Genomic DNA, 72,089 nt, shown 5'->3' on the forward strand with positions numbered 1-72,089 from the left:
GGGTGGTGGGAGACATGGGAGGGGGCCTGGTGGAGGGTGCCCCTGCACTGCTGGGGGGTGGGGGTGGTGGGTGACATGGGTGGGGCCTGGTGGACGGTGCCCCTGGTGGCTGGGGGGTGGGGGTGGTGGGAGACATGGGTGGGGGCCTGGTGGAGGGTGCCCCTGGTGGCTGGGGGTGGTGGGAGACATGGGTGGGGGCCTGGTGGAGGCTGCCCCTGCACTGCTGGGGGGTGGGGGTGGTGGGAGACATGGGTTGGACATGGGTGGGGGCCTGCTGGCAGGTGCCCCACAGCGCTGGGGGGTAGTGGTGGTAGGAGACATGGGTGGGGGCCTGGTGGAGGGTGCCCCTGCACTGCTGGGGGGTGGGGGTGGTGGGAGACATGGGTTGGACATGGGTGGGGGCCTGCTGGCTGGTGCCCCACAGTGCTGGGGGGTGGTGGTGGTAGGAGACATGGGTGGGGGCCTGGTGGAGGGTGCCCCTGGTGGCTGGGGGGTGGGGGTGGTGGGAGACATGGGTGGGGGCCTGGTGGTGGGTGCCCCTGGTGGCTGGGGGGTGGGGGTGGTGGGAGACATGAGTTGGGCATGAGTGGGGGCCTGGTGGAGGGTGCCCCTGGTGGCTGGGGGGTGGGGGTGGTGGGAGACATGGGTGGGGGCCTGGTGGAGGCTGCCCCTGCACTGCTGGGGGGTGGGGGTGGTGGGTGACATGGGTTGGACATGGGTGGGGGCCTGCTGGCAGGTGCCCCACAGCGCTGGGGGGTGGGGGTGGTAGGAGACATGGGTGGGGGCCTGGTGGTGGGTGCCCCTGGTGGCTGGGGGGTGGGGGTGGTGGGAGACATGGGTGGGGGCCTGGTGGAGGCTGCCCCTGCACTGCTGGGGGGTGGGGGTGGTGGGAGACATGGGTTGGACATGGGTGGGGGCCTGCTGGCAGGTGCCCCACAGCGCTGGGGGGTGGGGGTGTTAGGAGACATGGGTGTGGGCCTGGTGGTGGGTGCCCCTGGTGGGTGGGGGTGGTGGGAGACATGAGTTGGGCATGAGTGGGGGCCTGGTGGAGGGTGCCCCTGGTGGCTGGGGGGTGGGGGTGGTGGGAGACATGAGTTGGCCATGAGTGGGGGCCTGGTGGAGGGTGCCCCTGGTGGCTGGGGGGTGCGGGTGGTGGGAGACATGGGTTGGACATGGGTGGGGGCCTGCTGGCAGGTGCCCCACAGCGCTGGGGGGTGGGGGTGGTGGGAGACATGGGAGGGGGCCTGGTGGAGGGTGCCCCTGCACTGCTGGGGGGTGGGGGTGGTGGGTGACATGGGTGGGGCCTGGTGGAGGGTGCCCCTGGTGGCTGGGGGGTGGGGGTGGTGGGAGACATGGGTGGGGGCCTGGTGGAGGGTGCCCCTAGTGGCTGGGGGTGGTGGGAGACATGGGTGGGGGCCTGGTGGAGGCTGCCCCTGCACTGCTGGGGGGTGGGGGTGGTGGGAGACATGGGTTGGACATGGGTGGGGGCCTGCTGGCAGGTGCCCCACAGCGCTGGGGGGTAGTGGTGGTAGGAGACATGGGTGGGGGCCTGGTGCAGGGTGCCCCTGCACTGCTGGGGGGTGGGGGTGGTGGGAGACATGGGTTGGACATTGGTGGGGGCCTGCTGGCAGGTGCCCCACAGTGCTGGGGGGTGGTGGTGGTAGGAGACATGGGTGGGGGCCTGGTGGAGGGTGCCCCTGGTGGCTGGGGGGTGGGGGTGGTGGGAGACATGGGTGGGGGCCTGGTGGTGGGTGCCCCTGGTGGCTGGGGGGTGGGGGTGGTGGGAGACATGAGTTGGGCATGAGTGGGGGCCTGGTGGAGGGTGCCCCTGGTGGCTGGGGGGTGGGGGTGGTGGGAGACATGGGTGGGGGCCTGGTGGAGGCTGCCCCTGCACTGCTGGGGGGTGGGGGTGGTGGGTGACATGGGTGGGGGCCTGGTGGAGGGTGCCCCTGGTGGCTGGGGGGTGGGGGTGGTGGGTGACATGGGTGGGGGCCTGGTGGAGGGTGCCCCTGGTGGCTGGGGGGTGGGGGTGGTGGGAGACATGGGTGGGGGCCTGGTGGTGGGTGCCCCTGGTGGCTGGGGGGTGGGGGTGGTGGGAGACATGAGTTGGGCATGAGTGGGGGCCTGGTGGAGGGTGCCCCTGGTGGCTGGGGGGTGGGGGTGGTGGGAGACATGGGTTGGACATGGGTGGGGGCCTGCTGGCAGGTGCCCCACAGCGCTGGGGGGTGGGGGTGGTAGGAGACATGGGTGGGGGCCTGGTGGTGGGTGCCCCTGGTGGCTGGGGGGTGGGGGTGGTGGGAGACATGGGTGGGGGCCTGGTGGAGGCTGCCCCTGCACTGCTGGTGGGTGGGGGTGGTGGGAGACATGGGTGGGGGACTGGTGGAGGGTGCCCCTGGTGGCTGGGGGGTGGGGGTGGTGGGAGACATGGGTGGGGGCCTGGTGGAGGCTGCCCCTGCACTGCTGGGGGGTGGGGGTGGTGGGAGACATGGGTGGGGGCCTGGTGGAGGCTGCCCCTGGTGGCTGGGGGGTGGGGGTGGTGGGAGACATGAGTTGGGCATGAGTGGGGGCCTGGTGGAGGCTGCCCCTGGTGGTTGGGGGGTGGGGGTGGTGGGTGACATGGGTGGGGGCCTGGTGGAGGGTGCCCCTGGTGGCTGGGGGGTGGGGGTGGTGGGAGACATGGGTGGGGGCCTGGTGGAGGCTGCCCCTGCACTGCTGGGGGGTGGGGGTGGTAGGAGACATGGGTGGGGGCCTGGTGGTGGGTGCCCCTGGTGGCTGGGGGGTGGGGGTGCAGGGGGACATGAGCAGGTGTGCAGGGTAGTCCCCTGTTTTGTGGGCTGCCTGCAGGGGCCGTGGAGGGTGTACAGGGAACACCTGTGAGGACCCACCCAGCCTAATCGCGTGTGATAATTCCCACGCACCCCTGTAATACACGTACCCAGCAAAATGGCGTGTGATAATTCCCACGCACCCCTGTAATTCACGTACCCTGCCAAATCGCGTGTGATAATTCCCGCGTACCCCTGTATTACACGTGCCCTGGCTAAACGCATGTAAGACTTCACGCATACCCCTGTAATACACGTTCCCTGGACAATCGCGTGTTGAACTTCCCACGTACCCCTGTAATACATGTACCCTGGCTAATCGCGTGTAAAACTTCCCGCGTACTCCTGATATGAAGGTTGCCCGCTTTGCGTTCCTTGTTTGGCAGCCCTGTAAACTGGTCCAGGGTTAGCGCAGCCCTTTGCGATGATTTAGCGATGTTGATGGCTTTTCCTTGCGCGAGGGCGTTCTTGGGGGCGTTACTGGCGCTGCTGCAGGCTCGCTGCGATACTCTGCGCCACGGCTGGTTTGGGAGCATGAAATCCATGAATACGCTGTGCGCGGAAATCGGTTTTAGCGCACATGCCTGGCGCACACAATCGCACGCGGACACTCTGCGCCAGCCGCTTGCGACACTTTTCTGCGAAATTCTATGAATTACCCTGCTAATTTCTCCAACTGCTTCAAATGGGTCTTCTATCTCCTCATTTGCCAAACCTGTGACCCGTCCCTCATTTGGTTTTCCTGCTGTTAACAATCTTCCTCTGGATTCGACTCTTACTGCTATTAACACTTCTATTTTTACACTCACAAAATTATTTGAAATAATTGAATCTAGAGCATCGGCTCAGGAAAAAGCAATCACTCTATTAATTAATAAAATGGATTGGTTAGCGATGAATCTTCCTCAGATGCTGGACAATGTAAATCGCGGCCCATGTCTTGCGGATGCACTAAATATGTCCCCAGTGATCTCTCCTCCTCAGGCCGAGCAGGTTATTATGCTTTCACCCTCCTCAACGGCTAAAGAGTCGACTGTAGCTGAGGTAAATGACCTTGAACAGCTGGAAGTGTCTTCTAAGACTCTCCCCGATGAGTTATCTGCTGATTTGCCTGGACCTGAGATTCAATTATACAACGTGTTTTGTCGCCCTTTACAAAATCATAGAAGAAGGAAAAGAAACAGGAAAAAAACTTCCAATAGAGGAGTGGATTCTAATTCCTCTCCAGAGCATTCTAAACAAAAAAAACAAAAAATCTCCCGATTCCAAAAAAAAATAAACAAACGAAATCAAAAACCAAAGCGTTCGTTGCCAATCTTTCTAATTTAAACTCTCCTCATGACTCGACTCAAAATGTTCCTACAGACAAGAATTTGCCCTTTACTAGTCATAAGAATGTGCCCCTGTCACAGAAACCTCCACGGTCGGAAGAGAGATCACTGGATAAGGTTGGTGGTCTGTTGGGTAATGTAAACCCTCTAATTGATGTACCTGATCTAGTTGAGGCTTCTCCTTCTAGAGAGGAGTTGATGAATCTATCTGACTATTCTCACAACAATTCAGATTTACAAGAGGCAATTCAAAAAGTTTACATGAAAACACTGATAACCCCCAACCTTCAAGCCCCAAGTTTTGTGTTAACTTGGATTATAATGGGCTGGCCTTCAGAACACTTGAACAAAAACGTAATAATTTAATCACTAGATTACTGTTTATAAAATCTTCTATTGCAAAGTCTGGTGGAAGTAGTTTGCTGGAGACCTCACAGCCTAATGCTGTTGGATCTGCCCTGTGTGCATCCAGGCCTGAATCCCCACCTGGCACAGACAAAGGCGGAAGTGTTGGTCTGGAGAATTTACAAGATGAAGTAATTAGAATTACTATGATAGATAGAGTTTATTCCGACCCCTTCCCATGCAGATCTACCCTTCTGGCTGTGTTCCATCTTATCCCAGCCTTACAACACATCAATTGTGATGATATAAGCAGAGTATCTTATCCTAAGCCTGCTTACCAAGACACTGTCGACTTAAATATTCCATTGGTAATAATTAAAAACTATGTATGGCAGCAAAGACATCTCCTCCTAGAGAAAGGATTACCCTTAGAAATTGTTGAGTCCCAATATACTCCTCCTCCGATAAACCTGCAAAGTGCGAGGGCTGATTGTAATATCCCTTCCAACTCTGGCAGAGAAGAGACCCAAAAATGTTGCACATGTAACTCTGTCCCACCCATTCCTGTTCAATCGGTCCCTTCAAAATGGGCCTGGTTAAACAAGAACGTTGAGGCTGTTCCTTCCAATCATTAGCTCTCTGCCGCTGCTTTATTTCGTGAGTGCTCTATGGTCTCTTGGAATACTTGTGGTTTTTCACATCTACTGTCATCTAATGCTAAGCTACTTAATAAATATGATTTAATACTATTACAAGAAACCTGGCTGATTCAATCTCCAGTTTGGCCTGACCATTTGATTACCCTGGTTCCAGCCTCAAAGGCGGCCAGAGGTAAACCAGCAGCGGGTCTTTTGATAGCTTTCCGAATTGATTCCCAGCTATCTATCGACCCACTGGCCTCTCCTGATCATGGGATTCAACCAGTTATCATACGCACTCAAAACAAAAACCATCCTTTTTTTCCAATGGTGACGGTGTTAGATATATATTGGAATCCAATGTCTCTGACAGAACCACTGTTCATAAGTAAAATTGAAGCTCTTTTAGATCAAACTCTGTTAGACTCGAACAATGTGTTTATCATTATTGCTGGGGATTTCAATATGAATCTGTAAAATATTTCCCCTAAATCAGGATCCAGAGCTGACAAGTGGTCTCGGCTAATGAAAATGAGACAATTCATATATCTGAATGGATCTCACATAAAATATATTGCCCCTCACCCAACTTGGTCTAGGGCCAACTCCCAATCTGTCCTGGACTATGTGTATATTTCAAAACATGCCAATAACTTAGTTTCTGCATTTGAGGTGTTCCCTACCCGGGCTAGTGATCATGAGTTGCTTGAAGTACTTTGGTTTCCTCATTTGGTTGACCCAGTTTCAAATTTTATTGGTGATTTTGAAATAAATAATGCTCAGAACCGAATTAGATGGAACACACACAAAATCGCTTGTTTACAACAAAAAGTGGAATTTTTAGCTGGAGATAATGAACCCACATACTTTTTACAACGACTGTATCCAGATTATTGCGCAGTCATGTAAAGGTATTAAACCAATTTGTGCCCACAAATATAAATGGAATTCAACTATCTACGAATTAAAAGAGATTTACGTAGGGCTCTTCGAAAGCTGCCTAAAACTATAAGTAGTTCACAAAAAATGGCCCTGAAAACGGGGTATTGAAATAAAATCAAACAGGTAATTCTCACTGTGAAACAGAAAGAAGCTGAAACTATACTCAAAACCTTGCTCTTAAAATCTGCCTCTGAGATTTGGAAGAATATTAACTCTGTTTCTGGAAATGGCTTTAAATCTACACAATTAAATGCTATTGATGAAAGAACTTGAAAAGCCCACTATCAATCGATTTTGTTTAAACAAGACCTAGAGCCCCTATCTATTGACTGTGACCTTTCGGATCTTACTCAATTCAAGTTTGATTCAACAGATATTTTACTAACAATTAAAAAGCTCAGTTCGTCAAGAGCTCGGGTCCCGATATGCTGACGAATTTCATTTTTAAAGCGCATCCGGAAGCCTGGGCGCAGGTCTTAAAAAACATTTTTCAGATTATACTTAAAACCAAGATAATCCCACCATCCTGGCAGACTGCCATTGTATTACCAATTTTTAAACAAGGAGATAGAACAAATCCCTGTAATTACCACCCTATTGCGCTTTTAGATGCCCCTGGCAAGATACTAGCAAGACTCTTACTCAACAATTTTACTAAATGGCTGATTAAGGAAAATCTAATGGACCCCCATCAATCGTGTTTTGTCGCCGGCATTGGCACAGCTTTAAATTTAATTCTAATTGCAGCAATTAAAGAACAAGCAATTAAAGCCAGACAAACAGTTTACGTAGCTTTTGTGGATTTTAAACCAGCGTTTGATTCAGTACAAAGAAATATTTTATGGAATACATTTTTATCTGCTAAATGCCCGTCGTATATTATATTTTTAATCCATTAATTTTACTCTAACACTTCGATCAAAATTAAACTCTCAACAAAAGGTCTTTTATCAGAATCTATTGAGACAAACATAGGTTTGAAACAAGGGTGCCCATTTGCGGCGATTTTATTTAACTTTTATATTAGTGACTTCTGCAATGCTCTTAAAATACTCTGACTTTCTCTCCTAAACTGGGCTCCTATCATATTCAATATCTACTCTACGCAGATGATTTAGTTCTTTTTGATCTAACTCCAATAGGGCTGCAAAGGAAGCTATCAGCCTTATCTACATTTGCCGAACAAAATAATCTGGAGATAAATGCCAAAATGTCAAATGTCCGAATATTTAATCATGCTAACAAAAGATCCAAAATTAAATTTACTTGGTGCCTGGCTAAGCACCATGGGGCATGTCACTTCATATAAATATTTGGGAATAAACGTTAACTCTCATTTGTCTGAGAAACCTTATAAAGAGGAATTGTATCTCAGAATGAGAATGGTGGCTATACAAGCAAAATCTATACAGAGGAAGTATGATAAATTCTCCTTGTTACCTGCTCGAATCTATTATCTACAAAAAGCTGTCCCCATTATTACTTATGGTGCTCAGTCTAAATCAGTAGACAAAGAAACGCAGTGGGATGTTTTCGAAAGAATTTACTAGAAAATGATCTTAACTGTTCCGACAAGCACGCCAATTGCTCTTATTCGCTACGAAATGGGACTGATATCCCTAGAGGTTGCCGTGCAGTGGGCAATGCCATCCCTGTATAGGAAAATCCAGTTATCCTCGGACCTCTCTAAAAATCTGTACAGTTCTAAAACATGTATTAAAATCCACTGTGAATAATCCTCTGTCAAAATGGGAAACATACTGTGAAGCCCTTCTAATAGTAGCTGAAATTAAACTTGAGTTTTTAATCCAATTTCCAGATAAAGCAAAACTAAAACTTTATAGGTACAAAAAAGGTAGCAGGCGCCCCTCTCTCGAAAGAACAAGGCATGATAACCTGTTCAGTGGTTATTAACCACATTGAGAGTTCGCAGCCATTGCTTTTTGCTCACTGTACCTTCACAGATGGGAAATATCCATTTGCATATCAGTCTTTGTCCCGCCCACAAGGGCAGTCCAGCACCGAAATGCTATGGCAATTCCTCTCTGAACAAGAGTACCATCAGCAACCCCATACACGTGTTTCAGCCTTGTTGGGCATCATCAGTGAGGTGAAGCTAAGCCTCTCTAAGCACAGTGAGCAGGGAGTCCACGTCTGGTTGCCCCCAGGTAACCTAGGGTGACCAACCCCAAGTTCCTTTCATAAATACAAAAAAGGTAGCAGGCGCCCCTCTCTCGAAAGAACAAGGCATGATAACCTGTTCAGTGGTTATTAACCACATTGAGAGTTCGCAGCCATTGCTTTTTGCTCACTGTACCTTCACAGATGGGAAATATCCATTTGCATATCAGTCTTTGTCCCGCCCACAAGGGCAGTCCAGCACCGAAATGCTACGGCAATTCCTCTCTGAACAAGAGTACCATCAGCAACCCCATACACGTGTTTCAGCCTTGTTGGGCATCATCAGTGAGGTGAAGCTGAGCCTCTCTAAGCACAGTGAGCAGGGAGTCCCCGTCTGGTTGCCCCCAGGTAACCTAAGGTGACCAACCCCAAGTTCCTTTCATAAATACAAAAAAGGTAGCAGGCGCCCCTCTCTCGAAAGAACAAGGCATGATAACCTGTTCAGTGGTTATTAACCACATTGAGAGTTCGCAGCCATTGCTTTTTGCTCACTGTACCTTCACAGATGGGAAATATCCATTTGCATATCAGTCTTTGTCCCGCCCACAAGGGCAGTCCAGCACCGAAATGCTATGGCAATTCCTCTCTGAACAAGAGTACCATCAGCAACCCCATACACGTGTTTGAGCCTTGTTGGGCATCATCAGTGAGGTGAAGCTGAGCCTCTCTAAGCACAGTGAGCAGGGAGTCCACGTCTGGTTGCCCCCAGGTAACCTAGGGTGACCAACCCCAAGTTCCTTTCATAAATACAAAAAAGGTAGCAGGCGCCCCTCTCTCGAAAGAACAAGGCATGATAACCTGTTCAGTGGTTATTAACCACATTGAGAGTTCGCAGCCATTGCTTTTTGCTCACTGTACCTTCACAGATGGGAAATATCCATTTGCATATCAGTCTTTGTCCCGCCCACAAGGGCAGTCCAGCACCGAAATGCTATGGCAATTCCTCTCTGAACAAGAGTACCATCAGCAACCCCATACACGTGTTTCAGCCTTGTTGGGCATCATCAGTGAGGTGAAGCTGAGCCTCTCTAAGCACAGTGAGCAGGGAGTCCACGTCTGGTTGCCCCCAGGTAACCTAGGGTGACCAACCCCAAGTTCCTTTCATAAATACAAAAAAGGTAGCAGGCGTCCCTCTCTCGAAAGAACAAGGCATGATAACCTGTTCAGTGGTTATTAACCACATTGAGAGTTCGCAGCCATTGCTTTTTGCTCACTGTACCTTCACAGATGGGAAATATCCATTTGCATATCAGTCTTTGTCCCGCCCACAAGGGCAGTCCAGCACCGAAATGCTATGGCAATTCCTCTCTGAACAAGAGTACCATCAGCAACCCCATACACGTGTTTCAGCCTTGTTGGGCATCATCAGTGAGGTGAAGCTGAGCCTCTCTAAGCACAGTGAGCAGGGAGTCCACGTCTGGTTGCCCCCAGGTAACCTAGGGTGACCAACCCCAAGTTCCTTTCATAAATACAAAAAAGGTAGCAGGCGCCCCTCTCTCGAAAGAACAAGGCATGATAACCTGTTCAGTGGTTATTAACCACATTGAGAGTTCGCAGCCATTGCTTTTTGCTCACTGTACCTTCACAGATGGGAAATATCCATTTGCATATCAGTCTTTGTCCCGCCCACAAGGGCAGTCCAGCACCGAAACTTTATAGGACCTACAGGATCACTACTGGAAATAGACGCTTAGATTATAAGGCATACAAGGCTGGATCTTTCTCATGTAAAGCACTGAATGTGAGCCCTTTATATATCCAACAATTCCCAGACAGATCCTATGCAGATACATTCCTACGTTTTCGTTTGAACTTGTTAGCTACTAATTCCCAAAAGACACTCTATGCTAAGAACTCGACCTTGTCGACGGTATGTAGATTCTATAAACTCGATAACTGTCCTGAGACTACTGCCCATTTAATCTCGGAATGTACTGGTTTAGTGGATCTGAGAAAGAATAATTTTTTACGTTTTTTAAAGAAAGACCCTTGCTAACAAAAGAACAACTGTGGCACAATATTTGTAATACTTCCTCAGTCTCTTTAGTAATTGCAACTGTGAATTTTATTATAAAATTGAATTTATGATCAATTAGTGCTTTCGTTACTATAATCATTGAATTTTAACCCATTGTTATGTCTGATGCTTATACTTTGTTTTCATATCTTAGATTGTGATTCGTACTGATAAATGTGTGTTTATTAATTTTAATATGTAACCGAGGATGTGTTTTGATATTGAAATTTTTGGGTTAATGTATTATAATACTTTATGTTAATGTAGGATAATATTGAAAAAGTTGATGTATCGACTAATACAATGTTTCAATTAAAAAAAAAAATAGACACATTATCATCCTCATTATTTTCCACATTTGCTGAGGTGTCGGGTATCTCAGACCCAGCTTCCAGACTTTGTTTCTCTAACAATCTTTCAATCAATTCAGACTTTTTACCTTTAACAGAGAGATTCCTTTCTCTACACAGTTTTTTTAAATAATCCACAGTGTAACTAAAGAGGGTCACCTGACTGTAGCTTTCAATATCAGACATGATTAATATTGCTTTTTAGTGAAGTTAGCCTTGTGGTTAGTTGATCCAAGGTAATAGCAGCACTCTAAGTGTAATTACTATACTTGATCCTCACCGCTGTACACCAGTGTAGGCAGAATTATATGCAGTACCCTTTGGGAACACCACACACAATTAAGACTACAAGTGACAGTACGAATTCACCTTTGGTACAAGCCTGTACTACACAGTAAAAGTGGTAGTGATGGCTGAGCAGCCAGACTTATCTCAAGAGTAAGTGAGCAGTATCAAATAATTACACAAAGGACAGCAATTACTATGATTCAAAGAAACACTGACTCAAGGTTTCTGAGTAAAAGAATATACATTTATTTACACATCAGTTGTATAACATTTTACTAAAGTAAAGAAGTTGAAAAATCATGTTACCAATACACCACACCACTCCCAATAGTTACCAGACAAGTTAAGCTCACAAAATGAAGTGGGAGCAAAATGGCACTCTAGTCATTTTAAAAGGGAGGGAAAGACAAAGTTAGGCAGAAATTGAGCAGCACCAACAGGCAACTAAGCAAGAAAGAGGAACTACAGTGATGGAATCAAATCAAATAGGCTTAGGCCCAAAGTCAATAGGACAAAAGTCTTTTGCTCAAGATCACACAGTTCAGGGAAGTTTGTGGTTAAGTCTTTGCCAAGAGTTCCGGATGAAGTTGGTCAGTAGAAAAGTTTGTTTAAAGAGAAGAGAAGGACAAGCCCTTGAATTGGCGAAATGTTTCACACACCTTCCCTGCAGCTGAACGAAACGCACAACCAGATTTGCAAAGTACCTATAAATGGAGAAGAAGCTGAACCTGAGGCAGATGTTCCTGTTAGTTCCTGCAGGCTCACGGTTCCTGAAGCGACTGCCGGACTGACATAAAGTAGGAAGACTAGAGGGTCCTGCACTACCTAGGGAAGAAATAGCAGCAGAGCAAGGCAACAAATAAAAGGTGTGCTCCTTAAAACCCAAGCAGGGTCCGACCTTCCTGGCTATCTGGCCCACTAGAGCTCTGTACAGTGAATTCGACCAGAGGAGGGAGTTGTGGCTTGCAGTTTGGGTGAACTGGTTAGTCCCACCAGCTCAGGAGAAGAAGATTCCTGGAGGATCTTCTCTGTCGTTGGAGTTCGAGGATTCAGACCTGCAGCAGAGCTTCACCGGGCAGTTCATTCGTGGTAGGGGTCCTCTTACGTCAGCTCCTCATCGGTTCTTTAGTTTCAGTGGTGACTCTGCCTTTCCAAACCCAGTAGGTAAAGGAAATTAGCCATTCTGGAAAATTCTCCCGAAAATTCTCCCGAACAATTCTCTGGGCAAACTGGAAAGGTCAACTATCTGGTGGATTTAGCAATCCTAAAGAGGCTCCCAGAGTCTTTCACACCAACCGTCTAAAAGCTTATGTCTCAAGACCAGAAGTGCGAGCTTTGCTTCTAGCTTCAGCTCAAGAAGAGGAGGAGAGTGAACCTCTACCTGACCAACTCAGAGGACAGCCTTTAGATGAAAAGCTAGAAGGAGTCAATTAGAAGGGTCCCTCTTCTAATCTGACACTGAAACAAAAGGAGTAGTGCACGTTTCAGTTAAATCAGTTTGCCTCTCTGATCTCACGATCACCAGGCTTGAGCCCTTGGGGCCAGCATGATATTCTCACTGGTGACTGTTTACCTGTCAAAAGCAGAGGTTACAGGGTGTCCGATAGTAATAGAGCCATCTACCAGTCCATGGTCTAGTCCAGTTTTACTAGTGCCAAAGGCAGGATCCAAGGAATTGAGACCCTGTGTGGACTATAGGGCTCTTAATGTAGTCACAAAGATGGATGCACAACCTTTACCAAGGAAAGATGAACTGGTGGACAAACTTGGTTCAGCCAAGTACCTCAGTACATTTGATCTCACTTCAGGCTATTGGCAAATAACACTGACAGACCATGCCAAGGAGAAAACTGCATTCTCCACCCCAGCAGGCTTCTACCACTCCAGGGTAATTAATTTTGGACTAAAGAATGTACCTGCAACATACCAAAGGATGGTTAATCAAGTTCTGATTGGGATGGAGGACTTCTGCATGACATACTTGGGTGACATTGCAGTGTTCAGCCCTACTTGGAAAGAACATGTTGACCACTTAGGATATGTTTTGCAGGCGATTGAGCAGGCCCATCTGACCGTAAAGGCCAGTAAGTGTCAAATTGCTCAGAGTGAAGTGGTCTAGCTTGGACATGAGGTAGGAGGAGGTGAAATCAGGCCATTGCCTAGCAATGTACAAGCTGTACACATCTGGACCACCCCTACTGCTCAAACCCAAGTGAAAGCCTTCCTAGGCCTCACTGGTTACTATAGGAACGTCACAGTGAACTATGGGACCATGGCTTCTCCCTTGAATGTGGTCTCCTCACCCAAATTTCCCAAAAAGGTCAGGTGGAATGAGGAGTACACTCACGCATTTGAAGGACTTAAGGAAGCCTTTTGTCAAACTCCAGTCTTAAGAGCTCCTGACTACAACCAAACCTTCATTGTGCAAACAGATGCTTCCAATACAGGTATAGGTGCAGTTCTGAGTCAGCTGGATGAGAAAGATACAGAGCACCCCATTTGCTTCATCAGCTGGAAGCTGAAGGAACCTGAAACAAGGTGGGCAACCATAGAAAAATAATGTTTTGCTATTGTGTGGTCACTGAAGAAGTTTAGACCATACTTGTATGGATCTACTTTTGTGATTCAGACTGACCACCATTCCTTGAGATGGTTGATGCAAATGAAAGGGGAAAACCCTAAACCACTGAGATGGTCATTCAGCCTGCAATGGTTTGATTTTTCTATTGAACACAGGTCTAGTTGTCACCACCAAAAGGCTAATGGTCTCTCCAGGATGTTTGACCGACTGGAGTAAAGAGATTCATCCAGGAGTGGATTAAATCCTCCTGTCCCTTAGTCTGGGGGGACGAGTGTTAGGGAGAATTTTAAGAAATGTGCTAATTTCCCTTAGCTTTTTAGATCCCCAGCAGCTTTGCTGGATTTCTAGGATTTACATTTTTACCTGGAAAGAATGTGAGCCTTTTTTTCCACTCTTTCATGTATTTTGATGTGTCTTTTACTTTGGTTTCTTTGGATATGGAGATTTTAGACAAACTCCATAGGCATCATCTTTTTCTTGTGTGTCACACAGCACCTTCAGTGCAGTGGCACAGGGATGTCTTTCAGACTTCCCAAGGTTTAAATACCTTCTCTGGGACTGACTACTGTCTCCCAGTGCGTGCATGTAAAGTTAAATTAACTTTGCTAGTCTTTTTAAATTTATAGGCCCAGCAAAATGATCTTCCTATATAGAGTGCTGGAGGGGTTGCCTAGCATCCCCTATGTCTGAACACTCATGTAACATTGAAATGTTACCCTTTCCTCTTGAAATGGCTGGTGGTAGTGGTTTTATAACTAACTACCATGATTTTTCCCGACCGCGAAGAAAGGTAGCTAGAAATCGGGTCAGCCATGTTTTTCAATATGGCGTCCAAGTCCCCTCTGTAAAAACGGACACCGGTCATGTCTTTTTGCTGTTTCTTTTAGGAAAGGTCCTTTTAGTGTTTGTATCTGCGTGCCAAATCAGGTTTGGTCCCTTTGTTCGATGGCCTTTGTCAGGCTTCAGTGCGGAAGCCCTCCTCTGGCGCCTGAGTGTCTGGGGTGGACAGGATGTGAGGTAGGTGCCCGAAACTTACTGTGCATGGTCTCCTAGGAGACGAGAATGCACTCTGGCATGATTGGCTGGCTGACTGTCCGGTAAGATCAGCCACCCTGATGGGTGAGTGACAGCTAGGCTGGAATGAATGGGAGAAAACTGTTTAAAAGCAGGTCTCTGGGACTTGGACGGGAGAGTCAACCACTGGAACTAAAGAACCGAAGACGCGCTAAAGAAAGACAACTGCTGCAACTCCTGGACCATTGGGTTTCCCGGTGAAGGCCTGCTGAAGGTCCGAATTACCTGACACTCCCTCGACAGAGAAGCCCCTTTAAGGACGTCTTCTTCCCTTGAGATGGTGGGAACAACCAACTCGCAAGCCACCTGGACACCGTCTCCATACTGGTTGAATTTTCTTCAGAGTGCTGTTGAAAACCAGATAGCCAGTGAGAAGGATACCAGTTTTATGGACTTTAAGGCACTCACACCTTAAAACCGACATTTAGTCAAGCTTGTGGCATCTTCCCTGGGCAGTGCAGGAACCTCCTGGCCACACAACTCAAGATCAGGAACAGCGAGATCTGCAGTAACTGCCAGGAACAACTGCCTCAGCTGCAGCTTTTCTTCATCAATAAGGTACTGTGCAAACATAGTGTGGAAATCTGCCGCTGTGAAAGTTTGTGAAACTTTCCCAACTTTGGAGTCTTGTTCGCTCCAATTCCAACATATAGCTCTTTTTCCACCAAACTACTTTTAAGAAAATTGGCAAAGACTTAACCGTTTACTGCCAGAACTGTGCTATCCTATCCAAGACACTGAACCATTCACTTTGGCCCATGCCTATTGAATTGAATTGCCTCTTGTAGTGAACTGAAACTATTTTCCCTGCCTCTGAAAGTAATTGTGTTCTGATTCTTTTAACCTTTGTCTTTCTACCCCTTTTGAAAGTTACTGAAGTGTCATTTTGCTCCCACTTCAGGGAAGCCTAACTTGTTCAGAAACGTATTGGTTTTGTACTGTAGTGTATTATAGTGTGATATTGAGTTGCTAGTGGAATGTTTTCTAACTAAATGTGTAAAAAAAAATTATATTCTTTGAACAAGAAACCTTGAGTAAGTGTTTGTTTGAACTACTGTGATTGCAAGTCCTTTGTGTAACATCTTGTACTGCTCACATCCCTCTTGAGATAAGTCTGGCTGATCAGCCATTGCTACCATATAACTGTGTAGTACAGGCTTGTACCAAAGGTGAGATTGTGCTTACACCTGTAGTCTTAATTGTTTGTAGTGTTCCCAAATGGTACTGGATGTAATTCTGCCTAACATCCTCTGACATCTGCCGTCTCCTGGAAGAACTCGATCTGGAAGTATTCAGCCTGACCGAGACATGGTTCATGGCCAGCTCTGTCACAAGCCTCTCTCTCACTTTGAGCACTATCTACAGGCCGCCCAGCCAGGTTGCCTCCTTCCTCTCTGAGTGGACCGACCTCTCCTCCTTCCTCCTTGCCTCTACCTCTCAACTTCTCCTCCTTGGAGACCTTAACATCTACCTGGATCCTACCTGTCTTCTGCAGGACTCTTTTGCAACATCTGCAACTCTCTCACTCTCTCTATTCTTCCCTCTGGCCCAAGTCACTCTGCAGGGCACACTCTGGATGTTCTAATCTCCTCAGACCTCTGCCTCTCCAACCCTCTCACCACTCCTCTCACCTGGAGTGACCACTTACTGCTGTCCTGCCACCTCTCTCTCTCTCTCTACCCCTCAGGTCAAGCCGACTCTAGCACTGCCACCTACCTTCTCGGTCATCCAACCCATGAAGCGTTTGTCAGTTGAGGCTTTTGCTGCTACTTTCTCTCCTCCTTCTGCACGTTTGACTGACTCACATCCTGACACAGCCCTATATAACCTGCATTTTCCAATCTCTAACACTCTTGATGTACTTGCCCCTGCCAAGAGGATCCGCCTGAAGCCCAAATGTGCAACTCTTGATACTAATCTGACAATGCCACCCACATACGCAAGTGCAGGGTGGCTGAGAGAAAGTGGAGGGCATCAGGTGCACCCTCTGACAAGCTGGCCTGCCGCCAGCTCCAAAGGCAATACAGACTCTCTCCCCTCATGAAGAAGAGAACCGACATATGCCATCTAACAACTTGGCTGAACTCTTCAAAATCTGCAAGGATCTGGCCAATCCTTCTGCAGTCTCTACCTCTCCTGTTCCCTCCCAGGCCCTCTGTATGGCCTTAGGTTCTCATTTCATCACTAAAACTCAGAATATCCTGTCCACCTTCTCTTCCGCTTCCTCCTACTTCACTCCTAACCTGCCTGTGGCTGCCTCTCCTCCCCCTTTCTCTTCCTTTCCCTTGTTTATCCCCGACAATGTTTCTAGACAAGTCTCATCTATGAAAGTCACGTCAAAACAGGTTCTTCCATGTTCATACAGTACCATCAAGGACCACATCGACACCTTTGCTCCAGACTTGGCCAATTTCTGCAATCACTATTTTGCCACTGGAACCTTTCCCTTCCCCCCTTAAACAATCCCGTGTGCACACACTCCTAAAGAAGCCCTCTGCTGTTACTTCCTCTCTGGCCATCTGTTGCCTGATCTCAATCACTCCTTTCCTGGGCAAACTCTTGGAAAATCTGGCTATCTCCCAGCTTAATCTGCACACTGAATCTGTTGGTTTTCTCCACGACCCCCAGTCTGGCTTCAGAGCAGCCAAAGCACGGAAACTGTTCTCCTGAACAGCTGTGAAGACCTGCTCTCTAACCTTGATTCTAACATTCCTTCTGTCCTCATCCTCATTCTCTTTGATCTTTCTTCTGCTTTTGATATGGTCAACCATGCCATCCTGCTCAATCGCCACTGTGATCACCTGGGTATCACTGATCAGGCCCTGGACTTGCTGACCTCCGTTCTAACTGATCGACCATCTCAGGTCCAACTGGGGTCTTTCCTCTCTCTATCTCTCGCTCTACCTATGGTGTTCCCCAGGGGTCTAACCTTTCTCCCTGGCTGTTCAACCAATAACTGGCACCTCTTGCCCACTGCATTGCTGCTCTCGGCTCTATCTTTCAGTGTTATGTGGATGGCACCCAGCTCTCTTTCAGGCTCCCCTCGGCCGCCTCTTCTTCTTCTCTCATTCCAGACTGTCTTGCTGCAATTCAGGAATGGTGTGCCACAAATTATATCTTCCTTAATGGCAGTAAGACTGAATTCCTCCTCATTGGAACACCAGTTTGCTCCTTTCCTCTCTCTCTATGGCTGCCCACTCTGGGTCCTCTTCCTGCTCCTGCTGAAGCTATAAACCATGGGGTCATCTTTGACTCAGCTCTCTCCTTCTCTCCTCACATCTCTGATGTCTCTAAGAAGTCAAACTATCAGCTGTAGCTCCTGAGAGGTATTCTTTCTTTCCTCACTTTCCCCCAGAAGCTCACTGCCTCAAGTGTTCTGGTCTTCTCTAGGCTGGACTACTGCAACAACCTCTTTATAAATCTTCCTGCCTCTACTCTCTGTCCTCTACTACTTATCCATAACAGGACTGCGAGACTTGTCCTTGGCCTCAAGCTCAGGGATCGTATTTCTCCAGCTCTGAAATCTTTCATTGGCTCCCAGGGGCAGCAAGGATCAAGTTCAAGACCCTCTGCATCATCCACAAGGCTTTCCTGAGCCTGGCACCACACTACCTCCAACTCTCTCTTCCTAGAGATCTCCCTTCTCGAGTTATCCGCTGCTCATCCAACTCCAAATCTCTGAGGGTCAGTGACTTTTTCAAACAGAGAGATGGGGCCGATCTCTACCTTTGGCTGGGGCCTCCCTCTGGAATTGCCTCTTGCAAATTTGAGCAGAACCACCTCCGGTTCTCTTCACCTTACGCTTTTTCTCTTCCTCACCCCTGCTGATGTCCCGACTGCTGCACAAACTGGTCACCTGGCCACCCTCTGAATTTGGGCCCAGGTTCCTGCATGTCCATTTGCACCTCGTACTGCCTCTTGACCCCCCAGCACTTGTGGTCTGTATCTGCAATACTACAATACCTTGTCTCTGCACTTATGAGCCACCAATTGGCTGCACTCTCTGATTTACCTGCACAGAGCCACCCGCTGGCTGCACTTTGAGCAAACCTGCACTTTCCCCCGCCCCGGCACTTCTACCCTTCCACTTCCCTGAACTTGCGCAATGTGAATGTCACTAGGCATAGTAAGATATTTGTTTTGTCATCCCTCTGTTTCCCCCTCCTTGTCTTGTCACGCCTAGACACACTTGTGTAAAGGTGTGTTATAAATGCTATCTCATATCATATCATATCATATCAAAGTTATATGCATCAGGCGAAGGGAAGCTACTGTTTTCCCAGTTGCAGACTAGATGTAATGAATTGATGGATGCACTGTCGCATTTACTGTCAAGCCCAGAGCATAATGAAACATTACAAGATGAGTTGAAGGTTAAACAAATTTGCAAAAGATGTATCCATTGAAGGAGGCGTTAGCTTAGATTCGAGTTTATTGGGGATGCCATAGTAGGTATGGAATCATTACATAAAGGCAACAGACAGTGGTCTTGAGATGTTTACTGCTTAGAAAGTGAAATCACTCATTTAATGTCAGAGGGCACAAGAAATATGAACATTGTATCCAACTACAAGGGGCAAGTCTCAGAACATATTAATTTGATCAAAAGGTTGAGAAAAGAAGAGTCCAGAATTGATAACTTTCAGAATGAAACGGAAATGTGCAGGTGAGGGAATTAAAAACAAAAAACTCCCATTTAAGAAGACAAATCCTGCATTTACAGCATTGTGAACTGCAAATTATGTCAAGTGATGGACATACGTCAGGCCACAGTCTGGGAGCGGTGGCAGCAAAGGTATGCATGCCAAGAATAAGCTAGCTTCCAGTATTAGAGGGAAGAGCTAGTGTGGAGAGGGAGAGACAAGCTATGTGACAGAAGGAGAGAGCTGCTTTCACTCTAGAGGGAGAGACGGGTACAAGGCAGCAAATGGCACAAAACATGCACAGTTCTGACCTTTCACAAGAAAATGCAATGCTTATTGAGCCACTTAAAATTATGAAGAAACTTAAAAGACATATGGCCCTTTAAACAAGATTCTGAGTCATCCATAGAGGAGCATATCAATCAGGTTATACACATTTATCAGACACTGAACATTACAAAATACCAATATATCTGCTTTTTATTGGACAATCGATCAGACGCATGCAGGGTTTCTGATCTTTGTTATACGTCTCCAGACGTATGATTAATATTCACTTCTGTATATGAGGACAATCGTAAAGTTTAACTGGGCCCTTTTCTCTCCTCCATCTCACTCTCCACCTATGATGTCCCTCAGGGCTTCATTCTCTCACCTTGGCTTTTCAACATCTATCTTGCCCCACTAGCCCATTTAATCTGTTCCTTCTCACTTAAATTCCAGTGTTATGCGGACGACACACAATGCGGTGCACTGCTAATAATCTCTGCCTTAATGGAAGTAAGACTGAGATCCTTCTCATTTGGACTCCAGCTCCCTCTGTTCCCCCTTTGCTGCCCTCTATGGGCCCCCACAACCTGCAGTGAGGTAAAAAACCTTGGTCACATCTTCGACTTCTCTCTCTCCTTCTCTCCTCACATCACAGACTTTGCCTGGAAGGCTCACTTTCAGCTTCACCTCCTCAGGGACATTCTTCCTTTTCTCACCTTCCCCCAGAGCCTGAATGTCTCCCGAGGTTTGGTCCTCTCCAGGTTAGACTAATGTAACAGCCTCTTGCTGAACCTAGATAACTCTACCCTGTGTCCCCTTCAGCTAATCCAGAAAAGGACTGCAAGAAGTATCCTTGGTTTAGAGCCCAGGGACCAGACCTCCCATCCCTAAAATCTCTCCACTGGCTCCAGGAATCAAGTTCAAAACACTCTGCATCATCCACAAGGCTTTCTGGGGTCTGAGACCCCGTAACATACAACTCTATCTCCCTAAATGCCTCCCTGCTAGAGCCCTTTGCTCTTCTAGCTCCAGCTTTCTTCACATCAGACGCTTCTCTAAGCAGAGCATGGGGGATAGATTGCTCTCCTCCGCAGGTGCCACCCTCTGGAATTACTTCCTTGCCCCTCTCAGACTTGAGTTGGATCCCCTTATGTTCTGTGAGCTTCTCAAGAATCTTCTTTTTCCTTCCTCCTTCCCTCTCCTCCTCTACTAATTTCCCGCTCTGCCTTTTGACTGGCTGTCTGGTTCCTTCAGACTCTTACAGGGCACCAGGCTCTCTTCTAACAGTCTAACCCAGCACTTGGTCCCCACTGCCCCCCCATACAAATCTGCTATTGCCATTCTGGGCTCGGTACGCCTGCACCAGCCTGTCTGGGCCTGCACTCCCTTAGCTATTACAGCCCATCCCTTGCACTTAGCATGTGGACCTTTCTGCCCCTCACTCTTTTCTCCCTGTACTCTGTCCACCTGGCCTCACTGGGTACTTGCTTAACAATTGCCACTTCCCCCACTCCCCTCTCTCCTGTACTTCTAGTACTGCACGTGCATGATCCGAATGTCACAATGTCACAAGGCCTAATAGGAATGTTTTGTTTTGTATTCCGTCCCCCCTGCCTTGTTGCGCCTTGAAACACAATGGGCCTCATTACGACCCTGGCGGTAGCCGCGCCCTTATTAAGGGCATGGCTGCCGCCGGTAATTCTTTTTTTCCAGGGCCCAGAAAAGGGCAATAACTGGGTCATGCCGACCTTGGCGGACCCGGTTATTGCCCTTTTCTGGGCTCTGGGAAAAACCATTCCCCATTCCCATTCAAGCCCCATAGGGCTCAATGGGAATGGGGATGATGCTCAGCATCCTGGACTGCTAGTGGGACCCGCTGAGGATGCCTGGTCTGACCGTACCGGCACCGTCACCGTCACCATTCATTACGGGACCGCCAGGGTCCTAATGAAGCCCAATGTGTATAGGCGCTTGACAAATCAACTTCCGGGGCACCAGTGGCCAGGCATACATTTTGGTTTCTAAACCATCAATCAACCCCACACCTCTAGTACATCAGAAGGGATCCGAACAGATTGGAATACAAGTGAATTATAAGACCTCCTCCTCCACATTTTGGTAACATGAATGGAACAACAGGCTTTTATTTGCAAGGCCATGGATCATTGGTTAGTTGCAAGACAGCAAAAATACAATTATTAACGAATGATTGGATAGATTTGTGAACCAGGAGAAGACATGTAAATGTGGCTGTTTTGCATTATCAGCCATCCAGCCTGGCGGTGGCATGAGGAAGGAGGTGTGAAGTTAGAGAGCTCAAAGAGAGGTCTTATAGAAAAGTTAATGATCTTGTTAGGAGGGCAACAAGTACAAATGGGGAGACCGAAGAGGATGTTGGTACAGTAGTTCAGTTTAGAGAAAACAAGACTGGTTAAGAGATGCTTGGTGGTGTTGAAACAAAGGAGGTGCCTGCTTTTTATAATATTTAGGAGGTTTAGGTGAGCTGCTGTTCCAGTTTTGAAGTTGAAAGTTGAGAAGGTGTGAGAAGGGCCATAGATGATGCAGAGGTTTCTAGTTGAAGAACAGTAGGCAAGAGTGTCAAGTGGGAACTGGATAGGCACAGGAAGAGATTAGAGAGAGCATTTGGCAGGGAAGAAGAGCACTTCTCTTTTGGTAGAAGTTAGCATCACAGAGTGCAAAGCCATCCAATAATTAATGGCAGGGAGGCATTTGGAAATGTTGCTAGAGAGAGCAGAGGAGAGTTCAAGAAAAGAGAAGAAGATTTGGGTAAGTTGGTATGAGAAACCAAAGGAGGAGACTAGTGTCCCACGAGCAGAGGTGTGGAGTGTAAAGATGAGTGGAACCAAGACAGAGCTTTATGGAACAATAACAGCTAGAGGAGTGGCCATATAGTCGCCTTGCCATATACAGCTACACATCCGACAGGCAAGCCTATTCATAACACAGGCTGGTATGATGAAGAATGTAGAAGAAAAAACATGAATTGTTGCTCATGTTTAAGTCTTTTAACCCCTGTGCCCAGAGAGCAGTCCCTCTTGTAAGAAAATAATATAATGAATGAATGAAATGCAAGAAGGAAGCCAAGTCATTAATCAGGTGAGAAAATCTGATTCAAGCCACACGTAACAAAGACTCTGCAAAGAGGAAGGCAACCCAACACCTGAGCAGTAAAAATAATCCATTGAGCAAATAATCACTGCACCTCTTTGAAAGGGAAAACAAGGTTTATTACATGCAAAAAGGTCTCAGACAGTCCCGTACAACCAAACTGACATGGAGCTCCTCAATTCCCAAGAAGTTACATGTTATATAGCAGAAAGCTGCACAATCTGCAAACATAGGTTACACTGTTATCCAACACCCTCATTGGCTACCACCTATAGAACATGCTAATATCCCCCTATAGTCCCTGGACCGATTGACCACACTTTATCTACATCCATTTCCCTAGACGCATACCCCACTACATAGTCACTATTGAATCCTGGTATGGGATCGGTTGTATGGGATCGGTTGTATTGACACGTTAATACATTGAGATGTAGTGTGCATCCCTCAGATCCAGACACTTTCAAGGTAAACTGGCAAGGCCAACTCTGCTTTGATAAGGCAATAGGTCTTCTCATTATACCATATCCCTCAGCGCACATAAGTTGCATCCCTGACCTTGTACTAAAATCATTTATTTATTTGCTCCTCCTTTCCAAAATCAGGGAAAGTTCCAGACAGGGCTCACCACTTATCTCCTTCAAACCCCAGGTGCCCAGTAATGACATGATTGGGGCACCACTCTCTAGTCTGAAGTTCAGGAATGTGTTTACTTTTGGATATATGTCTGCTTTTAATTCAAATGGGTTTGACCACTTTTGGGTGAGGGCAGTAGTGCTCTAAATCTTAGCCTGGCCTGCTGCCATCACAGAACCGTATGCCCTATTCTCATGAATCTGTCCTTCAAAGGGTGCATCCCTTCCTGCTTCTCCATAAATTAGCATTCTATTTCCACCACGTGCAGGCTCTCAAGCTGGATACAATTAGTAGTTTTCTGTGCACTGCAGGTGCCTCTGACCTCAGCTTCTCTACTATGGAACGGAAAAGGGATGTGTTTTTGAGACTGGGATAAACCGAGCCTCAGCTCCACATCATGGACTGCGTTCTATTCTGTTCATAGCGTACTAGGCCTTAGCATCCAATATTGTGACACTTCTGCCATGTTAACATGCTGACTTCACTTCTACTAAATAACCCGTCTGCCTTCATCTTTGACCTTTTTCAGCTTTTCCTGCACATCTCGGTCAGATACCTAACTTTGGATACAACAAGTAAACACTGTGCCTATAATACCGCCCTATCTATAACCTCTGCAAGTGCAACATGTATATATTAGTTGTTCCTTCTGTGTTGCTCTATGTTAGTATCTAATATGTGTCAAAACTAACTACAAACAACACATTTGCCTCCTGCCACTAAAACTCATTCTGCCCACACGATGATAGTTGCTAATAGGGTTTTTCCAGCTTGAACCTTTTTGCCTGGTTGGGACACTGTTTGTGCATCCCAACAACTCCAAAAGTTTCTGGCAGATTGCCTACATGGGTGAGTGCTACAAAAGTAACCCCTTAGAATTTGCAATACCAGTCTCTATAAGGAGAATAGGGCCCCTTTCAGGAAGTAAGTGAAGACTGTGGGCATCCTCTGATAAGTTCTGTTGAGTCTTGTCATGATTACCTGGAGTTTACTCTCAAGGAGCTGGGAGACGCGATTAATTCACAGCATGGTGGTAAGGACCCTGGACTGGCTAGATTTCCGGTCGAGATCTAGAAGTGTGAATATAAAAGGCCCCATTAAGAGTTTGCCGGTCTGGACACAACGGAACCGGTAAGCTTCCCGGTACCGTTGTATCCGGACTGGCAAATTCTGAGTTGTGCTCGCGGGTGCCTTTCATTCTGCCAGGTCTGACCTGGTGGAATGAAAGGCACCCTCGAGCACAGCATTTCTGATGCACAGGCACCGTTGATAACGGTGCTTGTGCATCCGGCTTCCCCATCCCCATTGAGCCCTATACGGCTCAATGGGAATGGGGAAGAATTTTTTTCCGGCGCACAGGAATGGGCCAGGCCATAATGACCTGGTAATTGCCCATTTCTGGGCACCGGAAAAAATGAGGCCAAGTCTGGTCTGCCTACCTCATGAGCATGTTTAACTTATTCTCAAGGACGGATAGATTTCCTCCCCCCTGGACGCAAGAAGAGATTGTACCTATTTATAAGAAAGGGGCTTTCTTTAATTTCCTTTTCATCTTCGATTTTCAATTTATTGCTCGTCTATACTAGGGGCCGGCTAATTTGGTTCAAATGTACAGTTCAAGTTTGTTCACCGTGTGCTGCTGGCCCTGCCTCGCCCTCCTTCTCCTCCTGCGTCTCCTCTGTGCTGTCAGTTGTTGTTGTTGTTGTTGTTGCAGCAGTTTCACAGCAATCATGTCCTCCAGCCCCAGCATTGCTAGTTGTATTGGAATCATTGTGGAGTGTGACTGGGTGTGGGAAGGGGTGGGGTGTGCTCCTTTTTTGCTGGCCCAGTCTGTATTGCCTCCACCTGTGCTGATTGTGTACCCCTGTGGCAGTTGGGAACACTGCACATGGCCGTTTACAGGTGGTCCGCGATGCTGGAATTAGCTCCATGCCGGTAAGGTACTTTTCGGGCTTCAGTAGGGCGTTGTTTGCATGTCCGCCTGACTTGTGATGTTCCCCTGTTTGCGCCATGCGGGTATTGGCGGCATGGATGGTCGCGTGCCCGCGCTCCTGGCGCTATTAGCACCTATTCGTGTCCTAATCTGCCGGAGCGGTAAGCAATGCCGGTAATCCTTTACCGGCATCGTTGTTCACTTACCGCCCAGGTCGTAATGAGGCCCATTGACTCACTGCCACTGCAATAACCTCCTCTTGCTGCGCTAATGCTATGCTATTAGTTAACCGAGTAATGGGTTAACAAACAATATCAACCCAAACTCTCCTGTCCTGTATTATCTGCATTCTTAGTCATGTTATACCAAGTAGCGTACTGCTTTGGCACAGAGCCGGCCTACTCCAAAATTATACGTTTACGTATTGGCTTGCTAATTGAATTATCTGTGTACCAAGTATATTGTAAGGCCGTGATCACATACACTAATATATCTGTTACAATTGCTTTGCCAAACAAATTTGTGCAATATCTCCTGCAATGCAATGCTGTTATAACTGTTTCAATTAGATTAGTTAGTTAGATTAATCTGGTCATACCTATCGTGAGGTCGGACCCTCTTTATATAGCCACTAGCACCCTGACATGAGTTTTGTATTGTATTTATTGTATGGTATTGATGTCTAGTGAAGCCTCGTTTTCCCTACAATACTAGATTTGATCTAACTGTCACCTGCCACTTTCAACACTGATTCCTATTCTCTTCTATTGAGATTGCTCAACCCACTTGCCCTATAATATAGCCCTGCACAGACAGTTAGTGAAACCTCTCACGCTTCCATACTGATTCCTGTTGCTCTCATTATTGTTAGCATTATTGTTTGTTGTTAGCATTGAGCCAACAATATAGTGATCACCCAGGGACACTGTGCCCCTTTCAATTACCTCCTTTAAGGAAGTAAGTCTACTTTAGTTGATCAAAGTAACCGTGGTTTTATACCCACTATTGATAGCTTTATCCATCCTTTGTGTCTCTAGTATCTAAGTCTTTCTCTTTTAACAACATACATACCTTAACATGCACCTCCCAGGGAGTTTACCACTATTCGTCACTATTGCGAGAATTAGTGCATGCCTAGTGATCACACTGGTAGACTACCACAACCACATCACCCAAAACTTCACCATGGCCCGACCACCCATTCTTACAAGTAACCCACAGCCTATAAATCTCAGTACGTAAGAACCCTTATTGAACGCCCAACCATGCACCACCACCAACAGAAATGCTAGACTCCGTTCGAGACTACACAAACTTTATGAACCATTAGCCAAAACCCTTACCACTACTAACAATAGATCTAACTATAACCCTGCTACTCCCATTACCAAAAGAAAAGGCCAGCCCATAATCACTTCACCTAATAACTCCACCCCAAAAACCCAAAATGCTACACGCTCCCAATATCAGCTTCAGTCAACAACAATCTCAAGGGCACTCTAATAAATGCGAAATCCATGATCGCTCATGCAACAGAGATAGCAGACATCATCCATCTAGAATACCTCGACTTCCTAGCGATCACTGCATTTTGGCTTCATGCCGCTGCAGGACCAGCTCTGTCACTAGCAATTCCCAACGGATACACCATTTTAAGATCTGACAGAGTTGACACCCGTGGATGAGGTATCGCTCTCATAGCTTGAGACAATCTACCAATAAGACTAGTGCCTACCCCTGACATTAAAATTTGCAGGAATTTGACAGCCAAACTCAACTTAAATAGTTCTCAGACCTTGACGATCCATCTGATATACAGACCCCAAGGCCCTATTGGAATGTTTGAGGATGACATATCCAATATTGTATCTAACAACTTAAAAAACTCCTCTCAAGTCTTACCACTAGGAGACTTTAACCTAGGTTATAACGACCCGAAAGATATACGTGCCTCAAGTGTGGCAAACATCCTATTAGAACAAGGCTTCACCCAAAAAGTGCTCCACCCATCACATGTTAAAGGAAGAACACTGAACTGGGTGGCAGACCACAATTGTAACGCCATGATCTCGTCCTTACTGTTTGTTCACTATCAGACTACCACATACGAACCACCCCTAGATCCTGCACCTGCTCTGAGCCCATAGTCTGCACCCTATGCATGTATAAATTCTGTATGTATATAATGTGTCTGTATGTAATCTAACTGCCTGATGTAAATGTATACTCTCTATGTAACCAAGCTGTGGGTGATCTTATGCAATGTGCCCTAATACCCAGGGGTCTGGTGCGCAATACAAGTAATAAAACAAACAAACAAACAAACAATGCCTGCAGAGAGTCCTCTCAAGATTGATCAACCCTAACCAAACTAGTTTTGTCACGGGGAGGCCATTTTCAATCAATATAAGGCAGCTACTGTTGATTCTGCAGGAGAGATTCAAGTCGGGACGTGATGTGGTGGACCTTTTTTGGACGCTGTAAACGCTTTTGATCAGACTGATTGGAACTGCCGCCTTAAAGTATTGCAGAAGATTGGTTTGGATGATGCGTTCATTGACAGGATTAAAATGTTATATATAGCGCCTGGAGACCTTCCCAGTGTTGGCAACGGTGTGTGGTACAAGTCAGCATAACATACAATATACAAACTGTGGTGGCGGTTACTAATGGTCATGTTTCAGATTGCTTTAAACTGCAGAGAGGGACTAGACGGGGTTACCCTCTGTCAACCCTACTTTTTCTCGTGACAATGGAACCCCTTACCATGGTCTTACCAGAAAAAGGCAGGATTAAAGGCATTAACTATGAAGGAACTATGCAGAAAGAATGGCTGTGAATGGATGTTCTATTATTGGCGGTACAGGATTATCAATTTGGGATGGTTTCAGAATATAAGGGCAATTGGAAGAAATCTGAGACCTTCGCAATTACATAGCTCGGGTTCAGTGCTTGTTTGGAGGAAGAAGGTTTCCAATGATGCCTGGTTAAAATGAATTTGTTGTGGTTCTGGATCACAAAAGATCTAGATGAAAGGATGGAAGTGAACATATTGTGGGTATTGAAAAATTTGGAGCGAGAAGTGGGAAGATGGTCAGAGCTTAATTTGAGGTTGTGGGGGAAGGTTAACACAATCAAGATGACTGCAGCCCCAGGGATTCATTATATTCTGGAAATGCTACGACTCCAAGTTAAGAAGGGCACTTTGATCAGGTACCTCGGGAGTAACAAGGCTAGGATGACACTGTGGAAATTACAGCTACCACTTAAATAGAGTGAAATGAATGTACCCAATTTTGCAGCGTATCAACTGGCATTTGCAGTGCCCCTTCTGGGAAAGAATACATGATTAGTGGACAAGATCTGAAGCAAGTGTGGTGGCCCGGCCGGAACCAAGGGCTGTCCTGACCTCCAAAATGCACCAGCAAATGACTGATTCACTGTCATGATTCCTGCCCCTCATGTCCCCAGCCCCACAAATGTCAGGCTGGAGCCAGGCCACAATCACCTACATGGCCCTCAAGGGCCTCTACATCCCTCGAAAGACCCACTTGGAGTCAGACTTGGCGCTTGTGGCACCAGACTCACTCACTCCCATAGGATAACATTGGGGATTGGACTTGTAGTGCATTGATGGGGACAAGATGGATGCCCCCACATATTTCGGTTCCCAGAACTGCATGTGAAGTCTAGTTTTTTTTTGGGTGTGGTTCAGCCCAGAGACACCTGGGATACCCAGAGACTATTTAAGCCATGCCCAGGCTGAGAAACATGCTTTGTGTTTTCTGAACCTGCAGCGTGATACTCACCGTGTTCGGATCGGTCTCCAGTAGGCCTGCATCTTTCTTCTGCGCTCAACTCCTGCAAGAACAAGAACACCGTTAGGAACAGCCTTACCTTGGGGCGTTTCTGCCCATCATTCATCGCTTCTTCTGCTCTGCGGGCATCTTCGGCGGTGTCATTCCCATCCCGGCACGCCGCTTCCTAAGGAAAAAAGAAAAGAAGAGAAAAAAGGCATTAGTAAGCATTCAGCAAATCTTTGCTTATTTTAAGACTGTACGAGCTTCAAACGCTTACCTGAATCCCAGCCGCTCTGAGGGAACTCTGTCTCCGGAACTTCTCATCCATCTGCAAGAGGGAAAAGACACTCCAGGTTAGCAAGGAAACATCTAGAGGCACTGCATACCGCGCTTACTCACCGCATTTCTTCTTCATAACCGGCATCCATGCTGAAAAAGTCGCGGCACCTAAAAGACACAGAAAAAGAACTCAGTTCAATACAATACAAATACGAAAGGGTAGCATCGCGCATCGTGCTCTCACTCACCTTCAGCGCTACGCATCTCAGCAGCATGTCGCCATCCCTGGACGCCGGCCATCATCTAAGGAAGGAAAGGAACGAAGTTAGAGAACTGTTCAAAAGACTCATTATACTTACCTGTCGGACTCTTTCCAGTGAAGTAACTAGGCAGCAACAAGCTCACATCAATCAACGCGCCCCTGCGCTGAAAGCAGGATGGAGAGCACGCTTTCCAAGAAAACAAGGTGAGCTGTGGATCAAAGGAAAGGGTTGGACCCCGGGGAAGAAAGGGTTCAAGCACAAAGAGACATTAGGGAGTTAAACTCTACCAATCCTGTGTTTCAGGCCCAGTCTCCAGTCAAGTAGACTCCAGGGAAGGGTTCGAGGTCGTAAGAGGTCAGAACAGGCTGAGTGACGTCCCCGTGTATGCCAGGTGAGCGTTACATTCACCTTTCACAGATGTACTAAACACGTGTTGGCTCGAATTATCTAAGACTCTATGCGTGGATGCACTGAGCTCTTTGAAGGCTTCGATCTGGTTGAATAGTAGGGTGAAACTGAATGGGCGAAGTCTGTTTTGGCCAACATGGTTTCTGTGGAGTGTAAGATGGTTTGGTGAGGATGGGGAATGGGTTTGTTTGTTGTAATTGACTGCTAAATATAAATTGAGAGGTGATCTGGTTGGGAATTTCCACAAGCTAAGACTGGTGCTTGGGGATGCCAGTTGTATTACTGAAAGCGACTTAGTTAACACAATTGGAGTACTTGCAAAGAAGAGAATCTAGCATCTTTAGTTTACAATCTGCTATTGCAATCTAGAGAGGGGAACTCCAGATTGATTGAGAACCGGTCCCAAAATCTTGTCAATGGTATGGAAGTTCCTAGGTGGGAGAGGATATGCAGTAATGTTTCTCTTGTATCATTGACTGGGGGAGAGCATGCAAGACAAATTATGATTCTAAATAGAGGATACTGGATGCCCGCTTGTATGCATGACTTGGGTATGGTTGATTCAAATCTCTGCTGGGGAAGTGGACCCTTTGAGGAGACGTTCGAACACATGCTTTGGGACTTTGTAAGAGTGAAGAAGACCTTTTGGAATGAGGTGTGCTTGTTACTGAACCATGTGCTGAGGCAGGATTTGATGTTTGACTTTGAAACCTTGATATTGGGGGCAATATTCTTTCAGATCATCTGAGTAAACACAGAGAAGAAATTGCTATTTCAAGCTGCGATAGTAGCCAAAAGGCAGATTGTAAGGGGTTGTAAGTCTATGCAACCTCCAAAGCTGGATGTTTGGATTGCTGAACTTAAGAAGGTATCTCTGATTGAAAAGGTGTTGTATTTTTGCCAAAATATGTATTATCTGTATGAAAAGATCTGGAACAGAATTATGAAATTAGACCTGTACACAGGTTATTGGTGTTTACTGTGTAAAGAACAGAATCAAAATATATTTATTTTTACATTTTTTAAAAAAAAATGTATTCTCCTCTCTGCATTTCATTACTTTCTTTGACTTTACCTTCATTTCATAATCATTCTGCTCAGACTGTCTGTTGTTTGCATACTGTAAATACTAGTAAATACAAGACAAAAAAAGAAAGGGGGTAGAAACTAACCAGGCAATTAGCGTCCTATCTCCCTCCTCGACTCAAGTGGTAACATTTATGATAAGCTTGTTCTTACAAGACTAGAAGAATGGGTAGGAGAGTCAGAGCTTGGATTAGTGACCTGCAAGTGGGGATTCGGAAAGTTGTTAATACCAACAAACAGGCTTTCAGATTATATACCTTTATTGACTTAAAAACGTGCTTCTCAATTCATTACGTTTTGCGACTTGAAGGGTCTATGGCCCTCATTACGACCCTGGCGGAATTTGGAAAACGATGGCGGAAATGCAATACCGCCATCGAATAGCGCTCGGTGCGACTATGACCCGTCACCGCAAAGTACGATGCCATTAGCGACACCGTAGTGAACGCCAACGCTAACTGCACCAAGCACGCTCGCGCGCGCAATGCGAAACCATAACCACCACCATGGCGCAACGGTACGCCAATTCCGACCCCAGCGGACATGTACCTAACGCCATCAAGCATGGCGGAATGCACCATTCCGCCATGGTGAGAAGTACGGCATCGCGAATCAACCGTAAACGGCCCCACTGACTGCCCGTACACCGCTCCCTGCCCACAAAGTACAACTCCCCGTAGGTGCAACGAAGCCACAATGCAACCAGTGAAATGCACAAGTCACCCATGCATGCCAACGAACAAATGAACCTCAAGAGGGGCCAATGGGAGCTGCAGGGCACAGATGGCACGAATACAGAAGCCATCCCAATGGACATGACCACAGTCCCCCACCAAGAAACGCACGCAAACACAGGCACCTGTGACCAGCAATATTCAGAAAATCACAACATTCCACCAGTCCACCTGGCTGACCGGCATCTGTCACACAAAACCCAATCCCCCGCCCCTGAGCATGACAACATTCAAACTGTCATATTGGCAGCCCCCATCCCTGACCTCACGGGCTTCGTAGGCAAACGCGCCCAGTACAGGACCACGCAACAAAACTCCGAAGCTGGAACCCAATGCAGATCCCCTCACAATACATCGCTCCCCAAATAGGAATATGCCACATCACTTGCAAAGAAGAACGCTACACGGCCCATATCAGAATAGAATTTTAATGCACATCAATATCACCAAGCCCATACAGCCATCAGGCCATGAACTCCAAAACACATTTCACCATTGTGGGCTGCATCCGCAAGAAATGACCAGCCACTACTTGTGTGACGCCCTGTTCCCTCATGGTACACAGAGCCACATTCACGTACGAAAAGGCAACATGGAAGCGCACAGAACCGCAGGGCCGTCCCAATGGGGAGGCACTAGTCCAGCTGAAAGGCCGAAATGTTGCTCCGAGCCACCAGTACTGCGTAAGGGCATGTGGCCCATTGGCGATCGTCCCATAAGATCGTAATGCTGCTCCACTGATTAACACGAAGCAGCAGGTGTCGGGAGTAAAACCCATCTGCAGGAGTGGCATACAGATGGCAGTGGCAAAAGGGGAGGAGATACCTGTCAACCAAAAGAAAAGAAACAGAATAGAATGGCCATCAGAACTACATTCGAACAACTCACTTCAATGATCACACTAGATCCACAGCCATATGCATGCAAGCCCACTCCAAAGGATCATCACCACCCCAAAACCACTTGCGAATCATAACTATCTATATCGAGGTGAAAACACCATCACAAACGAGTGTACCTGTGCATGCGTCTGTGAAAACAGAATCCTTCAGATGGGATTGGTAACGTGCATGGACACAAGTGTCTGAAGGCGCGTCGAGACAGGGAGGGCTCAACAAGGCCAGATAGACGATGGTCCCACTATGGCAGCCCTGCATCACATAGCGCAGGGGGGGCGGACAGATCCCAAGAAGCCCTGTACATGGCAAACTCTGTATCAAATCACCTGCCCATGCATCCATTCATCATTCCCTCATCCCGTAATGAAAACGCCTGAATATTTACTCACATAACATTAGAAATATCCATTGAGTCTGTGCGTTATGCAGCCTGCAAAATCCACAGTGCCCCAGCACGTAATTCCAGTCTAGTGAAGTAACATGTATTTGGGAACGTCCTGCCTTATCGTCCACTACGCAATTGCGCATCCCATACTATTCATATCAATCATAGCATTCTCGCCATGGCCCCTGTCCCAAGGACATTGAACAATAGAACGTTATATTTGCAGTCAGACCTGTGGGCATCTCCTCGCCGCTAGCTGAAAACCGAAAGCGCCGCCCTTCGAATTCCTCATTTGCAACATCACGTCGAAGAGGCATCTGTGGCCGTTTGAAAACACTAATTAATCCATCGAGTGCGGCTGTGTGTGAAAATGGCAACTGCCTTCACCCACGAATGGGACGCCCCGCCCGTCGTTGCAACTCGGTACAGTGATGAATGAGGGCCCACCGTTACTCGAGTACTACGTTCCACTGACCCTTCACAACTCTGTTCGCGACTGCACAGATAGTATGTGAAACAATGGGACCACAGCAGAATGAACAAATCAACCAATGTTACACGGCCATCGGGTACAAATACAAGATTGCAATAGCAAGATGCCATTCCACGAATTGCAGCGTTGTGCGCGGGACGTGCTCGGCCAAAGGGGAGAGCAGTTTGCACAGGTGGAATGAATCACCACAGGTGGAGGCCATTCAGCCTGGAAACACATAAATTGCACAGCCAGTCTCCTCCCACAACCACACCGAAATGCTACCGGCAGGACTCGCGATGTTGGCCCTGGGGGACCTGATAGCACTGCAAGTACTCCAACTCCAAGAAGAAGACGAACACCAACTACAACCGGCCGCACGGAGGAGACGCAGGAGGAGGAGGAGGCCAAGGCAGGGCCAGCAAGGGCCGCCAGCACAGCCACTACCACCACGCAGGCAGCCCGCAATCCCACGCCTCCGAGCACATCCGTTCAACCTCACTGATGAGCAGATCCACACCCTCTACCGTCTGGACCGGGACACCATAACCGCCATTGTGGACATGACACAGGCTGACCTTGTCAGCATGATAGATAGCCCAACCGCCATCCCACCCCTACTGAAGGTGGTGTCTGTACTCCACTTCCTGGCCACAGGCACCTACCAGCACACAGTCGGACAGTTGCATGGCATTTCTCAGCCACTGTTCTCACGGACACTATTGCAAGTGCTCGATGCCCTCCTGAAGCACGCAGACGACTACATCTCCCTACCACGCTCGGAGCTGGAAATTACCAACACAAAAGTGGGATTCCATGCACTTGCCGGCATACCGGGTTGCATTGGTGCCATCGACTGCACCCATGTGGAATTGGTCGTCCCACATGCCATGGAGGCCCAGTACCGCAACCGAAAACAATTTCATTCTCTGAATGTACAAATGGTGTGTGACTCCAACAGGATCATTACACATTGTTGTGCCCGATTCCCTGGATCAACCCATGATTCTATGGTCTTGAGGAACTCTACAATACCACGCTACATGGAGCGACACGCAGGGAACAGATCCTGGCTACTCGGTGAGTCTCATTTCATGCATGATGATGTGGGGTATGTGATTCGGCAATGACCTGGCAGGAAGGGGGCGGGGGGGGGGTGCATACGTAGCAATGGCATTCCACATCATACGTTTATCGTCCACATACAGGTGATGCTGGATATCCACTGAAGAGATGGCTCCTCACACCAGTCCGGAACCCACAGAACCAGCATGAGGAGGACTACAACCATGCCCACTCACGTACCCGTGTAGTCATAGAACAGGCATTCGGCCTACTGAAGACTCGTTTCCGCTGCCTCAGCAGGTCTGGCGGGGCACTCCTGTACCGCCATGAGAAGGTTGCAAAGATGGTGATGGCATGTGTCATGCTCCACAACATGTGCGTACGTAGAAATGTGCCCATGCCCCCTGACGCAGAACTGCAAGCACCTGAAGATGGTCATGATGAGGGTGGGGATGTGGCAGCACCTCAAGGAGTCTGCGAGGCACCGGAGGCCCGTGACATTCGTCAGCATCTCATTGATGTATGCTTCTAGCACTCACGCCTGGTGGCTGATACATGGACACGGGACTCGTGGCACTGTGTGTGTCTGGGACATGCACAATATGGACTGTACGCCTATGATAGCCTCGTACACAAAGATCAATGTCCACACATCTCATTGGTTGATCGTGCACTTTTTATGGCATATGTGATATCATGTTTTACACCCTATCGACCCGCCACCCAAGTGAGCCCAACACACCCCCTCCACCCTCCCACCTCCCCCCCGAACACCAGTGTCCAAAGAAGCTCATCGTCAGTGGGCAGTCGCTATTGCAAGCCCCCTCTGCGGGTATCAGGGGCACCCCTGCCTGTGGAGCGCAGGTTCCTCCCAGATCTACGTTGGGGGCTGCCCTGGACGGAACTTGCAACGGATGATGTCTCTGCCTGCTCACGTCCATGCATGTCCCTAAGGGTTTGCGAGAGCTCAGTGAGCACACGGCGCACTGCGGCAAGTTCACCACATACGTCTTTGGACGTCGCATGCAGTTCCCCCCTCAGGCTCTCGGTGCTTCTCTCCATTTGGACTCTCAGGCTCTCGGTGCTACTCTCCATTTGTGCCCTTAGTGTCTCTGTACCTCTCTCCATTTCTGCCCTAAGTGTCTCAGTTGATGTTTCTATGTCTGCCTTAGTGCCCCCACATTCATCGGCATGGTCCTTGAGGAGCGTGGCCAGTTGCTGCTGTTGCACTATTAACTGGTCGAGGGACTGTTGCCTCTGCTGGGCCATGGCCATTTGCGGGGGTGTCACAGAGGGGCTGTTGTCCTCATGTTGCCCTGCCACAGGGCTTGTGGGGGATGGCCAGTCGTCGTCTTGTGGGTGCCCCTGCGTGGTATCCTCATGTAGTACGGGATGGGACAGACAGGGGGATTGGGACAGGTCATGGATTGATCTGACTTCGACATCCCCGTCTTCTGTGTCGGAGCATGCTGCCATCAATGGGGTGTCACCTATGGTGCTGCTGCCACCGGAGGCAGTGCCTTCTGTGGCATCCGTTGGGGGGACCTGTGGTGGTGGTGTTGTGGGCATGCTGGCTGCTGGGGTGCCTGTTGATGTTCCCTCCTCTGTGCTGCCACCTGATTTGTGCTGCTGCCGTGTCTTGATGCGTGCAGCTGAGGTGGAGGGTCTTTGGCCGTTGGTCTTGGCCCTCTTTGCAGGTGTGCTGGTAGGGGTGTCCTGCAGCTCGTCGTTTGGATCGGACCCTGTGGTGGAGTAAAGGAGGGCGAGGGTTATTGGTGGGTCTGTGGGAATTGGAATGGCATTGTATCACATGCATTGGGGTGGTACCTGAGGGTGATTTGGGTCGGGGCCTTGGAGGTGCTTCCATTTGTGTGTGGAGTGAGGGTGCAGTTGTTTGGCAGCCTGCAGTTAGGGTGTGCCTGCTGCACGTGTAGTGCGTGTTTTAGGGGTTTTTAATTATTTATGTATTTATTGTGGGTTTTAACGTGCGCTATCAGGACGATGTGTGTGGACGTTCTCCTGGACATGTGTTTCTGTTGCACTATGGGGACACATGGTGCTTCACATGGATGGACTTTGTGGTTTTGGCATTGTTTCATTAGGCCCACCTACCTGATTCTTCAGATGTCTGCACTCCTTTCTCCATCCCTCCGACTCCCTCTATGCTCTCCATTCCGATGGTGGAGGCACAGATTTCTTCCCAGGGGGTCAGCTTGATGGGTGATTCCGACCCTCCCCCGGTGGCTGTGGCAATGTTGCGGTTGGCAGAGAGTATGCTGCGGACGCGTATCCGCAAGTCGTCCCATCGCTTACGGCATTGCTGTGGGGTGCGGGGTGCGGTCCCCACCGCACTTACCCGCTGTGCCACCAGAGCCCATATGGCCTTCTTGTTTGCGAGTGCCGTCCTGGTCATTTGCGTGGAGAAGACGACGGCAGCATTCTCCTGGAGGGTCTCTGTTAGCACGGTGAGTTCCTCACGGGAGAAGTGGACCTGCCGCTTGCGGTCGCACGCTTTCTTCGCTACTTTTCCCATTTTTCTTGGTTTCGCTAGGGTGGATGACGGGTTGGGTTGTGTCTCAGGGTAGTGATTTTAGTGGTTGTGTGGTTTTAGTGGTTTTATAGGTGTACGGCGGGTTGTTTCCCGTTCCGGGCCCGTGTTTTAACTTCCGTTTCCGTATATTTCCGGTCACCGTACTTTACGGTAGGCGCACACTGCGGTGTCCGCTGTGATGGGTGGCGGTATTGCACCTAGGGCGCCGTACGGCGGCGGTGTGGGCCGTTTTGGGTTCATTTCCGCCATCGCGGACTTTGCACTTCCGCCATGCCGTGGTGCTCGTGCCCGATGGGTCGGAATGGGCCGCACTTTGCTCCTTCTTGCAATGGCGGAAACGCTATTTACGCTGTGGCGGTCCGGTCAGTCACTTTCCGCCAGGGTCGTAATGAGGGCCTATCTGTTAATCCTTCCAAAACAAAACTGATGATGTCTGGCAAGAGCATGAGCACAGACACTAAATTATCAATCCACCTTGGTGGTCGAGAGATTGAGGAAGTCAAGCTGTTTGAATATTTGGTTTTTAGAGTTACTAACAATGGTAGGTGGGGTCACCACATAAAAAAAAGGTAATCTAATCAGAGATGTGCATTGATCATTAACTTTACAAAGAAGTTTGAGAATAACAGCATACCACCGTCTCTTTAAATATATTGTTCCCAGGATGTTGGAGCAGCCACCTATGTGGGGACATGGAACAATTCCTAGTTTAGAAACTACTGAAAATGTTTTTCTCAAAAAGCTGTGTATCCTTCCAAGGAGTGCACCAAAGCAGCGCATACATTTTGTAATTGGCCTGACTTCGCTAAGAGATATCTACCTGGAACCATCAATACATTGGGTGAAATGTTGGTATAAGCATGCACTAGAGAACTATCATGGACCACACATTGATCTAATGAACTGTGAGGGAGCATGTAGACTCCACTGGTTTGCCTATACCAGGTCAATGTTGAATTCCCTAAACCTCAAACTTTTCTGGTTTGACCCTCGCTCTATAGCTTGTTAATCAAAGCTGGATTCGGAGATTGGATACTGAAGAATACTATTACTAATTGTCTATACCTAACATTTGGCTTGCCATATTTGGAGAATAAATATTCGTGGGAGTGAGAGAATTATCTAGCAGATATAAAATCACCATTTGCGCATGCACTTTTTATGAAATTTAGAATGAACATCTTGCCATTGTCAACTTTGATTAATTTGTGGTATAGAAATGAAAATGTATGCTGTCCCTTTTGTGAATATGTGCAACATTTCATTTTTGAGTGCTCTCGGTATTCTGTTATTCACTCAGGCAGCCTTAAACATTGCCCATACAATCATGGCATCTTTAGTCCATGCTGATACGTTTCGTAGGAGCTCAGGTGACCAGGACATGGAGCTATCAAATGAGGGCCTGGAAAAGAAGGAAAGCAAAACTCAAGTCTGTGGATCAATTGAGATTTGCCTTATAAAAGCTCCTCACGAGTGCCACCTCTCAACCTAGACTGCGTGCACTCCCTCATAATTTAGGCTGTGCATGCTCCTTCGCAATTTAGGCTGCGGGTGCCCCTCGCAACTTAGGCCGCTTGCACTCCCCTGCAACTTAGGCTGCATGCATTCGCTCAATACTTGGCCCTGTGCACAACTTCTTCTCTTAGTCGCTATGCTCCCTCGCATCTTGGTCCACACATTTCCCCTTCCCTCCACTCTCATCTTAGCTCCCTCCCTCTATCTATTGCGTACTGTTCTTGATGTTTTGGCTCCTCCACGGTTGTTGGCTTACATTGCATTGCCTGCATTCCTGTTGTGTACATTCTTACTTCTAAGTTCCCTTTGTGATTGACTTCATGCATTCAGCTGTGCTCTGATTTTGTGCTGATCCCCATGGTTCTTGGTGTCACACCATACTACCTGCCTCTTCCAATCTACGTCCCCTGCTGTGCTCTGTGCTTTGTTGTTGGCTCTGTCCTTCTTCCCTTTTAGGTCCCCTGCTGCCCTCTGTGTTTTGTTGTTGGTCCTTATTCTTTCTTCCCTTTTATGTCCCCTGCTGTGCTCTGTGCTTTGTTGTTGGTACTATTCACCTGCATCCTTTTTCTTCTCGATTCCCTATTGTGTTGTACTTTGCTGTTGACTATGTATTGAATCTGATTTCTGTGGTCCATTGTTTCTTGTCCATTGTGTGCCCTGCTCCTTTTGTGTCCCCCTGGTGCCCCTCCCACCTGCCTGCTCCCCAGCGCTACACCCCTCTCCTGCTCGACCCCCCCCCTGAGCATCCATTTTCCTCTCTGCACCCTCTATGGTGCTCTCTGTCTCACCTGTCTTATCTAACTGCTTTTCTATCAACTATCCTATCTCTCTCACTAAGTCTGGCAGGAAGAAGCTCAAAAAGAAATCCCGGTCTCCAGGCCTCATTATCATTGATATCTATACCAGTGCTTCCTCCAGACAGACCCTTACCAAAATCCTATTTGTCGTTCCCTCGCCAGTTTTATGGACCCCCCCATATGGTCTCTGTTCTCTCTCCTTTTTCCTCTTCTCCCATTAATGGTGGCACCCATTGGGAAGCCCTCCTGGCCCCCTTCCACTACCCTAAGATCATCATGAATGTATATTGAAATGGTACTGTCTTGGCCAAGGGCCCTCAGTCCAACCTCCTCCTTTTTGATAGACGCTTCCTGGGCCTTATTAACTTTCTTTCCTCTCCTGCTATACCATCTTTCCATCTCTGGTGCCTCTGCTGCCTCCTTCCTCCGGCAGCCCTCTGGCACCCTCTTCCTCCTCCCTGAGTACCTTGCCTTCTTCTCTTTCCTCCTCTGCCCATTCTTGGGCACCTCTAACACTTCCACAGGGTGTACCTCTGATGTGTACCCCTCCAAGGAAGTCCTTCAAAGGGGGCAACCTTGACCACATCGCTACTCTCAACTCTCGCTCCGATGTCGAACACTCCTCTGACATTTGCCGTCTCCTAGAAGAACTTGATTTGGATGTACTCGGTCTCACCGAGACTTGGTTCATGGCCAGCTCTGTCACAAGCTTTTACACTTTCCTTCCTGATGGCTACAAGCTCCTTGCCGAACCCAGAACCAACCATACCGGTGGAGGTGTGGCCCTGATCTTCCCAGATTGGATCCCTGCTTCTTTCATTCCTATGCAGGACTACTCCTCCTTGAAATGCCTGGTCTGCAGCCTCTCTATTTCTCCGGGAATCTCTCTCACTGTGGCCACTATATACAGGCCACCTGGCCAGGTCTCTGTCTTCCTCTCTGAGTACGCTTACCTCTCCTCCTCCCTCGTGACCTCTAACTCTCAACTTCTCCTCCTCAGAGACCTGTACATCCACTTGGATTTACTTGCCCTTCTCTGTGACTCTTTTGCAACCTCTGTGACTCTCTCTCTCTCTCTCTCTCTCTCTCTCTCTCTCTCTCTCTCTCTCTCTCTCCCTCTCTCTCTCTATACTTCCCTCTGGCCCTTCTCACTCTGCAGGGCACACCCTGGATGTTCTGATCTCCTCAGACCTCCCCTTATCTAACCCTCTCACCACTCCTCTCTCCTGGAGTGATCACTTTCTCCTTATTTTATTTATTGATTGTTTACATTTATAAAGCACACAAGACGGCCCTGGGGCATTGTGGTGCTGTTACAGCAAGCTTACTTGGTTACATGAAGCATGACAAAAACACAGGCACACAACGTCTGAGGTTCTTTGTTACATAGAACCTGTGTCAGAGCGGGGTGGTTGAGGTATCATTGGCATGGTTACATTTACAGGTTCGCGGTTACAGTGAACCAGTTACAAGACAGTTTTATGAGTTATTCACAGAAATAAGTATTGGGCAGAGTTTGAGGTTGGTTAGTTTAAGAGCTTAGTTTTGAGTGACTTGCGGAAGGCACAGTGGGAGGTTTCATTCTTTCGGGCCGTGGGTAGGGTATCCCATTTTTTAGGCGCTAGGAAAATTAAGCTAGAGCCTCCTGCTTTATTTCTTTTGTATGTCGGGACATTCAACTGGTTTTCGTGCTGTGAGTGCTTAGTTCTGGAGGATGTGGCACAAACAATTATTTCCGATAGATAGTGAGGGGCTGTGAGTGCAAGACTTTTGTGTGTAATGGCCATGATCTTGAATATTATGCGTTCTTGTACAGGGAGCCAGTGAGCATGGCGTCTTGGAGAGAGATGTGTTCCATTTTAGGAATAGCAAGGGCTGCCCTCAGTGCATTACTCTGAATGGTTTGTTGTCTTTTTAGGTTTTTTGCTGAGATTCCTGCCACGTTACAGTAGTCCAGTTTAGTCCCAATGGTGGCTCTAACTATGGCCAGACCGTTTTGAGAGGCTAGATAGGGCCTGACTGCATTTATCAATCTGGTGGTGAAAGCAGCAGAGGATGCAATGGCGCTAACTTGGCGTGACATGGAGAGCGTGGAGTCAATGAATACTCCTAAGGTTTTCACTGATGGCGAAACGGAGATCTGTGTAATGTCAATGTTAAAGCTACTGTATTGTTTGTCAAGTTTATTGAGCGTTTCTTTGTGACCTACTAAGACAATCTCTGTTTTATCACTGTTGAGGCATAGCCCATTTGCAACCATCCAAGCTTGGATGGTGGCATATGTTTTGCACAGTGTTTCTGAGTCTTTTTCATAGGAACACGTGAGTGGGAAGAGGAACAGTTGTCAAAATGTACGAAAAAAAGTAATGGGACTATGTTTCCTGCTAGCCTGCACTCACTCCCCACAAACACCATCAACACACTGCCTCCCGCACACAATAAAAAAAAAAAAACGCATGCACCTGCTGTTTAAGGGACCGTTCAGTGAAGTGGACCGAAAGTGCAAGTTTCAACTCTTCCTACACTGATATTTTAAAACGAAACCGTTCCGGAACAGTTTCTTTTTAAAATAAAAGTATAGGAGCAGTAAAACTTAATTAAAAAAAGTATAGGAGTACCGCTCCCAACCGCTCCCGCTCACTTCGACCACTGAGGAGGATCTGTGTGTCATTGGCATAGGTTGTGTAAGCTATGCCGAGATTGTCCAATTTATTGAAGAGTGGAAGGGTGAAGATGTTATACAGTGTTGAAGAAGTGCAGGATCCTTGTGGAACTCTGCAGTGGATGGTGGTTGGAACTGCGCAGGCCTGTTCAGAGAACACTTTCATAGCATTATCTTCTAGGAAGGAGGTGATCCAGGAAAGGAAGCAACTTCCTGTGTGAAGTGGGCTGAATTCATGAGTTGTCTGAATAGTGTCTTGTGGTCGAAAAGATCAAACGCTGCAGACAGGTCAAGGAGGAGGAGCAGCACTGGCTTGCCTTTGTCCATAGTTCCCCCCAGTTGGTTACTTAAATCAAGTAGGGCGGATTCCGTCCTGTGGCCTGGGTGGAAATCTGATTGCCTCTTCTCAAGAAAGTTGTTATTTTACAAGTATTGTTGGATTTGTGTGTAGGTCGCTTTGTCTAAAATTTTTAGAAGGAACGGTACCGTGGTGATGGGTCTGTAGTTGTTAGATGAGGCCTTGTCCAGGGATGTTTTTTCAAGGCTAATACCACCATGGTTTAGCACCTACCGTGTAATGAGCCCCATTGTCTTTTGTCAGGTTGCGGGCACTTCTGGCTAGCGCTGGTGGTGAAATAGTGTTAGGTTTAGCGGGTTCTTTGACGGTGGGGATGTTGAAGTGGATGAGATTGTTGTCTGTCCAAGGGCAAGAGGTGTTGGAGCTGATGTCAGCTTCGCAGTTGTAGTCTGCTATCCAGTCTAGGATGAGTCCTCTGGAGTGTGTGGGGTTGGTGACTCTTTGCACGAAACCCAGGTCCAAAAGGACATTGGCAAGAGACTTGGCTTGAATGTCTTTGGGATCATTGAGGCAAAGGTTAAGGTTCCCGAGCAGGATGGATTTAGTGGTATTTTTTAAGTTTGTGTAGGATGGAGTAGATTTTCCTGAAAGTCAAATAGTGGGCCTGGAGGCCGATAGACAATATGAATAGCAATAGTGCAATTAGGGGAGAGGGAGAGTTTCACTGTCAGGGCATCTGCATTGCTCCCAAGTGGAATGTCGATTTGTCTGAGTGAAAGGGAGTCGTTTAGTGCTACTCCCCCCCTCTTAGTGAGCAGCCTGTCCTGTCTGAATTAGGTGTTGCCTTGGGTAAGGGGCAGGGAGATTGCTGGTCCAGCTGCTTCATGTAGCCAATGTTCAGTAATGGCGAGACTGTCAAGGTCAAGGTTACTGAGAGGATTGCGGATCTCCGTGGCATGAGCTGGGAGCGAACGTGCATTTATGAGGGCGCATAGGAGTGGGATGGGAGGAGTGTTCGGATTAGGGATGGGAGTCTTAGGCTTAGTGCCAGGTCGGACACTGTTGGAGAGGCAAGGTGCAGGGAAGGCCATTTTGGGGAGGACAGAGGAGGATGTATTAGGCTTTAATTTGGTGGCGGCTGTATGGAGGGGCGCAAGCCTAGCAGTTGGTTTCTATGTTGGTGCTGGTGTGGCTCAGTCCGATACTTCAGCATGGTTTGTCTGCGTGTTAAGTACTCACTGTGGTGGTCAGTGGCAGGGCGGTATCCGGCCTTGTGGATAGGAGTGGTGACTGGAGAAAGATGGGAGGAATGTGGTCGGGGATGTCTACAGAGTTGGGTAATCCCAAAGCCATGACTAAGGTCTGAGGGTGGCAGGCCTTGTTTGACGCATTTACTGTACATTTTACATAACCCCATAATGGGTTGGGTTACAGGGGTGTCTGGTGAAGGTGCAATGCCTTAGTAGAACAACACCTAGCACACTTGTCATATACAGTGCAATAAGTTAGTAAAGGATAAGTGTCAATGCGAAGCAATGCAACAAAGTGAGCCAGAAGAGAACTAACACTAGAACAGAGTTTGGACAACAGATTTGTTTAGGAGGCTGAGGAAGCCTAATTATGAGAGTCTGTGGAACCAGTAGGTGGCGGTCAGATGGTGGTGCGCGGATGGCATAGTGCGAAGAGGGGGTTGCTTAGCAAATGTCTTAGACCCAATAATGTGTACAGTGAATAAGCGCTATGCACAAAGGTACATAGATAAAAATACATAGATAACGCCTAGGAGTCAGTAACAGGGCATGTAACAGTGGCGCAAACAATGGAGAAGCCACTGAGGGCATAACAGCATTATGGTACAACAGTGTGTGGGCCAAATGTGAGCAGATGGAACATTTGAACAAAATATTGGCCGCGCATAGTAGTAGTGGAGCACAATGAGCATTGAGAAGTACAGTGTGATAGGCAAGGTATACAGTGCTGAATTTAAATGGCTAAAATTATAATTATGTAGCATGATGAGGCGCACCGTAGCATGAGACTTAATGGCATGGCATACTGGAGTGGGGAGAACAAGAAATGGACCCAGTCGAGAGTGGGGTACAGAGTATGTTGGAGTTTTAGAGCAGTCGAGTAATATTCAAATCTTTCGAGCAATGTCACCCTTCGGAGCGTATAGTGTGGTATAACAGTTACTGCGTATTGGCAGCCGGTGTGAGCAACACAACAACCACCCGCAGAGAGTAGTAGGCAGCAGTACTACCGGTTCAGAACAGGTGTGGGGGGTACGGATGGATAGAAGAGCCTCCAGCGGTGGCTAGCCGGGGTGCACTTGTTAGAGAAGTTGCTGAGATCTGGTAGAGCGCATGGTCTGGGGAGTGACAGGAAGAGAGTGGGTAGCTCGATCAGAGGCAGCGAGGCAGGCGATCAGAGGTGGGGCAAATTGGTAAACACGAGCCAACACTACGTCATCCCGCGTACTGTAGTAAATCGTGTGCTGGGAAATGAAGCAATGTGGGTGAATAGTGGGTTGGCTCCTCTTAGGGAAAGTTGCTGCGTACCTGAGTTTGGCCATCTTGGACGGCTGTTAAGCGTGGTGTTGATAGCACAGAGACAGGGAGGTTGCGCAGCCCACCCGGCTCTGACAGGCTCAGACAGGAGAAGCCTTTGCGGTAGGGCCTTCGTGGAGGAGAGCCGAATATCACCTGGCAGTGGGGCTCATTGGCTAAAATTCAGAACTGGTAGTCAATGATCTTCCTGCAGCTCGACTCCGGCGTCGGTCAAGTAGCAGAATTGGTGAAAGCCATTTTAGGTTAGGTAGGGTCTGGTAGTGCAAATACAGCGCTCGGTGGGCAAATGGACGTGCACAGGGCTCCAATATGCAGCAGGGCTGGTGAATTCAGATGAATTTGCCTAATAAACAGATCAACGTAGGCGCTTAATGCACTCGTTGCAGGGGACGATTTCAGTGCAGACTTGCACTTTACATCAGGATCAGAGTAGCCAGCCGACTTACCTGGGGATTATAGAGTGTGCGTGCTGCTCTGGCAGCATACCGTGCTGTGGGGGGTAGGAGGGTACTTCCTTGTTGGACTGTTTCTTGGAGATGAGGCTCAGATAGGAGGAGCCTTCATGGTAGGACCTTTGTGGAGGAGGGCTGGCTATCGCATGTGTGCCTCATTGCCTCCCACCCCTCTTTCTCTACCCCTCAGGCCAAGCTGACTCCAGCACTGCCACCTAACTTCTCGGTCATACGGCCATGAAGCGTGTGTCAGATGAAGCTATCACTGCTACTTTCTCACCACTTTCTGCACCTTTGGCTTACTCACACCCGACACAGCACTATTATAACCTTCATCTCTCTAAAACTCTTGATGTCCTTGCCCCTATCATGTGGATCCGTTTGAAGCCCAAATCTAAGTGCAACTCTTAGTACGTTTCCAACCTCGTCACCCTTAAACGCAAGTGTAGGGCGGCTGAGAGGAAGTGGCGGGCATCAAGTGGCTTCTCTGACAAACTGCATGCCACCTGCTCCAAGGGCAATACAGATTCTCTCTCCTCACTAAGAAGCGATCCAAAATTCAAGCCCGAGTTTCTGTGGCATCTAACAACTAGGCCGAACTCTTCAAAATTGGCATTGAGCTGCCCAATCCTGCTGCAGTCTCTACCTCAGCTGTTCCCTCACAGGCCCTCTGCACAGCCTTGGCCTCTGATTTCATCAATAAAAGGCAAGACATCCTGTCCACCCTCTCTTCTTTTACCTCCTCCTCCTCCACAACTGACCCACCTTTGGCCGTCTCTCCTCCTTTCTTCTCCGTTTCCTTGTTCACTCAGACAATGTTTCTAGACAAGTCCGATCGATGAAAGTCTATTCAAAGCAGGTGCTCCCCTGCTCAACTAGAACCATCAAGAACCATATTGTCACCCTTGATCAAGCCTTGTCTGATTTCTGCAAACACTCCTTTGCCACTGGAACCTTCCCCTAACCCATTAAGCACTCCCTTGAGCACCCCCTTCTCAAGAAACCCACTGCCAATCCTTCCTCTATGGCTAACTATTGCCCGATCTCCATCACTCCTTTCCTGGGCAAACTCTTTGAAAAGCTGGCCATCTCCCAGCTTAATCTGCACACTGAATCTGTTTGTTGTCTTCATGGACACCAGTCTGGCTTCAGAGCTGCCAGAAGCATGAAAACTGCTCTCCTGAACACCTATTAAGACCTGCACTCTCTAACCTTGACTCTAACTTTCCTTCTGTCCTTATTCTCCTCAATCTTCCTTCTGATTTTGATACGTTCAACCTTCCTGCTCAATCGCCTCTGTGATATCCTGGGTATCACTGATCAGGCACTGGCATGGCTGACCTCCTATCTCACTGACCGACTCTCTCAGGTCCAACTCGGGTCTTTCCTCTCTTCTATCTATCTCACTAACTGGTGTGTTCCCCAGGGGTATTACCTTTCTCCCTGGCTTTTCAACCAATATTGGGCACCTCTTGCCCACTGCATCACTACGTTCTGCTCCAACTTTCAGTGTTATGCGGATGACACCCAGTTCTCTTTCAGATTCCCCTCAGCCACCTCTTCCCCTTCTCTCAAACGAGGCTGTCTGGCTGCAATTCAGGAATGGTGTGCCATCAAGGATCTCTACCTTAATGCTAGTATGACTTAGATCCTTATCATCGGAACACCAGATCTCTCATTTCCACTCCCTTCTGGCCACCCACTCTGGGCCCTATTCCTGCTCCTAACTGTGAGGCTAATAACCTTGGTGTCATCTTCGACTCCACCCTCTCCTTCTCTCCTCACATCTCTGATGACTCTAAGAAGTTAAACTATCAGCTGCACCTCATCCAAGGTATTCTTCCTTTCCTCACTTTCCCCCAGAAGCTCACTGTCTCCAGAGTTCTGGTCCTCCCTAGGCTGGATTACTGCAACAGCCTCTTTCTAAATCTGCCCGTCTCTACTCTCTGACCTATACAACTTGTCCAGAACAGGACTGTGAGACTTGTCCTTGGCCTCAAGCCCAGGAATTGTATCTCTCCAGATCTGAAATCTCTGCACTGACACCCTGTGGTGGCAAGGATCAAGTTCTAGACCCGTTGCATCGCCCACACGGTTTTTATGGGGCCTGGGACTGCACTACCTCCAACTTTCTCTTCCTAAACATCTCCCTTCTCAAGCTCTCCGCTCATCCACTTCCAACTCTCTGAGGGTAAGACATTTTTCTAAGCAGAGAGTTGGGGGTAGAGCTCTCTCTTCGGCTGGGGACTCCCCTGGAACAGCCTACATGCCTCTCGCAAACTTGAACAGAACCACTTCCGGTTCCGGAGGCAACTCAAGATCTTCCTTTTTGCTTCCGCTTTCTCTCTTCTTCTACCCTGCTGATGTCCCGACTGCTCCACGCACTGGTCACCTGTCTACCCTCTGAACTCAGGCCCAGGCTCCTGCTTGTCCAGAGCGTATGGTCTGTATCTGCAACTCTAGAGTCCATTCTCTCTGCACTTTTGAGCCACCCGCTGGCTGCACTTATTGAGTTACCTGCACTCCCGCCCCTCAGCACTTCTCCCCTCCCACTTCCCTGCACTTGCGTGAGCTGATTGACACAAGGCCTAGTAAGATCGTTGTTTTTGTCCTCCTCTGCTTCCACCTTCTTGTCTTGTCACGCTTAGAAACACTTGTGTACAGGTGTGTTAGAAATGCCATATCATATCATATAATATCATGAATTGATATACACATTTGTGTTGGTTAATTTTGAGGTTTTAATGACTTTATGTGCACAAGGCTATTTTTATACGTATGCATGTTTTTGTTCTTTGTTGATTGTTTAGATCTTAAAGCTGAAATAAAGTATTTACTGACTGACTGACTGAGTTAGAGGAATGAGTTGAGAGATGTTCATGCTCCATGACACATCGAATTGGCAAGGTGTCAGGTAGGATTCAATCCAGACAAAGGCTCGATCTCTAATCCCATGTAAAAAGAGAATGTTAAGGAGATCAGAGTGATCGACAATGGCAAAGGCAGAAGACAGGTCAGGGAGAATTAGGATAGAGGATAGGTTGAAGTTCTTACCAGAGGCGATAAGATCGGACCCATTTATGAGAGTAGTTTTTGGGGAGTGACAGGAGTGGAAAACTGCTTGTAGGGGGTCTCAAAGGTTGTGGATGTCTATGAAATTTGTAAGATGGTTAAACACATTCTTGAGCACTTAAGAGCAGCGTGCAAGGAGAGATACAGGGCAAAGGTTACCTGGTAGGTTCCAATCAGCCCCTTCCTTTTTTAGGAGAGGGATGACAGTGGCTGTTTTGAAAATAGATGCAAAGCAAGCGGAGTTGATGGACAGGTTGAAGAGCTCAGCAAGGTGAGAGGCGAGTACAGGGGCAATAGGCTTGACTAGCTGAGGAGCAAGAGGGTCTGTTGGGGCACAAGAGGGCTTAACCTTAATCAGAGATAGGACTTTTTCATAATTAGTGATACTAAAGAGGGAGAAAGAGGCAGAGGATGATGGTAGAGTAGGAAGAGTTTATGTAAATTGTAGAAGTAGGGAGTATGAGGAAGGTCAGAAGAGAGTTTCTAATTTTGGAAATGTTTGTAGCAAAGTATTCAGCTAGGTCATTAGCTGTGAGAGTGGATTTCATAGTCATAGACTTAGGAGGAGTGGGTAGTGAGTTTGGATGCCTTGTAGCCAACAAGGATGGTTGGAGTGAGAGTCAATGAGGGATGCGGGTTAGGTAGAATTATCTTTTTGCTCTATCAAGAGAGAACTTGAGAGAGTTCAGGGCAGAGAGGTAGAGATGCAGGTCCTTATGCAAGTTGGTACCCCTCCATTTGCGCAGCAGCTGATACAGGGCTCAGTGGAGAGAGCGTAAGAATGGGGTGAGCCATGGTGTGGAATCAGAAAAAATACAATATTACGGCTGTTTCACCGAGCAAAGGAAAATACACCGACACTGGCTTATAAAGATTCCCAGAATCTTTATTACAAAACTGAACAGTATTCAACAAAGTACACAAATAGCTATTTGGCCGTCAATACATCACAGAGACCACCAGCAGGGTTAAATGTAAGCAGTGACAGAATTTCCTAGCTGGACATCGACGCATTTATACAATTTGTAAAATGATGTCCAGCCCTCTTACAGGTTAATCATCCACGGGGCTAGGGTCGCGCCAGGTTCACTTTCCTAATTTACATATCTCGTACATGCGGTTTACTTTTCAATACATTTACTAACACACTCCATTATTCTTTAATTTAACATTTACACTCTTTACATATTGTTTTAATACAGACCAAACAATGTTTCGCATATTATATTCGGATTACTGTTCTTGTATACTTGTAGTTTAACATTGCTAATTCAAGTAATCCCCTGCTCCCGAGGTCAACAAAGGACAAGGTCTACATGACCCTAACATGTAGCCTGAGGGCAGGTTGGACATTAACTCCCCTACAGAGGTTGGAGAGGTTAAGGCAAGAACAAGGACACACGAGACGGCCATTTTAGATTTCAGGGTGACTTTGTACAAAACCCCAAAATGGCGGTTTCTAACCTAAAATGGAGGCTTGATTCAAGATGGCGGCTTACATCAATTTCTAAGGTCAAGACCTTGCCGCAGAGAGTTATTCGCGTACAATTTTAAGCAACTTGCCGTAGGCCAATATACATACAAATCATTTGTAATAAGAGGCATAATTTAATATCCGGTTTGACAAACCCTCCTTTTGGCCTATGCCAAGTGCTAATACTACTTCTGATTTGCTTGCAAGTAACTCCATGCGTCATCGGAGTTTCTTTCAACACATACTCTTTGGAGAGCTCCTTTGGGGCGTATATTTTATTCCCGAATACACTTGTTGCTTGCGCGCAACATCCCCCTAATACTGAGCATATACTAGGGAGACACTGTATACAACAACAAAGAAACAAAAAACCTCCCAAGATAATCAGTAGGGCCGAGAACAACTTCCATCCCCATGTTCGTAGGAGGTCCCAAAACCATGTACCAAGTTCCCAATTTCACTCAGGAACATGTACTTCTGAACTAAGAACATGTAGATTTTGGATCGCCCTAAAGATCGTTGGAGAGGAGTCTGGAACGTAAATGCAGCAAGCGGACCCCACTAATTTACATACTCCTCCTCGCTCTGCCAGGATGACATCTAATGCCATCCGGTTCTGAAGAGCCACTAATCTTATCGCTCTCTGCTCTAACGTCATATTATAGAGTATGTCAGTGGTCCGATTGATGGTTCTCTCCAATACTCTCGCTAGTCCCCTAATATCTTCTGAATTTGTAATTTGCCCAAAAAATGGCACAAAAGATTTCATAATTATCTCCTAAAGTTTGCGCTGGAGTATCCCCTTTTACACCTCGTCGTGGACGAGTCCTTGAAATTTCTGTAGTACTGGCAATAAATACCCCAGGTAATAGAATCCCTAAATAACAGGTTCCTTGCCAATCCCTGGGCAACCACGGAAATGCCACATTTCCGCAAACAAAATAGACAGGTTCGCCTACGTACAGAGGTCTGTTTTCACTAGTCAAATTCGCAACGTTGGCGCACTTTCTAAAATTACCCATTGACCGTGTTCCATTCCTCTGTATGCAGAAGGATACTGAATCGGGGCTATGATTAACAGAATAAGATGAAGGCGTGGCATCCTTATTGCCTATAGGAGCCATTTTGAAAGAGATTAAAGACTGAAAAGGACGAGACAATCTATCAGAGGGCCTAACAGAAGCAACATTTGGCTTACTTATATTTGCAAAAAGTGAGCATCCCAGGGGCATCAAAACATTCTTTTCAAAACTATTTAAATTTGTACCATCAAAGTTCCCTGAGATGCTGTCATTCCATCGACCAGGCAGTTGTCAGAGGCAAAGGGTAAATATACCAACCTAGCCCCTTATCCCCATGTTGCGGTAGATGTGTGCAGATCCAGCAATTGGATGAGTGGCATTCATTATTAACAAAAGGGTATTATTCTGATAATTCCGTCTATGTAAAGAATCTCTAGGCGACAAAGTATGCAGTTGCACAGAGGGAGTGGGAATCACAGATACATTTTCAATAGGTAAAAAGTCTTCTATTGGGTATGCTTCTTCCAGATACCATATCCCAAACCCAAAAGTAATTACAAATCCAGTAATTAGTACGAGAAGGCAACAATACACTTTGGGGGTCCCCTTACATACTTGATTATTGTCTCTGCTAGTCACATTTGTATCTAAAAGTTCAGTACGAGCGGTAGCGGGTGCAGGCATCGTAGTCTTCAATCAAAAAACACCAAGTGTTCATTGGCTGGTGACTCCAGTCGCGCGTCTTCTTAATGTCTTTCCCACAATCCTTAGCCAACAGAATCTTTCCGTACAATCGGGCCAAAACGACAAGCCCTCAAATGATTTTTTCAGTCGCACAGTCAGATCATGTTGTACATTTATTTCCTTGGGCGCAAATTATATTTTGCAGTTTCTGGTGGGAACAAAGTGTCGTCACTTCCTCCTGGAAGTGGCGAACGGACGGAAACGGGATCAAGAAAGGATTTATCCAGAAGTTCCACTGTTGGGGAGTGCGGAGACAAGATGGCCGTTTTGTCCGGCGTTGCGGATTCTGAAACGGTCTCCGATTCTCCCTTGTTGGTTTTTGCTGTTTCAGGCACGCTAGTTACAGCAGTTGGAAGGGATTCTGTGTCTTCTGTATCGTAAGGCACGGGCTGTGGGATCTGTTTGGTGTGCGTCGCATGGATCCAGTGTTTACGACCCGCTACCCGTACGGCAGTCTGAGTGACCATCAGGACTTGGTAGGGACCCCTCCACCGAGGTGCAAGGCAAGACGACCTCTCAAAAACCTTCGTGAGGATCCAGTCCCCCGGTCGTAGACTGTGACCGGGGCCATCGTAGTGCACAGGTAGTGCACAGGTAATGCCTCTCGCACCTGGTGATAAATTGAAAACAGATTTTTAGTCAACTGGTTACAGTAGTCTGAAAGAAGCACATTTTCTATATCCCGTAATGAGCGACTTTTTGGCATACCCCAAATATTAGCAGGTCTCCCCATTACCACCTCAAAGGGAGAGAGCCCAGTCTTAGTTTAAGGGGTCGTTCTCATCGATAGTAACACGATCGGTAAGGCGTCCAGCCATTTTAGCTTGGTGCCAGCACACGTTTTAGCAAGTTTGTTCTTTATAATGCCGTTGTGCCTTTCAACTGATCCGGCACTCTGGGCATGCCTAGCTGAATGGAACCGCTTGTCAATCTGTAATCCTTTGCAAATTTGCAGGATTACAGTGGCAATAAAGTGTGGCCCATTATCAGACCAGATGACTCTCGGCAGCCCGAACCTAGGAAAAAACTCTTTCAACAGAGTTTTTGCCGTGGTTATGGCCGTTACATCTCTAGCCGGGAAGGCCTCAACCCACTTACTAAAGGCACAAATAACAACCAATACATATTTAAGATTGTTACACCGTTCCATTTCAATAAAATCAAAGTGAATAACCTGAAACGGGACAGAAGGTGGAGCGAAACTTCCTCTAGGAGTCGAGGTACCTTTTCCTACATTGTGATGCAAGCATACCATGCAGTTCTGGACAAAAACGCTCCACAGTTTTGAAAATCTTATCATTGGCCCATACACTGTGTAGCATTTTTGTTAACTTCCGCGCACACACATGTGTCGGAATATGAGCCATAATAACCATCATTGTAATGTAGGCGTCAGGGAGTAACCATTTCCCTTCAACATTGTCTACCCATCACCCATCATCATCCAATCTTCCTGCACCCTCGATCTATCTCTTAGTCTCCTCTATGGTAGCATCTGCTTGAATGTCTTTTACGGCATCAATACTTTCTCCCAAAGTGCAAACATTTACAATTTCTTTTACAGCGTACATTTCTGAACTGAAATCAGTGGTAGTCTGTTTAGCTATCTGATCGGCAAAGGCATTCCCTTTTCCTACATCATCTGTAACTTTTTGATGTGCTGAACATTTTATGATAGCTAACTGAACAGGGAGTGCAAGTGCTGAAAGTAATCACACTATTAAAGTGCCCTGCTGGATTTTTGTTCCATGCGAGGTCAAGAAACCTTGTTCTTTCCAAAGTCTACCGAAATTGTGGGCCACCCCAAAGGCATACTGACTGTCAGTATATATATTCACTGTATGCCCTTCAGAAAGCTCACAAGCTCGAGTTAACGCTATAATTTCTGCGGCCTTCGCAGAGTTATGCATAATTCTTTTAGTTTCCACAACCGTGCTTAAAGTAGTGACAGCATAAGCAGCTGTGGATGTACCGTCTGGAAGTTTAAAACAAGAGCCATCACAAAATAGCTCTCCTTGAGGGTTATTCAAAGGCGTGTCTTTCAAATCGATTCTGCCTTTAGTCTCTTGTTCTGTCGTATAAAGGCAATCGTGTGACGTATCGTCATCATGAACAGTATTTTGTGAGACAGGTAAAAGTTCAGCCGGATTTAATACGCAACACCTCTGAATTTGAATGTGGGGGGCAAACAAGATCAGTTCATATCTTGTCAATCGTGCAGAAGTGAGGTGTTGCGTTGGAGTTCTATTCAATAGACAATCTACAGAGGGAGGTACCATTAGGGTTAACGCATGACCCAGGACCATTCCCTCACTTTGTTTTACAGACGCAGCAGCAGCAGCAACAGCGCGCAAATATCTTGGCAAAGCGCATGTTACAGGATCAAGGGCGGAGGAATAGTAGCCGCACGGCCTATTTTCCGTCCATGTTCCTGCGTTAACACAGCCAAAGCACATCCATCACGTTCATGCACAAACAATACAAAGGCCTTATCATAATTCGGAGTTCCTAAAACCGGCGCCAAACACAGCGCGGATTTGAGCAAATCGAATGCTGTCTGGTGTTCCAAGGTCCATGGCAATGGCAAAGAAATGCCCTTCTTTGTCAAAGCCAACATTGGTTTAATCTTTAATGAAAAATTCAGGATCCACAATCTACAATAAGAAGCCATACCTATCAAAGCTCTAACTTCCTTTTGCGTATTTGGGACAGGCATACCAGAAATGGTCTTTATTCGTTCAGGTGTCAACCGTCTTCCCTCCTTTTTCACGAGATAGTCTAAATAGGCGACCTCCTGGCAACAATATTGGAATTTCTTAAGTGAAGCTTTGTGGCCATGTTTTGCTAGATGACAAAGCTACAACATGGTGCCTTCTTTATAGGCACTCTCAGAATCAGCAGCCAAGAGGAGGTCATCTACGTACTGCAATAACGTGCAAGTAGTAGGCAACTCGAGGGTATCAAGCTGCTCTTTTAATGCCCTACTATAAATACTTGGACTCTCAGTGTACCCTTGTGGTGCACGAGTGAATGTAAACGAGCGTCCACCTAGGGTAAACGCAAACAAATACCTGCTATCCTTGTGTATGGGAATACTGAAAAACGCGTTTTTAAGATCAACAACGCTAAAGTGAGTGGCAAAAGCCGGAATCATGGTTAATATCATTGTAACATCAGGTACAATAGGAAATTTAGGAGCCACAATTTTGTTAATAGCGCGTAAATCAATTATAAAACGAAAGGGAATCGCATTATCACCTTCTTTGTATACTGGCAAAATGGGGCTGTTACATATGCTACCCGTAATCTCCTCAATTAATCCACGATGTACAAAATCAGAAACTATACATTTCAAAGCCTGTTCGCCTTCAACTGAGATCTTATATTACGGAATGCGAGGCAATTTGACTCCATTTTCAAAATAATTTTAACAGGTTCAATTTGGAGAATGCCCACATCATTATCATCAATTGCCCATAAGCATTCTGGAACATTACTAAATTCTGGCGGTAAAGGTTGAGTCAAAAACTGAGAGTCGAGTGATTGCTGAGGTCAAATTGTTAGCCGAATTCCACCCGGAGAACAATGAATTACTGCGTGTAATGCCTTCAACAAATTTAACCCCAGCAAGTTCTCCCCACAGTTTGTGGTAAGTAGAAATGGACACTGTTCCGTGAAGGGACCCAGTGTTATCTGTACCGGCAAAGAGACCGGACAAACTACAGGTGTGCCTGAAAACCCTACGGAAATGTTGGATTGCCCAGACAGGGGAATATTTGGAACCCGTGAATGATCAATGGAACATTTCTGTGCTCCCGTATCTACTAAAAATAGATGCTTCCGATTTCCCACCACCATCTCAACGTAGGGGCCTTTCTGATGAAGGGGAATAGGCGTAGGTTCCAAATCCTGCTTCGGGCAATCCTAGCGGAACAAAATATTATCAAAAGGAAGCTCTTCGGAGAGGTACGCGGCAGAAGGGTGATCAAAAATGTTCCTATTATCCACATTCGAAACTTGCTTATCTTGTGAAGGAGGTTGCTGTGATTCTGGGGTAAACTGACCTCTGCCAGGGCCCCCTGCACCTGGGCGACCTCTGGATCATCTACCCATGTTCCCAAATGACCTTTGCTGTAAGGTCGGACATAGAGCGCGCCAGTGGCCTTCCTGCCGGCAATAGGCACACTGGTTAATGGTTACCGGACCCAAGGGTGCACTTCCCTGTGGAATGTACTTACCTCTAAATTGATTACCCCCTCTAGGGTTTCTAACAATCTGCTGCAATAAAACTTTAGTTTTCAAGTCCCCCTTTTTTTTAAGTTTCTCTTTTTCAGTATTTACACGATTTTCATAATACTGAGCCATATGCAATACTTCAAGCGCTTTCAGAGGACATAATCTGTAGCTGGATGTCAGGCAGCAATCCACGTACAAATTTGTCGACAAATAACCTTTTCCCTGACTCTGTGAAATCCGAGAATACCTGCTCGAACCGATTGAAAAAATCGGTAGCACCCTCGGACTTTCCTTGGACACAGGCCGTATGCTTGTCCCAAATGATTCTTTTTTCTGGAACCATAGTTTTCAATTTTACAATAATTCTATCAGGCAAGGTTAATATCACTTGAGGTGGTCGTTCGCCAGCTGGTCTTTCTCTGTCCAGCCTAGTCATGTTATCCCATGTATCTCCCAACCCATGTATGTCATCTATAGTCCTAATCTGCTTCCACAAATCAACTGGCAGGAGTACTGAGACGCTTTGTTGTTTTTTCTGCTCGCGATTCCCAGGGATACTCTTTCACTGTGACGACGCTCGCGTTTTGAGACCCCCTGCCTGGGCTCGGCCGTAAAATTGCGCATACAATTTTGAGTCGCATTCTGATATATTTGGCGGAGGAATCACGTTTTGCAGTTACCGCCTCCATTTTTTCGGGCTGAGCATTACTTACCTGTTTGAGGTTCAATTCCTGTTCCTCCATGACGTACTCAGTACACCCCAGATATCTTGACTGATGATGGATATTCTTTTGTACCATAGCATTGGACAAATCTCTGATAGACACTCCAGGATCACCTTTCAGGTTTCCACAAGTCCTGATGAAGGCCTGCTTACATAGCTATACTACACAGCACTTTCTAGGCCGAAACACCATTGTGTCGACGATATGACCATTAAGACAATGCATTTTTGAAACATTGATTTTTTTGTGTCTTTTATATACATGTCCACTAATGTGGGTTTATGTTGTATTTCTGTGACTGCATAGTTGTTTGTGTTCTACCCGATACAGCACACTTTTTTTGTACCATCACATTAAGATCCAGTTGTCTATACTGGATCATACTCACTTTGTATTGTTGTGTCTTGAATATACCTTGAGTGTTCTATCTTTACTAATACTATTCATTTTGATAAAAAAATTAAACATTTTGTGAAAAAAGGACTGCAGCTTAACTATTGGTTGCTTGTCTAATTTTAGATTGGAACTGTTGCCTGACCTCCCACCCTGAAATTTTGGTTCAGTTTATTTAATTATTCTTACACACTCATTCTGCAGGCGCTCTACCATCACCTGTATCACTTTCTTTTGCATTTCTAACGTATGCTGACTATATGTGTCATATACTTCATCTGGAGTTATCGACATATCCGAAATCCATCTTATCGCGTCCTTTGTACAAATTCGTGCTTCATCACCTTTTAATTCTTGACGAGGAGAAAAACGTTTCTGTAAGAACATAATACCTAAACTATCACCATCTACTTCCTCATTCTGTAACTCTTCCAACTCCTTCATATACTCAAAAATCCTCTCAACATGCTCATATACCTTCTCTGCAGTATCTCTGGACAACGCTAAGGCGTTCAAATCCTGCAACCCTTGTGGGAAATCTACATCATTTAGTCTATTCCACATTATACTTAAATGAGTCCCTAATCCTTCGATAAAAATGTATTTCTCAGGAATATCTTTTACATTTTCGAGTGTGGAAAAAACATCAGCTTGTTCACCCTTCTCCATACAATGTTTAGCCCAAGCAGTCAATTCACTCCTCTTGTCTGGGGACACAGTATTACGAGTCACAACCCTTGGTCTTGCTTCCTGGTCTACTACAAGCGATGCAGGATCACTTGGAAGAGGAAGAGTGGGCACATTCTGAATAACAACAGGTGAAGGCAAGGGGGCAAGCAAAGGGGCGACGGCTGGAAAAACAACAGGAAGAACAACAGGGAGGACCAGAGGAACTATAGGAGCGGGAACTACAACAGGAAGGGGCAAAGCGCCAGGAGGAGGGACATATGGAGGTGACGCGGAGGCATCAGGCCTTTGTTCATGCAAAAGTTTATTAATCAATTCGTCTGACGTATGAAAATCTTTTGAAGGGTAGATTTTCTGAATGCCTAATTGAAATGCCCTGTTCGTGTTCCTAACTGACTCCAATTGTTTATTTTGATCATATAACTGTGCCTTTTCGACACTTGTCATATTTCGACACATATGTTTCTCTCTACTCTTTTGTTGCTGCAAAGCTTCTGTTTTCCAACTGTGCAACGCGTCAAATGCTGCAGGTCTAGCCTTTTTCTTTACTAATACAGACTCTAAATATTCTATACGAGGGATTTCAAAACTACCATTGGTTGGCCACCGGAGATTAGAATTATGTCTGATTTGTCTGTGCCAAATGTCATTAAATGCTATACTACCAAAGCCTTTCTTATAGTACATAGTATATGCCGGCGACCCCTCCTGTGGTGCGGGACGGCTATCTTTCAAAGATTGTCTTTCGCTGCAGAAAAATGCCCTAAAGCAGGCAGACAATTTCCCAGGCATATCAAAGTTCTGGTGTTACCTGGTTAAATAATTGTGCTTGCGAGTACAATGCTCCAAATTCAAATTTGTCAGGGTTAAATTAAGAATCGGGACACGATTCACCTGACCAAAGGACTGGGAGTCCCGATCGGGTTACTAAGGACAATGCAAAGGACCCACGTGTCTGGTGATTTTCGGCAAATTTACCCACCTCAAATATATGGGCCCTCGTCAAGATGTCGTCTCGGGCTACAGCTCATCGTCCAGGGATTGGATTGTGCAGTTTCGTCGAGGAATTCATTTCTCGTCTTTGAGTGGCCGGTTCTGTTGGCACCGTCCGATCCCGGTCCGATAGCCGAGCCAACCTTCAACGAGACAAAGTCAATCTTGAGGGTCCCTATTCGGGCGCCATCTGTGGAATCAGAAAAAATACAATATTACGGCTGTTACACCGAGCAAAGGAAAATACACTGACACAGGCTGGCTTATAAAGATTCCCAGAATCTTTATTACAAAATTGAAAAGTATTCAACAAAGTACACAAATAGCTATTTGGCCGTCAATACATCACAGAGGCCACCAGCAGGGTTCAATGTACCAGTGACAGAATTTCCTAGCTGGACATCAACGCATTTATACAATTTGCAAAATGATGTCCAGCCCTCTTACTGGTTAATCATCCACTGGGCTAGGTTCGTGCCAGGTTCACTTTCCTAATTTACATATCTCGTACATGCGGTTTACTTTTCAATACATTTACTAACACACTCCATTATTCTTTAATTTAACATTTACACTCTTTACATATTGTTTTAATACAGACCAAACAATGTTTCGCATATTATATTCGGATAGCATTACTGTTCTTGTATACTTGTAGTTTAACATTGCTAATTCAAGTAATCCCCTGCTCCCGAGGTCAACAAAGGACATGGTCTACATGACCCTAACATGTAGCCTGAGGGCAGGTTGGACATTAACTCCCCTACAGAGGTTGGAGAGGTTAAGGCAAGAACAAGGACACACGAGACGGCCATTTTAGATTACATGGTGACTTTGTATAAAACCCCCAAATGGCGGTTTCTAACCTAAAATGGAGGCTTGATTCAAGATGGCGGCTTACATCAATTTCTAAGGTCAAGACCTTGCTGCAGAGAGTTATTCGCGTACAATTTTAAGCAACTTGGCATAGGGCAATATACATACAAATCGTTTGTAATAAGAGGCATAATTTAATATCCGGTTTGACAAAGGTCGTGGATGCTGAGACTTAGAGTTGAAAGTAAGCAGTGGGAAGTGAGAGGAAAATGAGTCATGTAGTAGGTATTGGAAGCTAGAGAAGGTCGTGTTGGTGGAATAGGGCATCAGGTGTGAAGGAGGAGAGCGAGAACTGTAGGTCAGAGAGAAATGGAGGAATGGTAGAAGTGTCAATTTCCTTAGCAATAGGTGAGGCAAATGGTGAGGAGTAGAAAGGATATAGTGGTGTAAACAATTGAGTGATCATATATGGATGGTGTGACAGTAGCATTAATGGCTCTGAGAGGGGTGGAGATAAATAATAGATCTAAAAAGTTGCCCCCTGTTTGGGTAGGTGGCTTATGGATACAGCGGAGATTGTGGTCACTAAGAAAAGACTGAAGTTCAGATTTCTGAGAAACTGTTGGACAGAGAAGCATAAAGTCACAGAAGAGAATGAGGTGATGTTTAGTGAAAAGGGAATCAAGGAGTTTTCCAATGTCATCAATGAATGGTCCAGTGCGACCAGGAGGGTGATAGATGGAGATGATGTGAACTGTGTGAGGCATAGCAATAGTAGGGATTGTGACTTCAAAAGAGATAGTAGAGGGAATGGCATTGGAGATTTCTGAGGAATTGAGGTAGGAAGAGAATAGGTATCCAGTGCCTCCAACTCTGTCAGTCAATCTAGGAGAGTGACTGAAGGATTCTTTAGAGTCAGGTAGGACCACCAAAGGGGCACTCTCAGATGGACAAATCCAGGTTCCAGTGATAGCAAAAAGGTCTTGGGGGAGAGCTATAGTGAAAGTAGTAAGTGATAAAGGAAGTGTTGTTGCATACAGATTGAGCATTCCAGAGTGCAATTTTCAGTTGATACGCTAAGGAAGAGTAGAGAAGTGAGTCTCACAGGAAGAGAGTCGAGATGGCTAGGTTTTAGAGAAAGTATAGTTAGCTCGTCGGCTTTGTTTTTTGGAAGGAGGTGGAAGAGAGATGGAGTGTTGGAAGGTTCGGGTTGTGAGTTTTAAAATAGGGATGTTATGTTAAGTTTGTTTTATTTGTATAGCGCACATTCACTATAAAGGCATCTTGATGCTGCTCAACAAAACAGAGTTAGATAACTTAATTTAGAATAAATAAGTCTTCAAGAGCCAGTGGATGCAAAATGGTTGGGCATGGAATGGAGAGATCGAGGGAGAGAGTTCTATGAGGAGGCAGCCATGACCGAAAAAGCACAGCCCCCAATCTGGCTGAGCTTGACGTTGGGCACTGAGAGCAGACCAGCCACTGCAGAACAGAGTGTTCACCCTAGCACATACGGGCAGAATTTGGCCTACAGGTATCACACCTCGTGACCTTAAAAGGCCAGGTGAACTAAGCAGGCAACTTTGAATCGAATGCACTGCTTGACAGAAAGCCAGTAGAGTTGGCGTAAGACAGGTGAATATAGGCACAGCGCAATGTGGAAGTGGCTGGGCATGCTGCTGAATTCTGAAGTACCTGGAGGCACCTCAGAAGTTCAGCATGCTGTGCCAGTAATAAAGAGTTCCAGTAATTGATAGAGGAAGTAACCAGGGCTGAAGCCACCAGTGCCCGGAGCTGAGCCAAGATGCATGGAAGGACTTTCCTGAGCAGTTTAAGCTGAAAATAGTCACGTTGGAAATCTTCACTAACTTGGTGCTCCAAAGAGAGCATGGACGAAATGTTGACAACTAGATCTTTCACTACAGGAGTGGGGACAGGAATGGGACCCAGAGAGGATAGCCAGAAATCAGAAGTCCAGAGAGAGGAACCAGAAGGAGGGCCCACCACCAACACTTCAGTTTTCTTGCTGTTCAACTTGAGCCAGTAGTTACATATCCATTTCCCCATGGCCCCCAGACACACCCTAAATATGTCTGCTGACTCAGGTTAAATAAGGTCAAGGTGAAACAGGATCTTGACACCCACTGCAAGTGATAGCTATCGCCTGAGAGCAGAAGGGAGGAAGAGAGAGAGAGTTTGATAATTATCAGAGAGGAAAAAAGAGAACCAGGCTGGGGCAGTCCAAGAAGGGCCAGCCCCAGATAGGTTCTCCAGCAGGATGGCATGATCTATGGTGTTAAAGGCAGTGGAAAGGTCCACCAGCACCAGTACACCAACACTGCCTTGATCCTGCATCCACGCCAGATTGTCCAACATGGAGACCAGCACACTTTCTGTGCCCAGCCCCAGACAAATCCCAGATTGGAAGGGGTGAAAGAAGAGAGACTCTTCAAGAAAAGAGCTAAGAAGTGGACAGACCAAAGATTCCAGAAGATTCATAAGAAACGGAAGAAGAGATATAGGCTGGAATTTAGCAGGAGACAGGGGGTCCAAAAATGATTTTTTAATGGCGGTATGACAATTGCAATTCTTGAGGGGTGCATGAATCAGTCCTGTGCTGAAATAATTATTAATAGCTGCCAGAAGCACAGGGGCAATGTTTGGTAAATGTCTTTAAGAATTCCTAGGCTAATGGGGCTGACTTCATCTTAGAGACGGCTGCTATAATTTTGTCCACAGTAAAGACGGGAAACACTGAACAGTACCAAGTAGCTGGTGAAATCGAAGTTAAGGTGATACAGATGCAGTCCTGAGACCCAAGGAATGGATGCCAGTGGCCATTATTTCAATTTATTTGACAAAAAAGTGAGACAGAGAGTCACAAAGGTCCTGAGAAGAGGTGATAGGTTCAGGGGGAGCAGAGGAAAGGGAAAACACCACATTTAACAGTTCTTCAGAGTGGTTGATGGAAGGCTCAATGTGAGAGGAGAAGTAATCTTATTTAGCAGAACAGATGGCTCTGTGGTAGACAGCTGGAGCATGCTGACACCATTTTGTCACCCAGATCATGATCATGGTGCCATTTGCGCTCAGTGTGTCTGCTCACAAGGCGCAAGGCCTGCAGATCGTCTGAATACAAGGGTTCCATGGGCCGAGCTTGTGACCTCTTTTTTAAAGCGAGGTAGCAGGTCAGCCACTGATACAAAGAAGAAAGATAGAGCGTCGAGTTCAAGGGCCACCAGATCAACATAGCATGCCTTGATCTGTGTTTTAATCTCATCTTTCGGCACAGCCCACCATCGACGGATGGGGGCCGGATGAACTTGTGGTGGAGGCTGGGCAATCTCCCAAAAAAATGGGATGATGAAATGGTCCGACCAAGCCACTGGGAGGGATGGATACAAATGCCTAGGTGGGAGGGGCAAAGATAAGGTCCAACATGTTCCCTAATTTAGGAGTAGCATACCGAACCAGCTGGGGAAATGCTAGTTCATTCATAGCAGCAAGGGGCCCTGGATTTTAAAGTCCATGAGGTCAATAGCCTTGAAATTGAAGTCCATGGCAATCACCAGACAGGATTTTCAAAGATTTTCAAAGATGAAGATTGGCTGCAAGATCCAGAATAGAATCACTCATAGCTGGCTTGTATCCTGGGGTGCGGTACACAACCAAAATATGAATGACGTTGTTAGGGGACAATGTAAAACGGATTAACAATGCTTCCATCTCGATGTGATGATTCAGTGTAAGCAAACTGCCTGAAAAGTGTGAATCAAAAATGATGGCCACACCACCCCCAATACTAGAGGAGGAGGTGGTCAAAATGCAATATTGAATGTAGCCTGTAAATGTTGTACCACTGAGGGGCTGGAAGAATCGCTTGCGAGAATGATGTACAGACATTTGGCTTACCAGGGCAATCCATGGGAACACACCCTCCATGCGCGCCGTGACACAGATGGGCACAGATGGGCTGGTCTTAGGTTCTACTTCACAGTGCGCTCTGTTCTCGTATGCTGCGCTTTTATCTCAAAGAGGCTCTCTGTACACACATGATATTGCAGAGGCCAATCCCACTTCCCCAGTCTAGCCGGTGGGGGAGAAAGACTGCCGTGAGTGAGTGCAGGCATGAACGAAAACAGAACATGTATACCGGGAGCCAGATCCTACGGCGATCATGAGGCCTAGCATCCTCCCACAACCTGGTGCGGCAAACAAAGGGATCAGCAAAAGTAACTGTAAAAATGAAACAACAAAGTAACAGAAATAAAAACAAAAATTAATGGTAACCGTGAAAGGAAAGAAAAGAAAATATACAAAATGTATAGCAAATCAAAGCAACACAATACCAAAGTATGTTGAAATATGGCAAGGTTGCGTAGGGGACTAACTGCTGTACCTACGAACTAGGAAAGGAGGAAGTTATTGCGAGATTGGAAAAAGTGCAGGGAGAGGTGAGTAGGATGAGCATCAGTAGGAGCAGGAGTGAATGCATAATCGGTGAGTAGAGCAGCGTGGAAAAAATAGCACAGTAATTAGTAAACCTGGGCTACACAGGTGTGCAAAAGTTAGGAAGACAAATGAAAAAGCTCATAAACAAAGAAGCAAAGAGTATGGTCAATGGCTGATCTTCACCCTTCACAGTTCCACCCTTCACTGGGATGTCCCTGGTTGGACGTCCATAGGGAGTTCTGAAGGCATGAGACATGCTCTCATAACCTGATTGCCTATTCCATGAGCAGACGGTCTCTCTCTGCTATTGTCCCTGGAGGCGATTTCTTCCTGATTGCTGTTCCCAGAGGAGCCTATTGTGGCTAGCTGGAGATAGGACTTATCCAAGATGGCTAAAGGAAGAGAAGTCACCAATCCAAGCTGGCCGCTGGAAGTGAAGATCCAGACAGAAAGTGAAGCCAAAAACCAGAAGGGATGTCACACACTCTCATCGCCTGATTACCTTGTCCTTCACTGGTTGGTCTCTCTGCTATTTCCCTTGGTGTTGCTGGGAGGAGGCAATTTCTTCCTGATTAGTGTTCCCAGAGGAGACTCTTGTGGCCTTCAGCTAGAGATAGGTCTGATTTAAGATGGCCACACAAAGTCATGACACCGATCCAAGATTGCCACAGGAAGTGAAGACACCAATCCAAGATGGCAGCTGGACGTGATGTCACCAATCCAGCATGACACTGCTAGTGAAGTTTCAGGCAGTATATTAAGCCAAAAACCAAACAGAAAGTGAAGCCAAAAGCCAAATATCACATTTGAATGTCTGCAGAACGTGCTTGAGTGCCTTGACTGCTCTGGTTCTCTGGTCTGTTCTGTAATCAACTCCTGATAACTATTGAGGGCAAGCTCTCTGCCCTGCTTCCTCTTGGCAGGGGTGCAATGTCTGTTCTGCATTCTAGTGGAACCAAGTTGCGTCACTGTTTTGCAAGTTGTGAGTCCTAGCCCAGTCCTGCTGTGGTCATGACTCTGTAATGTCTCTGTTCTTGCAGGTTCTGTGCTTTGCTAAACCTTTGCCTTTTGTGGCTAAATGCTGTCTTCTATGGTGCTTTTCTTTCCAGCCCAGGCCGCAGTTGTTTGCCAGACCGCAGAGTTTGGTGCGAGTCCTGCACACCTACACTGATGGTGGAAGTGCTCGTGTGCTTTGCTGGTAAGTATATTATATGGTAGTTATGCTGTATTTGCAAGTGCGCCGCGGTCCCAGCACTTTTTCCACGTGTTTACTTGTTGCCTTCGTATTTTTCACAGGTGCGGGTCTTTTCGGGTGCATCAGTGCAGAAATGTTCTAGTTGCAACTGCGCCGCATTCCTATCGCCTTTTCCACGTGCTTACTTATTGCTTTCTTTTGTTTTGCAGATGCGGGTTCATTTGGGTGCAGTGGTCTGTAGGTCGATGCTGCCAAGATGATTCAAGAGGACCTGGAGTTCTGAAGACAAGGAGATGCCTCTGCTGCCAACCGGAATACCAGAGAGGAGTTACCAGGTAAGTGGTATGCTGATTCAAGGTCCCGGGTGCCGGTTTCTGATCTTAATGCTTCTTCTTTCTTCTCTTTGCAGACACAGTGAACGTCACGCTGCTCTCAGCAGAATAACGCGAAGTGAGGTGTGAAGCAAGGGTGTGGCTTATAAGGCAGCGACACTCCAAATACGGGACAGTGTATACTATGGAAGCCTAGCTTATTGCTCTGCCATGTTGGGGGGGGGTTAAAACAGGAAGTCATTAATCCCTACCACTTTCTGCCATTAGTCCCCACCCACACTATGAGCCTGGTGCCAGAGGCGCCAGGACAGAGTCCACGTGGCCTGTCTATGCATTCCACGCAATGTGGCTGTGGTGGCGCCCTGAACACGCTTCTTAAGCGGCGACCCCACTGTATTATGGGAATGGGAATGGCAAACCCATGATTGGGTGTGTGTACGTGAACTTGGGTTGGTGGTTGTGACAAGAGGTCAGCAGTGTGAAGCATAACTATAAAATAACGCAACATTGTACAGCATGTAGATACATTGGGCCTCATTACGACCCAGGCGGTAAGGGGTTAACCGCCATAAAAGGTGGCAGTGCTGTTAACCCCTTACCGCCTAATTACGAGGTCCCTTTGCGGTTCCCCACCTTAACGGCTGGTTTAGAAAGGGAGCCGCAAAGGGACTTACGAGGTAATTATGGTAACACAATTTGCGGTACCGTAATTACCGCCTTCCCCATTCCCATTGAGCCCTATGGGGGCAAAAATGGGAATGGGGAAGGCCAATGGTGAATGGGGAATTACCGCCCCGCCAACCTAGGAATGGGGCGGTAATTCCGCCATCCACCACGGCGCAATCGGTAAAATACCGGCGTTAACACCTGGGTCCTAATGAGGCCCATTATAACTTGAAACACTTCTTAAAGCCTTAAAGGCACTTCTTTTAAAACGCCTTCAAAGATGCACATTTCTAAAAGAAAATGGGTTGATATCACTTACCTAGAATATGAGTCATCTGTGGATTAGCAGTGCATAGGCGGAAACTGGGTGTAAGTGACCTAGCAGACAACCACACAAAGGTCAGCCACTACACGCTCCGATCATCCCAGGAAAGAAAACTCCTGGACATCTTGCATTAGGGGAAGATATATCGCTCAGTTCTGGTGAAGTGCCAAAATAATGATCAGTCATATGAACTGAGTGGCTGTGGAGTGTTGAGCCCCTCCAGGAAAAGCACGGGCCTCATCGCGAGTCTGGCGGTAACCCTTAAATGCGGCGGTAGTGCTATTACCGCATTTAAGGGTCCGCCAGATCATGGGCCTCATTTCGACCCAGGCATTAAGGGGTTAACGGCGCCGTAAAAGGTGGCGGCACCGTTAACCCCTTACTGCCTAATTACGAGGTCCCTTTGCGGGTCCCTAGCTTAACGGCTGGTTTTACCAGCCGTTAAGGATTGGACCCGCAAAGGGACCTTGAAGGTAATTACGGTACCGCAATTTGCGGTACCGTAACTACCGCCTTCCCCATTTCCATTGAGCCCTATGGGGGCAAAAATGGGAATGGGGAAGGGCCAATGGTGAATGGGGAATTACCGCCCCGCCAACTTTGGAATGGGGTGATAATTCCGCCATTCACCATGGCGGAATCAGTAAAATACCGGCGTCAACCATGGCGCTAATAGCGCAATGGCTAACGCCTGGGTCGTAATGAGGCCCAATGGCTTTGGCGGATTTCACCCCAGCTCTGAGCTGTGAGGAAATCCGTGGCAAAATTGCCAATTTTCAGCATGATTACCGCCGGCAGGAAATCGGCCGGTGGTAATAGCGCAAATTTTCCCCATTGGGCCCAATGGGGAATGGGTATTAACCCTTCCGCCAAACCCGTGATCCGGTGCTAATAGCGCCGGGGGGGTTGGCGGTAGGGCTATTAGCGTCGGCGCTAATAGCGCCGGCGTTACTGCCCAACTCGTGATGAGGCCCATTGTCTAGAAGTCAGCAACTCATGCACCAATAAAGAATGGCAGCCTCCCTGTCGATCACTGATGGCCGCCTTGATCAATTGCCCACTTCCAAAGAGTTGGTCCCTCACTCATCAACACGGCTGCACACAGGTTTTGTCCCCTGAGTGTTTAGCTGTTGTAGGTGTCCTATGGTATAGCACACAGACGTACAAGTTGTTACAAATACCCCACGCTCACCCCTGCACTTGCATCTGCTCTCCATGTTCTATGGTATAGAACCAAAAAGCCTGGTACAGAAAAACACACCCACAATCCTCATTAACTGTGAGGATGTCATATGCCCATTGATATAGCATAGAAGGCAGTTAAATGCCCAAAAACAATCAATACCTGTGGCGCAGATGTGTGTGTACCCTATGAGATAGCACACAAAAGCACAAATGCAAATGTAATACCTCCACACCTGATCCCTGTTTTGCAGCTGATTTAGGTACCCTAAGGTATAGCCTCTCAAGGCACTCTGAGAATCAGAAAAGGTTGTGCAGGAGCTGACTGTAGCTGGGGAACAGAAGGATAGGAAGGTCGGACCTGGATCTACTGAAGCAGTCAATGACATGCTGCAAGTCAGCAATCCATGAAAGCGAAGGGAAGAGCACAGCACTCCATCACCTCTATGACACTGCCTGTGGCCATTACATAGCCTAGTACAGTAGAGTCCCTGCACGGGTGAGCCCTGGGTACAATATGACATCTGCGACCGAAAGATTGTAGATGCTGATGTATGTGTAACTATAAAGCATTGGTATGAATAGATAAAAAATCAACAAGCAGGAGTTCCCCTGGCAGAATTAGCCAGTGCATTAGCTACAGTCAGCCTTGCAGCCAAAGAGGCACTCACATCCCATAAGAAACTATCATTCAACAAATACATCTAATGGATCCCAAGAAAACTCTACAAAAAGAATGTGTCACCATAATAAGGCAGCTGATCGAAGCTTGTAAAAAGCAGGCTCATCAGGTCCATCTCACCCCTCCCCCCCACCCAGCCAGGCTACTAGAAAACCTTGTCCAACAAAATGCAGACGATAGCCTCCATTCCATCCAATGGAGAGCCAAGGAAATGGCAGCAGCAGCCGCTAAACAGGCACATAGCAAAACATTGCTCCCTCACAGGAAAAACTGAGGTCTAGACCATCATGCTATGCAATGCCATGCTAATTCCCAGCGATAGTATGCTGGTCAGTATTAGCATGATCAGTCACCTGGCTCTCCTACCTCCAATATGGTATATCAAAATATTTAATAAACTGACATACCTATTGCATGACTGTAGAAGGGGCATCAGGGTAAATAAACTCCCGGATGATGCAACAGCCTCCAGGTGTTGTCCTCTAGTGAGTGGGCCGCCAAGCAACAGTACATGTGGATTCCCAAAATGATCAGAACCCTCAAACACCATAACAAAACCTATTCTATTTTCCAGGGCTAATCCTCCCACGCTTCTCCAATAGAAATCCTCCACCAGCCTCGCCCTCTCACTGCACTCGCCCCATTCACAGAGACATGCTACCAAACTGAGAACCTTATTTCCAAAATCACTTTCCTCTATCCCTCCTGATTACTCCCAGACCACCCAAAAGACGGACCCTAACTGAAATTATCCCCTCCCAAGGGCTCAAGACCATTATTTAAAACCTGCTTCCATTGAAAAACTGAACATACAACAGCAGATGAACATAGAAAGGCACGCAGAACATACATTCAAATAGAAACTCAAATGAACAAGGCAATTGCATCTCTTAAAAATGCATGCAGACATATAGTATGGATGGTGATTGCAAAAGGCCAAGAGATTTGGAAATTCAAGACATAAGTAAATGATCTCATCTAAGGTCTGGAGCATCCGCGGGGTTGTACCTACATGCCGGCCATAATAAGTATATCCCCATTTCACTGTCCACGGTGTCCTCCCTCTTATATTGAATCTCGCTCCCCACTTTGTTTCCCTTATTATCGCCCTCTAAAATTCATCCTTAAGGATCTCCCCTTTCACACACTCATGTTATGTTATGTTACAGTTTATTTGTAGAGCGCACAGTCGCCAATGAAGGCACCATAGCGCTGTCTGAGAAAGGAAGGTGGCAAAAGAAGCCACTAAAAGAGATAGGACTAAAAGATTAAGATGCTCCGTAGTAGCTCTCAGTGTAGGGTGGATAGAATTCCACAGCTGAGCAGCAGCTACTGAGTAAGAGCGACCGCTAGTGCAGTAGCACCTAAAACGAGGAACAGAAATCAGGCAGCCGTTGGCCGAGTGGGGAGCCCTTGCAGCGACATCAGGGTGGAATTTATCCTGCAGAAAAGCTGCACTGCAGCCATAGAAAGCTTCAGCCATAGAGAGCCTGATGAACTAGACAGAGTGACTTAAATCTCACTTGTTTAGCCACAGGGATCTAGTGGACTCCATCATGACTTTCTTCCCCCAATGATCGCCACTTTCTCACCTTTTACCTCAACAATTACCCAATCTACCTCTCTGATTTGCTTCCTCCCTATGAGGCCACCTCTCACCCTCGTTTTTTGCAAAGATGTAAAGATGTCCCCTCTCACGCTTTGCCCCAGCAACCCCCTACCTCACTCTTAGGCCCAATATCTTCCATCACACAAACACAACACATGTACCAATTGACATCGTTCCTCAGAGTCAGTGTCCCCAGTGATATTCTCCTGTCATGTATAACCACTGATCTCTCCTTTCAAATGCATTCCCGAATGTCCCCACCTATCATTTGCATCCAAATTCCCTTCTTGCTCGTACTGCTTCTCCGATCGGGTCAGACTGGCACCAAAGGGATAGGCAGGCAAACAAAGAAAGCAATGCGTGGCTTTTCAAGACAGTGGTTCCTGGGTAGGTACTGTTGGTAACATATGCAAATTATTTACCTTTCAATTCCTGTGTGGGAAAAACAGGGATAAGGAGCCAGCGATATCATCTAATGTGGTGACACAATGTATAACATTCTTACGAAGTGTTGCATGAGTGTTGAGAGGTATTTCTGGGGTGATAACACTTACCAACATTTCCAAAAGGTTTTGGGAAGCAGGGACCTCTGGACACTCGTGGGTGTAATTCTGCACCTCGGTGGAGGTGATCAGCCTGCAAGATCACACTCATGTTACACTCTCCCTGGGAGGCACATCTAGTAGCAGCCGGACCAACCCACTCCATTGTGACTCGCCCCCTCACACAACAATATGGGCAGTTCCTGTAACTCAGCAAACCTTTTTTCAATCTAAGTACCTATTTAGTACTGTTTTGCTTCAAAGATCTGTAAATGAGTAAGGTGGGCATGTTTACACTATAAGAATACAAACAAGATAGCTCCAATAATGAAGGAATCGCGTGCCTGTACAGTGTGCAACCTAAACACACACAGAGCCAAAGTTTGAAATGGGGCATTTTCCAAGAACGCTTGTGCCCACCGTTTTTATTGTGCAAAGACAAGGGGTCAGCTACCTGTGCCACAGAACCTAAACACACTGTATAAAGGTGTCTAATGACTATATATTCCATCCAAAATTTGATCTAGTTCAATAAAAAGTGCCTTCAAGTCCACATCTATAAGGCTTTCATAATAATGAACCCAGAAGTAAAAGGTGCATCTTGAGTACACAAAGTGGACTCTTGTTGCGATCCGCTAGGGTAACACTGGTGTGGCTACAAAGCAACTATTACAGATATAGCTATACTGCCATTCTGCTGCACCAGTCATATATGGCGAGGCTCTAGATCAGTCCAAGGGCTATTTTAGGGTATGATTACCTCAGTTTTAATTTAATGGTGATACCGAGAGCGGTGTTACTATCTGAGCATATGATAGCTACGTCTGCCATAAAATGTGCCATTTGATGTGAATACTTGGGAATATCATAGCAATAAATAGTACATTCCGGCTGTATTGTAGCATTAGACAGCAAACAGTGTGATTAGGATGGCTGTGCCTAGGAAAGGCCTATCCAATTCCTGTTAAATTCCTACACAAAAGCAAACATGTTTGGCTTTGCCAATGCTTAGATGTCTTTGGGTCTGAAGATTAATCATCCTAATATACTTAAATTCTGAAGAATCAGTGTATGTTATTAAAACAACCTTTTTCATGTGTATATGTGTTTTTATTAAATAAACCGCACACAAAACAAGCCTATATACAGTTAAACATAAAAACAAAACAATACAGCATCACCTATGCATGTTAAACAACAACACAATTATTCAAAAGACAATTCAGAACAAGTTCCATCTATCGAACGTAAAACAGGTAAGCACAGAGAAATTCAACTTTCAGACATTATTTGAGACCAGAATACTGGTGGGTCAAACAGCCTCAGGTCAAAAACAAGAGATACTGAGTTCTCAGGGCACGAGTAGATGGGCAAATGAATATTAAATGATATAGGGATTCAATTGCTCCCTCATCCATGCAGAGTCTACAAGTCATTTTTTCCCTGTCAAGGCCCATTCTAGCGCCTTCAATGTCAATAGTAGGCAGCAGGTTTAGGCAGAAATGTAAAAGGTTAGTTCTCCATGC

The sequence above is a fragment of the Ambystoma mexicanum genome, chromosome 3p, assembly GCF_040938575.1.
Source record: "Ambystoma mexicanum isolate Mex_15411 chromosome 3p, UKY_AmexF1_1, whole genome shotgun sequence".
Taxonomy (NCBI): domain Eukaryota; kingdom Metazoa; phylum Chordata; class Amphibia; order Caudata; family Ambystomatidae; genus Ambystoma; species Ambystoma mexicanum.